General features: G+C 57.0%; 5 protein-coding genes across 13 annotated transcripts; 2 read left to right on the forward strand and 3 right to left on the reverse strand.

Moving 5' to 3' along the window:
* Positions 1–903: 903 nt before the first annotated feature.
* LRRC42 (leucine rich repeat containing 42) lies at positions 904–9265 on the forward strand. The gene is given in 9 exon segments (XM_038753100.1): positions 904–944; positions 2753–3233; positions 3749–3880; positions 5549–5667; positions 7446–7534; positions 7707–7820; positions 8319–8403; positions 8781–8884; positions 8886–9265. Coding segments are annotated over 8 exon segments (1287 nt in total). The 5' UTR covers positions 904–944; positions 2753–2766; the 3' UTR covers positions 9063–9265.
* Positions 9266–11901: 2636 nt separating this feature from the next.
* LDLRAD1 (low density lipoprotein receptor class A domain containing 1) lies at positions 11902–16418 on the reverse strand. The gene is made up of 8 exons (XM_038752619.1): positions 16341–16418; positions 16112–16255; positions 15245–15376; positions 14731–14761; positions 14157–14297; positions 13338–13475; positions 13008–13136; positions 11902–12249 (listed from the first exon to the last, which is right to left on the reverse strand). The coding sequence occupies exons 1-8, from the start codon at positions 16416–16418 to the stop codon at positions 12101–12103; spliced, it is 942 nt and encodes a 313-aa protein (XP_038608547.1). The 3' UTR covers positions 11902–12100.
* A 2872-nt stretch (positions 16419–19290) lies between these two features.
* TMEM59 (transmembrane protein 59) lies at positions 19291–31114 on the reverse strand. Its single transcript, XM_038753234.1, has 8 exons — positions 30853–31114; positions 24553–24658; positions 23908–24002; positions 23604–23756; positions 21407–21488; positions 20991–21075; positions 20132–20240; positions 19291–19519 (listed from the first exon to the last, which is right to left on the reverse strand). The coding sequence occupies exons 1-8, from the start codon at positions 31081–31083 to the stop codon at positions 19364–19366; spliced, it is 1017 nt and encodes a 338-aa protein (XP_038609162.1). The 5' UTR covers positions 31084–31114; the 3' UTR covers positions 19291–19363.
* A 202-nt stretch (positions 31115–31316) lies between these two features.
* On the forward strand, positions 31317–37297 carry TCEANC2 (transcription elongation factor A N-terminal and central domain containing 2). Of its 4 annotated transcripts, none has more exons than XM_038753291.1 (5): positions 31317–31392; positions 35076–35285; positions 35453–35594; positions 36050–36243; positions 36343–37297. In XM_038753291.1, exons 2-5 carry the CDS (start codon positions 35184–35186, stop codon positions 36529–36531), a joined length of 627 nt encoding a protein of 208 aa, XP_038609219.1. In that variant the 5' UTR covers positions 31317–31392; positions 35076–35183; the 3' UTR covers positions 36532–37297. The 4 variants fall into 4 exon arrangements, with proteins under 4 accessions (XP_038609219.1, XP_038609222.1, XP_038609220.1 ...); XM_038753294.1 differs by having other exon boundaries at positions 31334–31392; positions 35105–35285; XM_038753292.1 differs by having other exon boundaries at positions 31370–31392; positions 35063–35285.
* Positions 37298–46142: 8845 nt separating this feature from the next.
* LOC119933501 (NADH-cytochrome b5 reductase-like) lies at positions 46143–59410 on the reverse strand. 6 transcript variants are annotated; one of them, XM_038753035.1, is made up of 7 exons: positions 59172–59410; positions 57609–57866; positions 56869–57029; positions 55289–55376; positions 54838–54942; positions 54211–54414; positions 52176–53214 (listed from the first exon to the last, which is right to left on the reverse strand). In XM_038753035.1, the coding sequence occupies exons 2-7, from the start codon at positions 57861–57863 to the stop codon at positions 53011–53013; spliced, it is 1017 nt and encodes a 338-aa protein (XP_038608963.1). In that variant the 5' UTR covers positions 57864–57866; positions 59172–59410; the 3' UTR covers positions 52176–53010. The 6 variants fall into 6 exon arrangements, with proteins under 6 accessions (XP_038608964.1, XP_038608963.1, XP_038608968.1 ...); XM_038753036.1 differs by lacking the exons at positions 52176–53214; positions 59172–59410 and adding an exon at positions 46143–46233 and having other exon boundaries at positions 57609–58186; XM_038753039.1 differs by lacking the exon at positions 59172–59410 and having other exon boundaries at positions 53089–53230; positions 57609–58186.
* Positions 59411–64802: the final 5392 nt, after the last annotated feature.

Genomic DNA, 64802 nt, shown 5'->3' on the forward strand with positions numbered 1-64802 from the left:
CCCCCCCTTAAGTGACCTTCCTTCTAGTGCCCCCCAACCCCCCTTCCCGGTCCGGTCCTGACTGACTCTCCCCCCCCCACCCCCGGGGAAAAGGCCCTTGTTGTCACCAAGTTACATTAACGACAACCTCATTTGCACCTACTCAGCCTTCCTGTCCTGCCATCGACCAAGTCCTCCCCGGGGCCTGGAATGCCCTTCCTCTGCCCATCCGCCAAGCTTGCTCTCTTCCTCCCTTCAAGGCCCTACTGAGAGCTTGCCTCCTCCAGGAGGCCTTCCCACACTCAGCCCCTTCCTTCCTCTCCCCCTCGTCCCCCTGTCCATCCCCTGCATCTTACCTCCTTCCCTTCCCCACGGAACCTGTATATATGTTTGTACGTATTTATTACTCTATTTATTTATTTTACTTGTACCTATCTATTCTATTTATTTTGTTAGTAGGTTTCGTTTTGTTCTCCGTCTCCCCCTTCTAGACTGTGAGCCCACCGTTGGGCAGGGACTGTCTCTAGATGTTGCCAGCTTGTACTTCCCAAGCGCTTAGTACAGTGCTCTGCACACAGTAAGCGCTCAATAAATACAATTGATTGATTGATTGGTAAGCGCTCAATAAATACGATTGAATGAACGCACACAGTAAGCGCTCAATAAATACGACTGAGTGAAGGGATGGAGGAGCGAGGGGGGAGATTGATGGCGAGCGGGCGCCCCGCCCCTGGCTCGGCTCCCCCCGGTGCGCGCCAGCCGGGCCCCGTGCGCACGCGCCGTGCCCTCCTCCTCCTCCTCCTCCTCCTGATCCTCCTCCTCCTCCTCCCCGCCCTCCCCCCGGGGCGAGTGGCTGGCAGCCCGCCCCGTCTCCCGCCCCCCGTCGCCGGTGTGGCCGTCCGTCCGTCCGTCCTTCCGTCCGTCCGTCCGTCCCGCCGCAGACCCCCGCTGCCCCGCCGACGGAGGTAGGGCCTTCCCCCGCCACCTCGGCCCCAGGCCCGCCCTACCGGGGGGGAGGGAGGGAAAGAGGGGGACCGGGCTGCCGCTGGATGGCTGGACGGGCGGGTGGGTGGATGGAGGGGGACACAAGGAGACACAAGGGGGGAGACGGAAAGGGCGGGAAGGGGGTGACTCGGGGAAGGAAAGCCGGTGGGGGTGGGGTGGCAAGGAGTAGCTAAGGCCTGGGGAGGAACTATAATAATAATTATAATCTTTATTAAGCGCTTACTACGTGCCAAGCGCTGTTCTTAGCGCCGGGGTAGATACAAGGTCATCAGGTTGCCCCGCACGGGGCTCGCGGCCCTAATCCCCGGTTGACAGATGAGGTCACTTGAGGCCCAGAGAAGCGAAGTGACTTGCCCGAAGTCACCCAGCCGACAAGTGGCGGAGCAGGGATTAGAACCCACCACCTCCGACTCCCAAGCCCATGCTCTTTCCACTGGGCCACGAAAGGGACTTGACCCAAGTCATCCAGCAGGCCGGGGGCAAAACTGAGCCCACTGTTGGGTAGGGACTGTCTCTGTATGTTGCCAACTTGTACTTCCCAAGCGCTCTGCACACAGTAAGCGCTCAATAAATACGATTGATTGATAGAAGGCAGGCCCTCGGACTTCCAGGCCCGTGTTCTTGCCACCAGGCCAAGCTGCTGCTTCGGGAGGGGCGGGGGAGCAACCCACCCGATCGATGGTGCTTAGGGAGCGCTCGGTGTGTGCGGAGCACTGTACTAAGCGACTGGGTGAGTACGGTATAACAGTTGGAAGATGTGCTCCCTGCCCACACGGAGTTTTGCGTCTAGAGAGGAGCTTACAGTCTAGAAGTTGAGAACGGATTGGCAGGAGAAGGCCAGAGCTGAGCAGTTTGGAGGGAAGAGGTGGGGGTGGGGGGCTGAGACCCCTCCCAGGAGCAGAGCGGTCACCACCAGTAATGACGATGAGGCCACCCCAACCCAGGGACCGGAGACTGAGTTGACTTTAGACTCAATAACTGTCCGCAATTGCGGGACTGGTCTGTCTCCCCCCCCCCCCCCCGCTTCTAGACTGTGAGCCCGTTGTTGGGTAGGGACCGTCTCTATATGTTGCCGATTTGTACTTCCTAAGGGCTTAGTACAGTGCTCTGCACACAGTGCTCAATAAATACAAACGAATGAATGAATTTACGTCCACTCTGCGCTACACAGTGGAAACCCGAAGCTGCTTTCCTCTTTGGGGGTTAGGAATGGAGAAGGGAGAGTCAGAGGTGTCAGATGGTTCTTGTTGGGTCACTGAGGGAGAGTCGGGGATGTTGGATGCCCTGGGCTGGTTCGTGGGAGGAGAGGTGGTGATGGGGATGGGAGAGTCAGAGGTGTTGGATGGTGCGTGCTGGGTCCCCGGGAGAGAGTCAGGGACGGGGAGGGGAGAATCCGGGATGCCGGATGGTCTGCTGAGTCACTGGGGGAGAGTCTGGAATGGAGTGGAAGGAGTCCAGGATGGAGAGGGGAGAGTCAGGGGTGTCAGAGAGTCCGCACTGGATCACCCGGGGAGAGACAGGGATGTCAGATGGTCAGTGCCGGGTCACCCAGGGAGGGGCAGGGGGTGTCATTCCATCCCAACCGTGAGGGCAAGGATCCTGGAAAGTAACCAACACACGGTCCCTGCCAGCGTCCTAGAGCCAGAGCCCCGGGCTAGATGGTTCAAATCTCAGGGCCCTTGCTGGGCCCGGGCGGGAGGCCCAAGTTCGGGGGGCCGCAGAAATTTCCGTCCGGCTTCATTCCTCTCTCCGGGCCCGTCTTTGGCAGGCGCCTCTGGGGCAATGCCGTTCGACCTCCCGTCCGGAGACCCCGCGGACCCCGGGCCGGTGTACGTGCGCGAGAACGGGCAGCTGCTGCCCGCGGCAGCCCCCGGCGGCCCGCGGGGCGTCCAGCGGCCGCGGCCCCTCCGCCTGTTCCCCAAGAGCTTCTGCGTGGAGCTGCGGCTGAGCCGGGAGGATCGGCCGGCCCGCCAGGCCAGGACCGACCACTTCATCTTCACATACACGCGCGAGGGCAGCCTGCGCTACTCGGCCAAGCCCCTGTTCAGCCTCGCTCTGGCCTTCATCTCCGACAACATCGACCACGTGGACTCGCTCGTCGGCTTCCCCGCGCTGATCGCCGAGAAGCTGTTCTCGGCCGCCGAGGCCCGGCAGAAGTTCTCGGAGCCGGGCGCCGGCCTGCGGGCCCTGCGCAAGTTCACCGAGGCCTACGGGAGTCTGGTCCTCTGCTCGCTGTGTCTGCGCAACAGGCAGGCGTTTCCTCAGTGGGGCGGGACGGGAGGGCATGAGGGAGGGTCCGGAGAACCTGGGGTCCTTCCATCTGGGGCTTCCTCCACATCCCGGCCACCGCCACCACCCTGGGAAACGGCTTTGTCCTTTACCTGGCCAGAGCACTCTTCACGGGGCTCATCGAGCACTGCCCTCCCAACCGCCCGGGAGCCAGGGAGAGGCATGCGGGATTGTCTCCCTTGTTCAGAGGAGGAAAACGAGACCCGGAGAGGTTAAGGGACTTGTCCGAGGTCACGTTAATTTTAGAAATTAATCCACTGCTGGACTTACGATCTCATTCCTGACCGTAACAGCTGAGAGACGGACCCGTGGTGGGCAAGGCTGGAGGGCAGGTGGGGGGCCGGATTCCAGAATTTGTGGAGTTGCCGTGGCCCGCTGGGGGTGCCTGGCTGCAGCAGCAGCAGCAAGAGGAGGAGGAGGAGGGGGCCGGGCCGGGGCACACCGAGCTGTTGCTGATCCCTGCTCCGCCCTCCAGGTACCTGGTGATTGCCGAGAAACTGGAAGAGGTCAAGTCTTTCCGGGAGCTGGCGTGCCTGGACCTGTCCTGCTGCCACCTGGGGGATGAGCATCAACTCCTCGAACACATCACCAAGGACGCCCTGTCCAGGTATGGACCCCCGGGGACCCGCCTGGCCACACAGAGGCAGAACTCTCCCACAGACGGGCACCGGCCAGCCACTCCCTGACTCGATTCAGGGCTCTGTCGGCCACTTGCTCACCCGCTCCGTCTGCTCCTCTCCCTGTTCCCAGTTGCATCCCCTCCAAAGCCCGGGAGCAGCGACAAATGGCCCCCGGGGATTGTGGGAGGAGCGCCGGGAGAGTGGGGGGTACCTTTGGCCCTCGACATCTTCCTTGGTGTGTGGGTATCCCACCTGTGTGGGTTTCCCTGTGTCCTCTGGATTTCTTTGTGATGACCAGGCAGCTGGGGGATCAGGGGATGACCCGCTGCACAGGCAGAGAAGCCCCAGGGACTCCCCAAGTGCCCCGGCCCTCCCCTGTGCAGGCTGAATTGGCGGGCAGAGAGTCACAGCGCTTAGCAAAGGGTCCGCCCCGGCCGCAGAAGCCTCCCCCGGCTCCTCTGCGGCGACCGTTCCTGCGAGGAAGCTGGCGCGGCGATCTGGGTCCGGTTGCCACTGCTGCTGCCATCCTTGCAGTCCCCGTCGTGCCCACCGTGCCCGCCACCACGGGAACTCAGGCTGAATACACCATCTGCCCAAAAGAAATTGGGATGAATTCATGGATGAGACATTCTGCCCTAGGTCACTAGGGGAAAGTTAGAGATATGAGCCTCAAGAAAGGTTAAATGGATAGGTGAGGGGGATTTCGATTATGTGAGGAACTAATCATGGAGTTGGGAGAATCAGGGGTATTGGCTGGACTGTGCTGGATCACTGTGGAGAGTCAGGGTTGGAGAGGAGAGAGTCAGGGAGTGTTGAAAGGTCCGTGCCAGGTCACAGAGGGGGAGTTTGGGGTAGAGAGGGGAGAGTCACGAGTGGTGGATAGTCCGCGCTAAGTCACCGGGAGAGGAGAGAGTCAGAGATGGAGAGGAGAGAGTCAGGGTTGTGGGGTGGTCCGTGCCGGTCGCTGGGGGACAGTCAGTGGTGTTGGATGGTCTGTGCTGAGTCACTAGGACGGAGAGAGGAGAGTATGGGGTGTTAAGGGGTCCATGCTGGTCACGGGGCAAGAGTCAGGGGTATTGGATGGTCTGTCCTGGGTCACTAGGGGGAGAGTGACGGGTGGAGAGGGGACAGTCAGAGGTGTCGAGTGGTCCGTGCTGGTACACTAGGGGAGAGTCAGGCGGGTTGGGTAGTGCAGCCCCATCCATGCAGGTGGGTGTTGGGGCGTGACCAGCTCTTGGTTCCTGCCAGTGTCCTGAGACCGAGGCCCAGGCTGGCCGGCCGCTGCAGCTGATGCCAGAGGCCACTGCTGGTTTATATCGCTAGCGATATGGGAAATGTTTTACTCACCACTGGGAGCAGGGCCCTCACCCCCCAATGTTGGTGTGGATTGCCAGGCCAGGGGCCGGGTTCCCCGCCGTCGGTGTGGATTGCTGGGCTGGGGTGCCTTCGGGATCTGCTCGCAGACCATTCCGGAGATCCTAGGATGCAGCTGGCGGAGCCCCGGCTCTGGCTCACGCGCCTGGGAACGTGACACGGAGCAAGGTTGGGGCACCTTGGCTCTCTCCTTCCAAAAGCCGCTCCTCCGGGCACCGTTCAGTGCCCTGATCCCCGTTCTTTCCCTCTCCATTCCCCGGGGACCCCGTCGGCCCTCTTAGCGTGACCCGGCTCCACCTGAAGGATAACTGCCTGTCCGACGCCGGCATCCGGAAAATGACCGCGCCAGTCCGAGTGATGAGACGAGGCCTCGAGAATCTGATGCTGCTGGACTTGTCTTGTAGGTGATCTCGGGGCACGGGGTCCCCGTCGGAGCTGGGGGCGGCAGGGGCACCTGTGGGGACAGTCACAGACAGAGAAGGGAGAGTCAGGGGGGTTGGATGGTCCGTGCTGGGTCACTGGGAAAGGGTCAGGGATGGAGACTGTAAGCCCATTACGGGCGGGGAACATGTCTGCTAATTCTGCTGTATCCTACTCTCCAAAGCATGTAGCACAGTGCTCTGCACATAGTAAGTGCTCAATACATACCATTAACTGATTGATTGATGGAGAGGGGAGAGTCAAGGGTTTTTGAATAGTCTGTGCTGGGTCCCTGGGGAGAGTCAGGGATGGAGAGGTGAGTGTCATAGGTGTGGGGTGGTCCAAGCTGGATCATGGGGGGAAGAGTCGGGGACAAAGAGAGGAGAGTCAAGGGTGTCGATGATCCGTCCTGGGTCACTAGAGAAAGTCAAACGTTTTTGAAGGGTCCGTACTGGCGAGAGTCAGGGGTTTGGGAATGGCTCATACTGGGTCACTGGGGAGAGTCAAGGATGGAGAGGGGAGAGTCAGGGGTGTTGATGATCCGTGCTGGATCAGTAGGGGAGATTCAGGGTTAGAGAGGGAAGAGTCAGAGGTGTGGGATGCTCCACACCCAACCCTAAGGGTGGCTGTTCAGGATGGACGACCAGCACCCAACCTCTCAGGGTCCCGGTACCGCTGTCGATCGGTGACTGAGGCTTGGGCTGGCCTGGCCTGACCCAGGACGGCTTTGCTCCTCCTCTCCGACTCCCGACGTAGTTGGACGTTCCCTTCGTATTCAGGGCTTGCTCTGCAACACACACACAGAGGGTATCCTCCTGCCTCGTTCTCGCCTGTCCCGCTGTCGACCCCCGGTCCGTGTCCTCCCCCTGGCCTGGAATGCCCTCCCTCCGCACATCCGCCAAGCTAGCTGTCTTCCTCCCTTCAAAGTCCTATTGAGAGCTCACCCCCTCCAGGAGGCCTACCCAGACTGAGCCCCCCTCCTTCCTTTCCCCCTCCTCCCCGCCTTACCTCCTTCCCCTCCCCGCAGCACCTGCATATATTTATTATTATAAATATATATTTATTATCATAAATATATATTTATTGTTATAAATATATATATTATTATATATAGTACATATTTATTACTCTATTTTACTTGTACATATTTATTCTAAATATGTTTTGTTTTGTTGTCTATCTCCCCCTTCTGGACTGTGAGCCCCTGGACTGTGTTGGGTAGGGACCGTCTCTATATGTTGCCAGCTTGTACTTCCCAAACGCTTAGTACAGTGCTCTGCACACAGTAAGCACTCAATAAATACAATTGAATGAATGAATGAATAACCCCTCTCTTCCCCCCCCTTCCTCCTCCCCCCATCACCCCGGTTATTGTCCTGACCCATGCTCCCCAGCCCAACTCCAGGCGTGGGTGGTTGGCCACCCAGGGCTCCGGTCCATGAGGTCAAAATGGAGCATCCATGGACCCACCGACTTTTCCCGGTCGGCCCCGACCGGCGGGGCGCCCTTCCCCACTCCACCCCGTCGGGTTCCGAGGGCCGCTCGCTGATGCGCATTTTCAGCCACCTGCCTTCCCCACCGACCACTGCGGCGGCGGACGGGCGAGCTGAGCCCAGCCCCGTTGCCGGCCTCTGGTCGGGAGCCCCCCCACGGGCCTCCTCTCTGCCCTTCCACCGGTCCCCCCAACCCCGTTGCCTGGCCCCCGCCCCGTTGCTTGCCGCCTGTGGTCTCACTGCTGCCAACGCCTACTCCCGGTAGGTAACCCGGACATCACCGACGCGGGGATCGGGTATCTCTTTGCTTTGCGAAAGCTGCAGTGCCTGGACATCTCTGGGGCCGGCCTCAAGGTGAGAACTGCAGCCGCTCCCCTGGGCCCGACCAGCCCTGCTCTCCAAGGCCCTGGGCTCTGTGGGGGAGGGGAGGGGCGGGGAAGGGACGGACGGTGCGCTCCTTCTCGATTTCCTGGCCTGGACCCTCCTGGCCACGGTCCCGCTATCCGCCCCTCTCCTTCCCTCCCAGGACGTCCGAGCGGTGAAGCGCCGGATCCGAGCCCGACTGGGCCTCGTTCACTCCAAGGTGCCTCTGAGGGAGTTTGACCACAGCAACTGCAGGACCGAGGGCTGGGCCGACCAGGTACCGCCGCCCGCCTCTCCCCGGCCCTCGACGTCCCTTCCCCTGGAGCCGACCGGCCTTCCCCTCCCTCAGCCGTGTCCCTCGAGCTCCCTGGAACGGCACCATCTGGGAGTTGAGCGCCCAGATTTTCTCCATTCCAACCCGAGTCCTAGTCACCCCGGCCATCTCCTCCCGGGGCTGAGGTCTCCCCGGCAGTTGGAGCCAAGATTTCCTTCAGCAACTGACCCCTTGGCAAAGCTGGGCACCCCTGGCCCTCCTTGGCTTTGTTGGGGAAGATCCTGAGACTGTCCCTGTGGCTGTGGCATCAGGAGGACATGCCCTCGGGGTAGGGGGGGAAATCCCTGCCCTGTGGGTGCAGCCCACTCAACCTCACCGATTCCCAGTACTGCAGCTCCCGTGCAGTTCAGTATGGCAGCCGTCTTCCATCCGGACAAGCGGGGAGAGTTCTGTGAGCTGGGGTCTCAGAAATGTTTCCTCCCTCCGCCGGCTCTGTTGCAGGTGGTTCTGCAGTGGGAGCGTGTGACGGCGGAGGCCGTGAGAGCTCGAGGAAACGCCACCTCCGGGACCGCGGCTCAGCGCTTCTGTACGTGAGCCGGACTCTCTGACCGATGTGAGGGAGGGGATGGGCCACCTGTGGGGCAGGAGGCGGCCTGAGGTGGCTAGCCTCGGGGCGGGTGCTGTGTGGGCTGCCCACTGCGGCAGGCAAGGCCCAAGGGTCAGAACCGGACCCGTGGGCACAGCTGAGCGGAGCCACCCGAGACCCCTCTCACCCATTCACCCCAGGCCCGGCGGTGCCACGAGGAAGCTTCCGGCGGGGACCGGCTTGGCACCTGGGCCGGCCCTGATCGGTGTGCTCGGGCCTCCACCGCGATCCCACCTTTGGTCCTTCCCGACAAACGGGGTGGTGCCAGCCGTCTCCCCACTGCACAGACTCACCGTGTGTCTCTCGCCCCCCGGCAGATGGGAAGCGGGCCCGAGCAAGTGCCATGGTCCAGGGGCTGCCCACGGACTCCTGCCCAGAGTCCTCCGGGGAGCTCCAGTTCTACCGTGAGCAGACCCGGGACCCCCCCGTCGCCACCGTCGGAACCGGAGTCGGTTGGGAGCGGTGGGTTCCGGACGAAGAAGAAGAGAGCTGTGGAGGAAGGGGTGGACAGGAGACTGACCGCCGAGCTGTCTCAGGCCCCAGAACAGAAGTCCATGTGCTTGGCCCTGGGGGACTGGGACCTGTTAAATTCCTACTGACCTTGGGGTCGCGGCGGGGGCCGTCTCAACCCGGATGACGGGTTGCCGTGGCCTCGGCAGAGAAAACCCTTTTTCTACTTGGGCGATGGGGGGATGGCCATGTCAGAGGTGAGGGCGGCAGTGTCCGAGGTGTCAGCAGGGGCACCTCTAATGTAGATTTTTAGGATGGGATGATTTTTCCAATAAACCTTTCAGTCGTCTTTCAGGATCGGGGAATTGGTTGTGGGGGGCGGCGGTGGGTCTTGCGGGGGCCTATCACCAAGGCCCCGGGGCCCGGTGGGTCCCACTCGAGTCTTTGTGAGAGCCTGGGGTCTGGCTGAGCTTTGATCCGCCGGAGGGGGATTGGGTGGTCAGTCCCCTGCCTGTGCCTGGCTCAGACGGGGAGGCAGAGGCCAACGGGGGGAGGCAGGCAGCGGTGCTCTGGACAGGCGATGGATCAGCTGGCTGGGAGTGGGGACAGGGAAATGCCCAGACTCCTGGCTTCACAGACTCGGAGCTCGTGCTGCTGCCATCTTCTTCCTCTTCGATCCGGTTGGCAGGAACCAGAGTCCGGGCCTGCTGTCGCTGCTGTTTAGTAAACCCTCACCCGGAAATTAGAGGGCGCTGGGCTAGGCGCCCTCCTTGTACCCTGCCTCCCATTCTTCGGTCTCCCCAGGATTCCCTCAGAAGCCCCCACCCAGCTGGCCAGACATTCCACTGGGCCAGTGCCTCTGGACCAATGACCCAGAACAGGTGTAGGGGCCAAAGCGCTCACACTGCTTGCCCCCTCCAGTCCCGCCACCGGCCACGGGGACTGGGTTGGACGTGGTTTGCCCGGGCTCCAACTTACCTCTTCCGTCGGGGGCCGCCTCCTTCTTCGGCCCAGCCATCACACTGGGTGGGAGAATCAGGGTCCCAGGTCCGTCCCAGGGAAACTGCTGGATTGTCTGTCCACCTGGCGGGAGCGGTGCTCATACTGGGGATCCAGGAAAGATGAAGCCTTCAGTGTCCCAAGTTGAGCTGCTTCTGACGGGTGGGCTTGTGAGCCCATGGAGCTGTGTACCCAGAAAAAGGGCTGTGTGCCTAAAGAGTGTGCCACGGGTCCAGGGAGAGAGCCATATGCCCAGGAAGTGGGTCCCGGATGCAGAAAGAGCTGTGTATGACCAGAGCAGGCCCAAAGGAAGAACTACATAACCAAAGAGTGGCAATCCGTGGTACTTACAGAGCATTTATTGTGGGCGGAGTACTGACTGTACTGAGCTCACGGGAGAGTACAATACACTGAGTTGACAGGCAAAATCCCTCACCTCAAGTAGTTTACATTGGGGTAGACAGATCTAAAAAGAAATTATGGTTAGGGGGAGTGGCAGAGTTTAAGGATAAAGGCATAGGGGCCACAAGGTTGGGGTGAGTATCAAGTGCTTACAGGGGTTCACAGCCAACTGCAGTTGGAGCCAATGCAGAAGGGAAAGAGAATATTGTGGGGAAATGAGGGAACCGTGAAGGGGGAGGGAGTTCCAGGCAAGAGGGAGGATGAAGGCCAAGGTGTTGACGGTGAGAATGGAAGCAATGAGTAGGTTGGGAGGGATGTGCGTGGGGCGGCCAGGATGCGGATAAAGATTTGTGCCGTGCAGATACGTGTGTGTGTGTTGAGGCAGAACCTGGATTGGTGCAAGCAGGGAAGGCTTCCTGGAGGGCATGACTACAGAAATGAGGGAGGGAGAGGCTCCAAGGGGGGCTGGGGAAGGTGAGCTCTAAATCAATAGTTTTGAATGCTTACTCTGCGCGGAGCACCATTCTAAGCGGTTGGGAGAGTACAGTACTCTTGTTACCTACAGACTCCTCAAGGTGTTCAACTTGAGGGAAGTCCCCAGATAACTCTCTCACAGCATCTCCCACTGCTGCCGTGACCTGGGGCAGCCAGACCTCGGTTAAGGCTCCGAGGGGACGGGCCCGGACCGGGGGGTCCAGGAATGGCCTGAGAACCCTGCTCTTGCGGAAGGAGCCCAGAGAAGTTTGAGTGGGCAGGGTCGGTTGGTGAAAGCGGGGACCTCGGTGGCAAGGGGGGGCGGGGTGTTACCTGCTGGATTAAGGAGTAGCAGGTGAACCCTGACCAAACTCTTCATTAAAGAAAAGTTCATAGAGAAGCAGCGTGGCTCAGTGGAAAGAGCACGGGCTTTGGAGTCGGGGGTCACGGGTTTGAATCCCAGCTCTGACAATTGTCAGCTGTGTGACTTTGGGCAACTCACTTCACTTCTCTGTGCCTCAGTTCCCTCATCTGTAAAATGGGGATTAAGACTGTGAGCCCCCCCGTGGGACAACCTGATCTCCTTGTAACCTCCCCAGCGCTTAGAACATTTCTTTGCACATAGTAGGCGCTTAATAAATGCCATTATTATTATTATTAAAGAGATTAGACCTGTAAACTGGAATCTGTGAAGATCACAGGTCACTGTCCCCCAAGGGCCGGTGCACGGACTGGGGGAGTGGCACCCCTCTTCCCTGGCAGGAGCTCCGGGGGCAAGCTTAGCCTATCGCTCAGTCAGCCATGCTGGGTCACTGCGGGGAGGAGGGGAGAATTGGGGTGTGAGGTGGTCTGTGCTGGGTCACTAGGGGACAGTCAGGGATGGAGAGGGGAAGAGTCAAGGATTTCTAATGGCCTCTGCTGGGTCCCTACAGAAGACTCCTAGACCAAGCTCAGCGTGGGTAGGGAACTTGTCTACCAACTCTCCTATCATACTCTCCCAAGTAATTATAATTAATAATTGTGGTATTTCTTAAGCACTTCCTGTGCGCTGAGCGCTGGGGTACATACAAGATAATCAGGTCCCTGCTGGGGCTCACAGTCTAAGTAGGAAGGAGAACAGATGTTGAATCCCCATTTTGCTGATGTGGGAACTGAGGCATAAGAGTAGGTAACTAACTTGCCCACCGAGTACAGTGCTCTGCACCCAGTAAGTGCTCAGTAAATACCAGCAGTGTCAGTCTACCCCTGACCCTGAGGTTGACCGGCACTCGGTTCCTGGGCTGGACAGGTGGGGCCACACTGCTGCTGGCGGTCATGCGCGGGTGCAGATGAACTCGTCCGACCAGTCTTTGCAGTGCTGGACTTGGTCCCGGCACAGGTGTCGGGGGACACACCCGCAGAACTGGTAGAAGGTGGAGAGGCAGGGCCACCCCTGAGGGCCACAGGGTGGACAGTCGGCACCTGGCGGGGGGAAGGGAGCCGAGCTGGAGAGGAGCAGGGGCCCAGCCCAGACGCGGGGAGGGGCTCCTTCAAGCCCTCGTTCATCATCATCATCATCAATCGTATTTATTGAGCGCTTACTATGTGCAGAGCACTGTACTAAGCGCTTGGGAAGTACAAGTTGGCAACATATAGAGACAGTCCCTACCCAACATTGGGCTCACAGTCTAAAAGGGGGAGACAGAGAACAAAACCAAACATACTAACAAAATAAAATAAATAGAATAGATATGTACAAGTAAAATAGAGTAATAAATATGTACAAACATATATACATATATACAGGTGCTGTGGGGAAGGGAAGGAGGTAAGATGGGGGGGATGGAGAGGGGGACGAGGGGGAGAGGAAGGAAGAGTCCCTGGTCACTCGGGCCTGCCCCCCAGGGCAATGCAGGGGCTTTTGTATTTTCCCCTGGAGTCCCCCTACTCCTGCTACACGGCCACGTCCGGCTACTCTTTTCTGCATCCCAGAACTGGCCTGTACTCTCACCGGAGTTAGTTTTGTTTTGTCGTCTGGCTCCCGCTTCTAGACTGTGAGCCCGTTGCTGGGTAGGGGCCGTCTCGATATGTTGCCGATTTGTACTTGCCAAACGCTTAGTATAGTGCTCTGCTCTCAGCAAGCGCTCAATAAATATGATTGAATGAATGAATGAATGGGAGCCCAGGGCCCGGAGACTTATTCCCCTTGCGCCCCCAACCCTGGTGGGCCCGCGACTCACGGGGTCCGAGCTCGTCGGCACAGTCCCCACAGTGGTTGACGCCATCGCAGCGCTGGTCGGCGTACACCCAGACGCCGGGGCGGCCGCACGAGAAAAGCAGGAAGCCGGGGAGGCTGTACGGTGGGTCATCTGTGGGAAATGGAGGCAGGGGCCTGCGCCGAGGAGCCCAGGCCGGGCACCGAGAGACACCCCTGTCCCTCAGGCCTTCCAACCCCTCAGTGGCTCCTGGCCCTCACTGCACGGCCCCATGTCCCAGTCCACCCAGCGGGCCCAGTCCCCCAACCCTCCAGCTCCCGCCCCCCAGACTCCCCCGGCACCCGCGGCTCTCACTGCACAGCGCCTCGTCCTCGTCCTCCCCGCGGGCGCAGTGTCGGAAGCGGTCGCAGACCTTCCGGGCCGGGATGCAGGTCTCCCGGTCATCACACAGAAAGCCCGTGCGGTTCTCCGTGCTCACGCAGGCCCGGGGCCCTGGAAGGGAGAGTCAGAGGTCACCAAGACCCGGCCCCCAAAGTGGAGGTCAGAGGTCACCCAGGTTGAGGCCTTGGGGCTGCACAGGCAGGGTTTGGCCGGTGGTGGGGGGGTGGGGGGGAGACACAAACCCGTCCCCTCAGCCGGGAAACGTCCTCCCATTTCCCAGGCCGGCCGGCCGGCTCCTGTCACCGGGTCAGGGGAGAGAGAAAGGGAAGGGGTTGTGGATCTAGCGAGACAGCCAGGGCCCAGAGGGTTAAATCAGAAGCAGCATGGCCTAGTGGAAAGAGCACAGACTTGGGAGTCAGAAGGACCGCCTGCCGGTTCTAATCCAGGCTCTGCTAATTGCTTGCTGCGTGACCTTGGGCAATTCACTTAACTTCACCGTGCCCCAGTTTCCTCAGCGGTAAAAATGGGGATTCGATACCTGTTCTCACTCCTACTTAGACTGTGAGGCCCATGCAGGTCAGGGACTGTGTCTGACCTAATTAATTTGTACCTACCCCAGTGCTTAGAACAGTGTTTGACACACAGGAAGCACTTAATGAGTACTCTTAAAAACAGAGACAAAAAAACGAGGCCGGCCCTGCTCCGTCGGTCCCCACCCTATCTGGCTGCCCAGGGTCGGGGCTGGGGACACAGGGGTCGAGCTGGGAGGCGTCAGCAGCAGCGGGGCCTGACCTGGATCCGGGGTGGGGAGCCCAAAGCTGGCCAACAGCACGGTGGCGGCGGCGATGGCCCCCAGCAGCAGCCCGCCGGTGGCAATGATGCATGCGCCCTTGCGGCTGCAGCAGGCCGGGAGCCCGGGCTCCCTCCGACAGTCTGTCCCCGGACACGACGGGAGGGAGAGGTCACCCCGGGCAGCGTGGTGTCGGGCCTCTGGCTCAATGCGAGCCCCGTCCCCTGCCTCCCGACACCCCTGGCCTCCCAGGAGGGTGGTCAGGGTGAGGCAGGAAATGTATCTACCGACACTGCTTCATTAGACTCTCCCAAGTGCTTAGTACAATGCTCTGCACAGTTAGCATTCAATAAATACCACTGATTGATTGATTGCTTGATTGGCTGCAGAGTGAGGGGGCAGGGACTGGGAAAGAGGATGAGGGGAGATGGTGGAGAATCAATCAATATTTATATTGAGCACTGTGAAGCACTGCACTACGCACTTGGGACAATACAATACAGAGTTAGTAATAACCATAATAATAATAATAATAATAAAAACAGACCCTATATCTGCCCACAAGGATCTTATCACCTAGAGGGATCTTGCGACTTGGGCGAAGGGGCTGGACAAGGGGAGCAGGGAGTTAAAGGGAGGAGCTGCAGGGGGCGAGGGGAAGGGGCGCGGAGGGCGGAGGGAGGGGCAGGACCCACCCCAGAGGGACAAGGGATGGGCAGGGGTCAGGACAGGGTATCAGTGGGATCATGGAGGACCAGGGCAGATTTTGAGGGGATGGGGTGTTACCTCCTTCCCCGGGGAAGGGCAGGGCAGGGCCCCCGAACTCTCCATCCAGAAACTGCTGTGAGGAAAGCAGAAACCATGGGCTACTTCTACTGTTACCCTCTGCCGGGTCCGGGCATACCCTCAGCCCATGCCCCTGTCCCATTGTACCCCAGCCCGTGCCCCTGCGCCATCCCCTCCGAGCCCTTACATGTCTCACCCCCAGTGGTGACCCTCTCCCACCCTCAGTCCGTGCCCCCGTCCGGATTCCCTTGGGAACTAGATTTGTGGGGGACCCTTGTCCCCAAGGGTCCTGGTCTCACTTTACCTGTGGAGAAACCTTGGTCATGGGCAGCCCCCGGACCCTACGGCCGCTGCCTGCCCGTCCCCAGGGGCGTGTGGCACACGGCTGGCCGGGTTGCCGGTATGTTTTGGGGTGGGCGGGCCGTAGGGGCCGTTGCTAGAAGGCAGGGAGAGGTGGCTCCAGCATGGACAGCGTTAACCCCCTCAATACCCAAGTTGACATCCAAGGAATGGTGGTTTTGGGGGACGGGGAGGACAAAGAGAAAGGGGTGGCCTCCTGTGCTCACACCTCTCCCCATGTCCAGCAGCGTGAAGCAGCGTGGCTTAGTGGAAAGAGCATGGGCTTGGGAGTCAGAGGACCTGGGTTCTAATCCCAGCTCTGTCACTTGCCTGCTGTGACCCTGGGCAGGCCACTTCACTTCTCCATGCCTCAGTTACCTCATCTGTAAAATGAGGGTTAAGACTGTGAGCCCCACATAGGACAACCTCATTACCTCAGTGGAAAGAGCCCGGGCTTTGGAGTCAGAGGTCATGGGTTCAAATCCCGGCTCCGCCACTTGTCAGCTGTGTGACTTTGGGCAAGTCACTTAACTTCTCTGTGCCTCAGTTCCCTCATCTGTAAAATGGGGATTAAGACTGTGAGCCCCACGTGGGACAACCTAATCACCGTGTAACCTCCCCGGCGCTTAGAACAGTGCTTTGCACATAGTAAGCGCTTAATAAATGTCATTATTATTATTATTATTATTATTAGAAAGTGCTTGGCACATTGTAAGTGCTTAACAAATAGCAAAATTATTATTAGCAGCAGGCCGGGACAGGGGCGATGAGAAGCGACCGCATCTCACCCACCCATCACAGACACCCCTTTTTCCCAGGGCTTTTAAACTACGAGTTTCAGTAGGCCCCACAGCTGGGTGATGACGGAGAGTCCCAGTCCCAGTGACTGCCCTGCGTCCCGCCGCCCTCGGTTCCACCCGCTGGACGTGGCCCGCTTGCTGCTGCAGCCCTCGGCCCAGCGGTCCACCTCCTTCAGCTGCCCAGGCCCGCCGCTCGGAAGCGGCTCCCGGGACATCAGGCCTCAGAGGGGCAGGGATCCCGCCCAAGACGCCCTCGCGGACCTGAGGGCTCTGGCCCGCCCCGTACCCTAATACCTCGACTTCCTCCAGGGCTTTGGCTCCACCGGTGCTGGCCCACATCCCATAGGGGTCAGTTGGGTCCTCACGGCACCCCCGCCGGGCACGATTTTATCCCCTGTACCAATAAGGAAACTGAAGCCCAGCCAGGAGAAGACCAAGGCCAGGTCTAGAACGGGAGTTTCCGATCTGGGCTGAAGAGACCCCAAGTGGGGTGCTTTCTGGATGACCCTTCCCAGTCCTCATTCTCCCCCTCCCCTAAAGCCCCTGGCCTTTCTGACTCTGTTCTCAATGAACAGGAACACTTGGACAACTCTAAGCTAACTTGTGAAATCGCTCAACCTAAATCACAGAACACTCCTGGGGCCTCAAGACGTTCATTCATTCATTCATTCAATCGTATTTATTGAGCGCTTACTGTGTGCAGAGCACTGTACTAAGCGCTTGGGAAGTACAAGTCGGCAACATTTAGAGACGGTCCCTATCCAACAACGGGCTCACAGTCGAGAAGGGGGAGACAGACAAGACAAAACATGTGGCCAGGTGTCAAGTCATCAAAATAAATACTAATAAAGCTAGATGCACATCATGAACAAAATAAATAGAACAGTAAATATGTACAAGTAAAATAGAGTAATATGTACAAACATATATACATATATAATAATAATAATGATAATGGCATTTATTAAACACTTACTATGTGCAAAGCACTGTTCTAAGCACTGGGGGGATACAAGGTGATCAGGTTGTTCCACGGGGGGCTCACAGTCTTAATCCCCATTTTACAGATAAGGGAACTGAGGCCCAGAGAAGTGACTTGCCCAAAGTCACCCCCTCCACTCCCCCCACCCCCCTACAGCACATCCAAGTGCTTCCATAGCACAATACTTCTCACATACGCATTCATTCAATCATATTTATTGAGCGTTCACTTTATGCAGAGCACTGTACTGCACGCTTGGGGAAGCACAATAACACACTAAGCAGAACATTCCCTGCCGATGATGACACCCTCTGGCTCTCTCCCTCATCAGACACTAGAGTGACATTAAAAATTCCATCTCCTCTAGCCATCCCTCCCCCCGGCGCCGAAACCATCCCCTGAACTGCCACTTCAACACTTCCACATCATCTGACCAGTCATTCACACTCCCAGGCTCTTGCAATTCAATCGTTTAGACCTATGGCTTCCTCCTACCTGAAAATGATTTTAATGCCCGCCTCTCCCTGCCAGACTGCCAGCTCCTTGGGGTCAGGGAGATCTTTTCTACCAACCCTGTTGTACTCACCCACTGCTCAGACGATCACTGAGTGATGAGGGCAGCAGACCGACCCAAATAGCCCGATCCTTCAGGGGCCGCCTCCTCTCCCCCTGCCCCCATCCCCACCCTCTATGGCAGCTCCCCACACTCCTCCCAACCCATTCCACCCGCTCTGGGACCCCGTGGCCAACGAGTCAGCGGCCAGTCCTCTCCTCAGCAGGCTGTGGGGGTGCTGGCAGGGCTGGCTATGCGGTGATGAATTCTGGGGAGCGGACGAGGACCTGAGAGAGGAGGGGGCAAAGCCCACGGGAACTCGGGATCTAACACGATGGCAGTCACAGCCGACGGACACCCAGGAAACGGGACGCGGCAGACGTCCTGCCACGAGGGGATGCCACAGTGGGGCGAGGTGTCAAGGGGTGGACCACCTGGGGCCTGGACCTTTCACGTGCTGCGGGGGGTGGTCACCTGTCCAGGTCCCGCTTCGAGGCAGAAGGTTGGACGGATAAGATGACCTATCGTTATTCCTTCTAGCCCAGGGCCCCCATGGAAGGCACTGGGCCACACGTGTCTTTATCCGGATGTGGAGTTCTATCACATTTTGCACTTTTCTTTCTCTTCCTTCCTCAACAGAAGTCGGGGGCCCAACCCTGCCCAGACTGCACTGGTGGCAAGGTGCCCCGCCCAATGGCAACTGACGGCCAAACGGCATTTGTGCTGTCCGCCCCCTACAAGCGTCAGAAGGCCAGAGGGGGCCCGTCCCCTCAACGTCCCCCTCCTGTTCCCTCTCCACCCAGAGGAGCACGGCCCCCAAGGGAGACGCCGGGGCCGAGCCTGACGTCGGCACGGAGATGGCGGGTCTCTCTCGCTCTCCCTACCCACGGCCTTGACCCTCTGGAGCTCAATCTGCTGTCCCGGCCACCTGACCGACAGATGCCCGGGTCAGGGAGCTGGTGAGGGTTTGGGCCGACAAAGGTGGGAAACAGATTAAATGGGGGAAAGGTCTCTCTGGCCACGAAGGGCCCAACTGAAGCCCCGATCGCCGTCCCTGAGCCCCAGACCTGGTTCCCGGGCGGGAAGGCCCCTCCCCTTCCCAACCCCCGCTTTGCTCCAAGAGACTCCAGAGGGGACGGAGCCGGGCACCGAGGCCCTGGGAGGCACCAAGCAGGCCAGAGCGGGAAGAAAGGCTGCAGCCGCCGCCCCTCACGGGGCCGCGCAAGGGCGGAGAAAGCCCCCTCCGACGTGGCCACGCGGGATTAAGTTCGGTTCCTCGCCGGGCCCGGGACAGAGTTTCTGCACACCGCTTGGGACAGTCACCGCTTTAATGATTTCCGTTGGTTTCAGCTCAAGCTAGCCCCTTCAGTGGCCAATCTCAGATTTGGGGAGCCCAGACGGAGCCGAAACGTCACCCCTGGCCCGCTTCCCCCCCTCCCCCCGCATGGGCCGGCAGCCCGCCAGGACCACGTGCTTACGGTCCTGGCAGACAGCAGAAAGAGAAAGCGCGGTTGCAGGCACCCACGACAAGCGGCCACGGCTACGACAGATGGGACGGCGGGTGGCTGCCGCCCCACCTTCCGGACGTGGACGGAGGGCGCGGCGGGCCCCGAGGCGGCAGCCGTCCCCGTCCCCGCGGGGTGCCTCTCCCCGAGCCCCGCCACACCCCAGAGAACCCCCCCCCACCCCACAACCAGCAACGCAGAGTCACGATCTGTCGAAGTGAACCCCGGCCCCTGTGAAGAAAACTTAGATTTCCGAGCGAGCCAGATCGACTTTGGCGGGGAGAGGCCCCGCTTCCCCCGGCTCTTCGGCCTGGCAGCGCACCACCAGCAGGGCCGACGCCGGGTACCGGCTCAGCTTGGGCGAGTTGGCCGACTCCCAGTCTCCGTAGATGCTCAGCTTCTGCAAGACAGCGGGGGGGGGGGGGGGGGGGGGGGTGTCACACCAGCCGGCCCTTCCCCGGGGGCGGCCCCCGGCCTGGGTCCGAGCGGCCCGTGCCAAAGGTTCCCCTCAAGCTTGGGGGGTTTGAGGCTTCAGGCCCCTGCCCAGGAGTGTCCCCCACACACTGCTCTGCGCGCGGTGGGCCTCTGTCTGTGGCGGAACGCTCACCACCACCACCACCGGAAATTGCGACAACACCCTGGACTTCCCACTCAGCTCGGCAGGACCAATGGGGGCTGGTGCCCGGGGCCCCACGGATGTCCAACTGGAAACTCGGGTCCCGGTGGACACCCAGTCCCAACCCAAATCCCGGGCCTCGTCTCTCTGGGTTGGGACACGGCTCCGGCCCGTCTCCCGTCATCAGCACCGCCCACTCTCCGGCTTTCAGTGGACGCGGCGGCTGGAGTCCCTTTATGAGTAGCGTCCTGACGGGGGCGGGGAGACGGCTCCCTCCGCTCCCAAGGAGGACAAACGCACGCCCCTCCGGGAGCCAGAATCGGCACCTCAGAGCCGAGTCTCGGGCCTTGCCCTCGGGTCCCCTGGCCGGCTGACCTCCGACCCTGGCCGGCTCACCTCTGTCGGCACGTATTGTTCCACCGCGGTGGCAACGGTGGCACAGCAGATCCACAGCAGCACCAGGACGGACAGGACGAGCGTCGTGGTCAGGATCCAGCCGGAATTTCTGCACCGGGGGCAGACGGAGTCACAAGAGGCTTGCTCAGCTGAGCTGGGAAATGGGAGGCCGCCAAACCCCGGGGGCACCCAGCCACGCACCCACCCGTGCACAACGCTGCCCGCCACTCATCTTGGAGCATACTGCCCTATGCCATCAGGTAGCGCCAGTGAAGCTCCTCAAGGGCCAGGCCCCCCCCCAGGCCAAGGCTCGGTCAATCTCCGGGGAGGGGGTGGGATCATTAGGTCTTCTCTAGGAGAAAACCAAGGTGGCCCGTGATCTCACCCCACGCCCTCCAGCCCTCCAGAAGGGCAGCAGTGGAGGACTGCCGCTCCTCAGAAGAGAAATGCTCCGCTTTTCCTCCATAGGGACTGGTCCAGGAAAGCAGTCCACCTCGCAGTTGCCCGGGCCCGCCCGGTTACGTCAGGCAAGGTTTATGGCCCGTGGGGGCTCCCCGGCCTGTGGGGGCTCCCTCTCGATGCTCCATCCCCGGCAGCTCACGGCAAAAATCCCCTCCTCATGGACCGAGATAGGCCCGCACCCACCCCACCACCCCCTGACTTCCACCATCCCCGGTAGGCTATGGAGGCACAGCATGCTGTGGTATATGCTGGGATACGTTATGGTACGGTACGCCCGAGCAGGCCACGGGACACCATGGGCCAGTCACGGCATTTCCCACTTGGGTGCCCAGTCACAGGGACCTCGGCCTCGCGCTCAAGCCTCGCACTGCTCCACCAAGCCGCGGGGGCTACGTACATCGAGAGGCATTTGAAAAAGCTGCCGCCGCTTTCCCCATCTTCCCAGGAGCCTCTACGTGTCTGCGAGCTTCCCGGCTGTGGCGCTACGGAACCAAAGAAGACACGCTCCGGTAAGCCAGGCAATCGGCCGGATTTTCGGCCGGGGCTCTCTACCGAGCACCCGCTGAGCACCAGGCCTGAGGCCGAGCACTCGGAAGGGCTTGGCAGAAGCAAGAAATGAGCCCTCTGTCCGCCCTCAAGGAGCTGCCACTCTTAGGGCCGTGGAACCTATCAAAAGCTGGGCTCCAAGCTTACTTCGGGAAGGGCGTAAGAATAAGGCTACACGTTTCTTGCCGAATTCGGGCCATTCTGCCGAAACAGGAGCGTCACGCCGACAGACACCGTAACAACTTCGGACAAAGAGACGAGACTTACCTGCTGCCTTGTCCGCAGAGGAGTCGCGCAAATCTGAAGTTTCCTCATCGAAAGATGGGGCAAACTGGACTTCGGGCTTTGACTGAAAAAGAAGGCCATCGGGCAGTCCCTCGTATCGCCCGGCTCCCTGCTGGCTGCGGGCCGAGAGCCCCGGGAAGGGCCCAGCGGCCTGGAGGACTGCCTGAGTGGCCCCAACAGGTGGGGTGTCCTCCCTGACCACCAAGAGGGTCCCTGAGGCCGACTCCTGGAGATATCTGGCCAAACTCATCCACTTCAAATTTATCCTTGTGTGCTTTAACTCTGACAGGCAAAATTATTTCTCCATTCTTGACACTCAGGCCCACTGCCCCCGTCAGTTGTTCCAGTTTCTTAACTACCTCCTCAAACTCCATTACTCCACCTCCCCAATCTCTTGCCCCAGTGACCTGGCCACTTACTTTATTAAGAAAACCAAAACTATCAGGTATGATATCTCCTTAAAATCTCCCCTGCCCCTCCATCCCTCCCAGCAGTATCTCAAGAAGGGCTAATAACAATAATAATGGTATGTGTTAAGCACTTACTATGTGCCAGGGACTGTACTAAGGACTAGGGTGATACAAGCAAATTGGGTTGGACGTAGTCCCTGTTCCACTTGGGGCTGTCTTCTTCCCCGTTTTACAGATGAGGGAACTGAGGCACAGAGAAGTTAAGTGACATGCCCAAAGTCACACAGAAGACAAGTGGCAGAACCAAGATTAGAACCCAGGTCCTTCTGACTCTCAGATTCGTGCTTTATCCAGGAGGCCATGCTGCTTTTCTCTCAAAGTCCACCTCCTCCACCTGCAAATCCGACCCCATTCCTTCACAATCTAAGACACTTGCCCCCTCCTGTCCTCCCTCCCTAACTGCCATCTTCAACTGTTCAGTCTCCGCTGGCTTCTTGCCCACTCCTTTCGAACACATCCAAGTCTCCCCTTTCCTAAAAACCCCTCCCTTGACCCCACGACTCCCTCACCGTCTCACCTCCCGCTATCATTCCATCACCAAATCCCGTCAGTTCAACCTTCACTAAAACCCACCCTTTCCTCTCCACACAAACTGCTACCACGATAATCCAAGCACTCATCCGACCACACCTTGATTTCTGCATCGGCCACCTCGCTGACCTCCCAGCCTCCCGTCTCTCCCCACTCCAGTCCAGACTAACCTCTGCTGCTTGGATCATTTTCTACAACAATGCTCAGTAGTACCTCACTTGGCTACTCTCCTACTAACTCCAACCCACTTAGGGTACCTTTATCTCATCTACCTCACCCCAATCTATCGCTCACGTCCCGCTTCTGGCCGGGAACGCCCTCCCTCTTCATATGTGACAGACAATTACTCTCCCCCTGTTCAACACCTTATTGAAGGCGCACATGTTCTCCAAGAGGTCTTCCCTGACTAAGCCCCCCTTTCCTCTTCTCCCTCCGCTTCATGCTGACTTGCTCCCTGTATTCATCCCCACACCCAGCCCCACAGTGCTTACGCATATATCCTTAATTGATTTATTTCTGTTAATGTCTGTCTTCCCCTCTAGATCGTAAGCTCACTGTGGGCAAGGAATGTCATTATATTGTACTCTCCTCAGCACACAGTACAGTGCTGTGCACAAAGTAAGCTCTCAGTAAATAAGACTGGCTGACTGATTGTTAGAAAAATGGATTCATCCAGGTCCCAGGGACCAAAGTGGCCGGAGTGGGGCCCCGGTGACTCTCCCTTCGGAGGGGGTAGCCAGAGGCGACCGGCGGGGCAGGAGCCCCGCACCCCGACATCCCTTCTTTCCACATGCCAACGGGCCAGCAAGGCAGCCGCCCATCAACTGGCTGACACCCCAGGACGAGGCATACGCCTGCCTTCCTAAGAGCCGCTCTGCGGCCCCGTGACCACCGCTGATGTCCCGGCCACCCCGGCGGGGGTGGATGGAGTAGAGGCTGGGCCCCGGCTACCCCGGCGGGAGGAGGGGGTGGGGGTGGGGACTGGGTTCCAGTCACACCACGGGGTGTTAAAGGGGCGGGTGGAGGCCACGCTCGGCCTCCTGGGTGAGGCTCCAAGGTGGCCAAGGTGGGGACGATCTCGGCTGGGGGGTGGGGGGTGGCGGCCAGAAAGGAATGGCCTTGGCTCGGGGTGGGGGGTGGGCTTGGGGGGCCCCCAGATGGAGGCCTCGTGGTGCCACCTGGAAGATGACGATCTTGCCGTCGTCTGCTTGAAGGTAGAACGTCCAGGAAGAGGAGATGAGACTCTGGGCCGAGTCTATGACGTCGCTCCAGAAGGATCTGACCAGCGTCAGAGGGAAGAGGAGGTGCATCCTGGGCGTCAGGGACAACAGCTGGAGGACCAAAGGGGAGGGGACAGGGCATCGGAGGCCTGGCCCGCGCCCCCGCGTTGCCCTCCCTGCTCCCCCTGGGCTCTCGCCCCCAATTCCCCGCCGCCGCGGCCGTGCCCAAACCGGTGCTCCCGGCCTCGCCCCCGGGCCTCACTTGCTCTTTCCTCATCTCGGCAGAGGGCAGCTGGTTCTGGCAGCCGAGATGGCAGGCGAACTGCTCGTCGGCCGGGGGGTAGGCTTCGGCGCACGCTGTAAGGAGGACCTCGCCCGTCAGCGCCTCCGCCTCCCCCAGCCCCGTGGCCCCCGGGGTCTCCCTTCCCGGCCCGGACTGCCCGCTGGCCCTCTGGCCGGCCAGTCACCTCTGGGGAAAGCAGGGGGCCCCCGGCACCACCACCCTAGTAGAGGCCGCTTGGGGCAATCCGGTAAGACCCAGTGGGCGCAAAGCATCACCAGGCGAATGGCCATGTCCCACCCCCGAGCCCCTCGAAGGGCAACCTTCCCTAGGGGAAGCCCTGACAAGGAGCTTGGCCCAAGGAATTGCGTTTCCTTGGATTGCTGGGGGAATTCCATTTTGGTGGAGCAGAAGCTGGGATTGGGAGGGATGTGGCAGGAAGGGGCCCCGAGGCCAACCGGCACCCCCTGGACCACAGACTGAGTCCCAAAGATAAGAGAGATCCCGCGGGCAGCCGCGTGGGCCCCGGCGACCGTATGCCAGCAGCGGGCCGGCAGCCAGGCGGCTCCGGGGTCCGGGCTTCGGGGTCCGGCCTCCAGACCCCAGGCCCCAGACTGGCGTCCTTACCAGATTCACACTCCCGTTTGGTCCGATTCAAGTCGCTTCCGTCATCCACAAACTGGCAGATGGAGAAGAGGCGGCAGCCCCTCTGACACGCAAACAGCTCCTCCTCCTGGGGCGGAGGCAGGCAGAGGCCTGGTCAGGTGGACCAGGCTTCCTCCGGTGCCCCGGGGCCGCTCAGGGTGGGAGGGGAGGACCCGGTCGGTCAGACCCCCAGGGCTGGTGACAACCCTCTTCTCCGGCCGGAATCCCAGTCCCAGCCGCCCCTATCTCCCGCAGCTGAAGAGACCCTGTATGGGGGCTCTCTGGTCCATCTGTTCTTCCGAGCCCCGCCCTCACCTCCCCCAACGCCTGCCCTCTCACCGTCCCCATCCCCCACCCCGCCCCTGCCCCTGCCCCCCTGTCATCACCCCCCACCCCGCCCCCGTCCGACCCCAGTTCCCACTCGCTCTGTCCGTCACACAGGAAGACTGACTGGGAGAGGCCGGAATTCAGCCTTCTCAGGCTGCTCCACTGCCCCTTAAAGGAAAAACTGCTGCCGGGACCAAGGAAGGAGACAGCAGAGTGGGCAGTGTTCCCCTCGGGGAGACCAAGAGGTCCGGTCGGCGCTGATGGCTGAGCCCCGTTCGGAGGGCACAGAGGCCCAGTCTGAGCCTTCCGTGACCAGGGGCACGAGAAGCAGCGCGACTTAATGGAAACGGCCTGGGCTTGGGAGATGGGGGGGACCCGGGTCCTAATCCCAGCTCTGCCACTTGCCTGCTGTTTGAACTTCACTTCTCTGGGCCTCAGCTTCCTCATCTGTTCTCCCTCTTACTTAGGAAGGCTGCACAGTCCCTGCCCAACGCGGGCCTCACAGCCTATCTTGTATCTCCCCGAGCGCTCGGGACAGTGCTTGGCACACAGTAAGCCCTTAACACACGCCACCGTGATCAAGGGGGATAAGCGTCTCGAGGGGGACCTCAACCCTTAAAGGACAAGGGAGGACTGTTCCGACTCCGCCCGTCCACTGACCAGTGCCCTGGCCCAATCAAGTGCAGGAGAGCTAGTAATCATCATCATCATCATCAATCGTATTTATTGAGCGCTTACTATGTGCAGAGCACTGTACTAAGCACTTGGGAAGTACAAATTGGCAACATATAGAGACAATCCCTACCCAACAGTGGGCTCACAGTCTAAAAGAGCTAATAATCACAATAAACATAGTAATCACAATGAAGGGACTTAGTAAGCGCTGTCAAGGTCCATGGAGAAAAAGGAAGAGGTAATAATAATAAAAATAATAACAATAATAGTATTTGTTAAACACTTACTATGCACTAAGTACTATTCTAGGGACTAGGGTAGATGTGAGATCAACAGGCCCCACCAGGGGCTCACATTCTAAGTAGGAGGGAGAACAGGCACTGAATCTCCATTTCACAGATGAGAGAACTGAGGCACAGAGAAGTGAAGTGACTTGCCCAAGGACGCACAGCAGGCAAGCGGCAGAGGCAGGATCTGACCCAGATCCTCTGACTCCCGGTCCCGTGCTCCTTCCACTAGGCCACCCTGCCTCGCAGGAGCTTATCCCCATTTTACAGATGAAGGAATGGAAGAAACTGAGCCAGCAGACACAATCCCTGCCCACAGAGAGCTTCCGGACTATTGTGTGCCAAGTGCTGTACTGAGTGCTTGGGAGAAGCCAGAAGAGTTAGTAAACACCATCCCTGCCCTCAGGGAGCATACAGACTCATGAGTCACCGAAATAAATAACAGGAAGAAGGAAGTAACAGAGGTTTTTATGGAATATGTACATAAGGGGGAGGGGCAGGAAGTCCAGCACATTAGTGCTGAAGTGCCAGCAGAGCAGGCTGGGGAAGTGAGGGGGTAGTCGAGGAAGGCTTCCTGGTGGAGATGGGATTTTTTTTTTTTTTTTTAAAAGGAAGGTTTTGAAGGTGAAGAGATTGTCGGATATAATGCGGGGAGGGAGCTCTGGGCCAGGGGCAGGATGTGGGCAAGGAAGTCGAAGAGGAGATAGACGAGGTGGAGGTACAAAGAGTAGGCTTTATGCACCGTGGCCTAGTGGCAAGAGCACGGGTTTGGGTGTCAGCGGGTGTGGGTTCGAATCCCAGTTCTGCCACTTGTCTGCTGTGTGACCTTGGGCAAGTCACTTAGTTTCTCTGGGCCTCGGTTACCTCATCTGGAAAAGGGGGATTACTACTACTACTAATAACAGTAATATTGGTATTTATTAAGCACTTACTATGTGCCAAGCACTGTACTAAACACTGGATTAAGACTGTGAGCCCCATGAAGGACAGGGACTGGGTCCAACCTTTTATGTACCCCAGCGCATAGAACAGTGCTTGGCATAATCAATCAATCAATCAATCATATTTATTGAGCGCTTACTGTGTGCAGAGCACTGTACTAAGCGCTTGGGAAGTACAAGTTGGCAACATATCAATCAATCAATCGTATTTATTGAGCGCTTACTGTGTGCAGAGCACTGTACTAAGCGCTTGGGAAGTACAAGTTGGCAACATATACAGTCCCTACCCAACAGTGGGCTCACAGTCTAGAAGTGGGAGACAGAGAACAAAACCAAGCATATTAACAAAATAAAATAAAGAGAATAGATATATACAAGTAAAATAAATAGAGTAATAAATATGTACAAACATATATACATATATACAGGTGCTGTGGGGAAGGGAAGGAGGTAAGACGGGGGGATGGAGAGGGGGACGAGGGGGGCACAGTAAGCACTTAATAAAAACACCAATTATTATTATTCTTAGACTGGTGGGTGAGGAGCCGAGTGAGCAGGCGGGGCTGTAGCGGGGTTGGGGGAATGGGGAGCTTACTGAAGCCCTTAAATCCCTTGGGGAAAGAGTACATTCATTATTTCAATCGTATTTACTGAGCGCTTACTGTGTGCAGGGCATTGTACTAAGTGCTTGGGAAGTACAAGTCGGCAACAGATAGAGACGGTCCCTACCCACAACGGGCTCACAGTCTAGAAGGGGGAGACAGACAGCAATAATGGGGAAGCAGCGAGGTGGCTCAGTGGAAAGGGCATGGGCTTTGGAGTCAGAGGTCAAGGGTTCAAATCCTGGCTCCGCCAATTTTCAGCTGTGTGACTTTGGGCGAGTCACTTAACTTCTCTGTGCCTCAGTTACCTCATCTGTAAAATGGGGATTAAGACTCTGAGCCCCCTGTGGGACAACCTGATCACCTTGTAATTGCCCCCCCTCCAGGGCTTAGAGCAGTGCGATGCACACAGTAAGCGCTTAATAAATGCCATCATTATTATTATTCATTCATTCAATCATATTTATTGAGCGCTGTGTGCAGAGCACTGGACTAAGCGCTTGGGAAGTACAAGTTGGCAACATATAGAGATGGTCCCTACCCAACAACGGGCTCACCGTCTAGAAGATAATAATAATAATGGCATTTGCTAAGCGCTTACTATATGCAAAGCACTGTTCTAAGTGCTGGGGAGGATACAAGGTGATCAGGTTGTCCCACGTGGGGCTAACAGTCTTAATCCCCATTTTACGGATAAGGTAACTGAGGTACAGAGAAGTTAAGTGACTTGCCCAAAGTCACACAGCTGACAATTGGTGGAGGCTGCATTTGAACCCATGACCTCTGACTCCCAAGCCCGTGCTCTTTCCACTGAGCCACGCTAAATACTTATAAGGAGAAGCAGTGCGGTTTAGTGGAAAGAGCACGAGCTTTGGAGTCAGAGGTCACTGGTTCAAATCCCAGCTCCGCCACTTGTCAGCTGTGTGACTTTGGGCAAGTCACTTAACTTCTCTGCGCCTCAGTTCCCTCATCTGTAAAATGGGGATTAAGACGGTGAGCCCCCCGTGGGACAACCTGATCACCTTGTAACCTCCCCAGCACTTAGAACAGTGCTTTGCACATAGTAAGCGCTTAATAAATGCTATCATTATTATTATTATAAGGAAAAAAAATCAGGGGAGCAACTAAAGCCTGAAATCACACGCTTCTGATATTAACACTTACCTGGATAAAACTGCCCCACTGCCACTTGTTAGGATTATATTCATTTGTCACATTCATTCATTCATTCATTCATTCAATCGTATTTATTGAGCGCTTACTGTGTGCAGAGCACTGTACTAAGCGCTTGGGAAGTACAAGTTTGCAACATATAGAGATGGTCCCTACCCAACAGCGGGCTCACAGTCTAGACGGGAAGGCTTCACTGCCTCATGTTACAGAGCAGGGAGCTCAGGGGCTTTGGCTAACTGGCCGGTCCCAAGGATCAGTCCCTTCTGATTTTATTTTACTTTTTTATAGCACTGCCGAGGCTGCTCTGTTCGAAGCGCTGTGGTGGGTACAAGGTAATCAGGTTGGATGCAATCCCTGTCCCATATGGGGCTCACAGTCCATTTTACAAAGGAGGTAACCGAGGCCCAGAGAAGTGAAGTGACTTGCCCAAGGTCACACAGCAGACAAGTGGCAGAGCCACTTATGCTGTCTCCCCCTTCTAGACTGGGAGCCCGCTGTTGGGTAGGGACCGTCTCTATATGTTGCCGACTTGTACTTCCCAAGTGCAGTGCTCTGCACACAGTAAGCGCTCAATAAATACGATTGATTGATTGATTGCACATATTCTATTTATTTTATTTTGTTAATGTTTTGTTTTGTCGTCTGTCTCCCCCTTCTATCAATCAATCAATCGTATTTATTGAGCGCTTACTGTGTGGAGAGCACTGTACTAAGCGCTTGGGAAGTCCAAGTTGGCAACGTATAGAGATGGTCCCTACCCAACAGCGGGCTCACAGTCTAAAAGGGGGAGACAGAGAACAAAACCAAACCTACTAACAAAATAAAATAAATAGAATAGATATGTACAAGTAAAATAGAGTAATAAATATGTACAAACATATACATATATACAGGTGCTGTGGGGAAGGGAAGGAGGTAAGATGGGGGGGATGGAGAGGGGGTGGAGGGGGAGAGGAAGGAAGGGGCTCAGCCTGGGAAGGCCTCCTGGAGGAGGCGAGCTCTCAGTAGGGCCTTGAAGGGAGGAAGAGATTGTGAGCCCGCTGTTTGGGTAGGGACCGGCTCCGTATGTTGCCGACTTGTACTTCCCAAGCGTTTAGTACAGTGCTCTGCACACAGTAAGCGCTCAATAAATACGATTGATTGATTAAATCCCAGCCCACGTCCTCCCCGGGGCCTGGAATGCCCTCCTTCCCTCTGCCCACCCGCCAAGCTAGCTCTCTTCCTCCCTTCAAGGCCCGACTGAGAGCTCACCTCCTCCAGGAGGCCTTCCCACACTCAGCCCCCTCCTTCCTCTCCCCCTCGTCCCTCCTCCATCCCCTGCATCTTACCTCCTTCCCTTCCCCGCAGCACCTGCATATATATTTGTACATATTTACTACTCTATTTATTTATTCATTTCTTTTACTTGTACCTATCTATTCTATTTATTTTATTTTGTTAGTACGTTTGGTTTTGTTCTCCGTCTCCCCCTTCTAGACTGTGAGCCCGCTGTTGGGTAGGGACCGTCTCTATATGTTGCCGACTTGGACTTCCCAAGCGCTTAGTATAGTGCTGTGCACACAGTAAGCACTCAATAAATACGATTGATGATGATGATGATGACCGTCTCTCTATGTTGCCAGCTTGTACTTCCCAAGCGCTTAGTCCAGTGCTCTGCACAAAGTAAGCGCTCAATAAATACGATTGATTGATTGATCGGCTCTGTATGTTGCCGACTTGGACTTCCCAAGCGCTTAGTCCAGTGCTCTGCACACAGTAAGCGCTCAATAAATACGATTGATGATGATGATGATGATCGTCTCTCTATGTTGCCAGCTTGTACTTCCCAAGCGCTTAGTCCAGTGCTCTGCACATAGTAAGCTATCAATAAATACGATTGATGATGATGATGATTGATTGATCGGCTCTGGATGTTGCCGACTTGGACTTCCCAAGCGCTTAGTCCAGTGCTCTGCACACCGTAAGCGCTCAATAAATACGACTGATTGATTGATTGATTGGCTCTGTATGTTGCCGACTTGGCCTTCCCAAGCGCTTAGTCCAGTGCTCTGCACACAGTAAGCGCTCAAGAAATACGATGGATTGATTGACCGACTCTGTATGTTGCCGACTTGGACTTCCCAAGCGCTTAGTCCAGTGCTCCGCACACGGTGAGCGGTCGGTCAATACGACTGAATGAATGAATGACTGACTGAATGAATGAGTGAGTGACTGAGGAGAGCCCCTCCGCCGGCAGGGGGCGCCGTGACCGGGCGCGGTGAGGGTCGGGGTCCCTACCTTGGGGTAGGTGTGCAGCGGGTAGGTGAGCTGGCAGCCCCGGTGGCACGACGCCGTGTCCCCCAGCACCGAGCCGAAGGCGGCGGCGGCCTTGGCGGCGTTGGCGGGCACCGACATTCTCGTCACGACGGCCAGCAGGAAGGCCAGCCGCGCTCCGACCGCCGCCCCCGCCATCTTCCAGCCGTCGGCCGCCCCGCTGTTGACAGGCTTCGGCCGCCGGCCCGCCTCCATCCGGGTCCCGCACACGCGTCACTTCCGGCGCCCGCGAGGCCACGCCCCCACCCCGCCCAGCTCGCGATCCGAGCCTCGCGAGATGCGGGCTGGCCAATAGGCCGCCGCTGCGGGCGCGCTCGGCCCTCTGGGTGACGTAGTTCGGGCGGCCTCGGCGCCGAGCCTCGCGAGATGCGGGCTGGCCAATAGGCCGCCGCTGCGGACGCGCTCGGCCTTCTGGGTAACGTAGTTCTTGCGCCTCCGGGCGGCCACCAGGCCCAAGCGCGGGGGGGGCTTCGTCTGAGGACCCGCCGCGGGGCACCGGACCGAGTGAGTCGATCAATCAATCAATCGATCGTATTTATTGAGCGCTTACTGTGTGCAGAGCGCTGGACTAAGCGCTTGGGAAGTACAAGCTGGCAACAGATAGAGACAGCCCCTACCCAACAGTGGGCTCACAGTCTAGAAGGGGGAGACGGAGAACAAAACCAAACCTACTAACAAAATAAAATAAATGGAATAGATAGGTACAAGTAAGATTGGGAAGTACAAGTCGGCAACACATAGAGACAGTCATCATCATCAATCGTATTTATTGAGCGCTTACTGTGTGCGGAGCACTGGACTAAGCGCTTGGGAAGTACAAATTGGCAACATATAGAGACGGTCCCTACCCGACAGTGGGCTCACAGTCTAAAAGGGGGAGACAGAGAACAAAACCAAACCTACTAACAAAATAAAATAAATAGAATAGATAGGTACAAGTAAGATAAATAAATAAATAGAGGAATAAATATGTACAAACATACATACAGGTGCTGTGGGGAAGGGAAGGAGGAAAGATGGGGGAGATGGAGAGGAAGGAAGGGGCTCAGTCTGGGAAGGCCTCCTGGAGGAGGTGAGCTGTCAGTAGGGCCTTGAAGAGATTGATCGACAGTAGAGTCGATCAGTCAATCAATCAGTTGTATTTATTGAGCGCTTACTGTGTGCAGAGCATTGTGCTAAGCGTTTGGGAAGGACAAATTGGCAACATAGAGAGATGCCCGGGGCCCGGTCCCCGTCCGTCCCCGCGGGTGGTCGCGGTCTGGGGCCGAAGGGGCCGTCCTCCAGACCACTCAGGTGCTTTCATTCTATTTGTTCGGACCATTTTCATTCATTCATTCAATCGTATTTATTGAGCGCCTACCGTGTGCAGAGCACTGGACTAAGCGCTTGGGAAGTACAAGTCGGCAACATAGAGAGACGGTCCCTACCCAACAACGGGCTCACATGCATTCACTCAGTCGTATTTATTGAGCGCTTACCGTGTGCAGAGCACTGGACTAAGCGCTTGGGAAGTACAAGTCGGCAACAGTGAGAGACGGTCCCTGCCCAACAATGGGCTCACAGTCTAGAAGGGGGAGACGGACAACAAAACAAAACATGTAGACAGGTGTCAAAACCGTCAGAACAAATAGAATTAAAGCTATACGCACATCATTAACAAAATAAAAAAGTAAATATGTACTAAACGTTTTCCAATGGCTGTTAACACTGTCCAAATATTTCCTAACATAGTGTTGTGATGACCCAGCCAAGAGGTAAAAGGCTCAGTTGTATTTTCAACACAGTCTTATAGATGTCTCTTAAATATCTGATGCAGAAAGAAATATTTGATACCACCAGCATCTGAATCTTCCTTGTCCCATAGCAGGGCATTGGAGAATTCCATAGTCTAGAAGGGGGAGACAGACAACAACTTGCCAACTTGTACCTCCCAAGTGCTTCATCATCATCATCATCCCCCTTTTAGACTGTGAGCCCACTGTTGGGTAGGGACTGTCTCTGTGTGTTGCCAATTTGTACTTCCCAAGCGCTTAGTACAGTGCTCTGCACATAGTAAGCGCTCAATAAATACGATTGATTGATTGATTGATTGCTTAGTACAATGCTCTGCACACAGTAAGTGCTCAATAAATACGATTGAATGAATGAATGAATGAACAAAACAAAACGTGGTCTGGTGTCAAGTCATCAGAATAAATAGAAGTAAAGCTAGATGCACATCATTGACAAAATAAATAGAATAGTAAGTATGTACAAATATGTACAAATTTGACACCTGACTACATGTTTTGTTTTATTGTCTGTCTCCCCCCTTCTAGACTGTGAGCCCGTTCTTGGGTAGGGATCGTCTCTACCTGTTGCCGACTTGTATTTCCCAAGCGCTTAGTACAGTGCTCTGCACACAGTAAGCGCTCAATAAATACGATTGAATGAATGAATGAATGAATGAATGAATGCCCAGGACCGGGGGTCCAGAACCCGAGGCCTCGTCCCCGCGGATGGTTGTCTGCCTGGGGCGGAAGTCTTGCTGGGCACATAGTAAGCGCTTAACAAATACCATCATTATTATTATTATGAGGGGTCAGACCGCCCAGGGCCAGAGGTTCTCGCCCCCACAGATGGTTGAGTTTCCGGGGTCGGGGTCCTTATTCATTCATTCAATTGTATTTACTGAGCGCTTACTGTGTGCAGAGTACTGTACTAAGCGCTTAGAAAGTACACTTCAGCAACAGAGACAGTCCCTACCCAACGGGCTCACAGTCTAGAAAGGGGGAGACAGACAGCAAAACAAAGAAGTAGACAGGCATCAATAGCATCAAAGTAAATAAATAATAATAATGATGGTGGTACTTGTTAAGCGCTCACTATGTGCCGAGCACTGTTCCAAGCGCCGGGGTGGATACAAGGTTATCAGGTTGTCCCATGTGGGGCTCATAGTCTTTATCCCCATTTTACAGATGAGGTAACTGAGGCACAGAGAAGTGAAGTACTTGCCCAAAATCAGTCAGCGGACAAGTGGAGGAGTCGGGATTAGAACCCAAGGCCTCTGACTCCCCAGCCTGGGCTCTTGCCACTAAGCATAGGGTCCTTATCCCTGTGGGTGGTCAGATGCCTGGGGCGGAAGTCTCTGTCCTCACAACTGGTCAGGTGCCCAGGGCCAGCATCCTTGCCCCCACAGATGTCCGGAGCCTGGGCCCTTGTCCCCACTGGTGTTTGGATGTCTGGGGCAGAAGCCTTTTCCCCACTAGCGGACAGATGTCCAAGGCCAGGGATCCCTGCCCCCGCAGATGGGCAGATGTCCGAGACCTGGATCTTTGTCCCTGTGGGTGGTTGTGTGCTTGGGGTGGAACTCTTTGTCCCTTCTAGTGGTCAGATGCCCAGGGCTGGGGGTCCTTGCCCACACACATGGTCTGATGCTTTTCACACAGTAAGCACTCAAGGAATACAATTGCCCGCTTTTGGGTAGGGACCATCTCTATACGTTGCCAACTTGTACTTCCCAAGCGCTTAGTACAGTGCTGTGCACACAGTAAGCGCTCAATAAATCCGATTGAATGGATGAATGAATTAATTAATGATATCCAGGACCTGGAGATTCTTGTTCCTGCAGGAGGTCAGATGCCTGGGGCCGTGAGGCCCCCCACCCTCCCTCCCACCTCTCCATCCTGCTGAGATGCCTCCGATGTTTGTTTTTTTAAATGGTATTTGTTACGCTTATGATGCGTTAAGCACTGTAGCAAGCACTGGAGTGGGAGCGATAATAATGGCATTTGTTAAGCACTTACTTTGTGCAAAGCACTGTTCTAAGCGCTGGGGGGAGACAAGGTGATCGGGTTGCCCCGCATGGGCTCACAGTCATCATCCCCATTTTACAGATGAGGTAACTGAGGCTCCGAGAAGTTAAGTGACTTGCCCAAGGTCACACAGCGGACATGTGGCGGAGCCGGGATTCGAACCCGTGACCCCAGACTCCAAAGCCCGTGCTCTTTCCACTGAGCCACGCTGCTTCAACTGGCGATACCAGCTGATCAGGTGGGACACAGTCCGTGTCCCAGACGGGGTTCCCAGCCTTAATGCCCCTTTTGCCGTTGAGGGAAGTGAGGTCCCGAGAAGTTCAGAGACTTGCCCAAGGGAATAGAGCCAGGATTAGAACCCATGTCCTTCTGACTGCCAGGCCTGTCCACTAGGCCACTGCGCTTCTCCGTGCTGCTGCCAGGTCTGGGCCCGGGCCGGTGGGCCTGCACACTGCCCCCGGAACTAGCGAACCCACCACGGGTGAGCGGACGGACTGACCGATGGATAAGTTTGTCATCCGAAAGCCTCGAGCGCAGGAGAGTCCCCAGAAGAGAGCGCCCGAAGAAAAGGTTTACAAGCAAGCCACCCTGGAATCGCTGAAGGTGAGCAAGGCCCTGCCCAGAGGAGACCGGATCCCCGGGGGGGCCGGGGCTGGGACGAGGAGGGTGTTGTCATCAGTCATACCCTTCGTCGGTCCAGGCCCGGGCAGAGAGAGGCCTTCCGACCGAAAACGGCCCCTCCTATCCAAAATGCCCGCTCCTCTTTCCAGAGGGTTGTGGTCGTGGAGGATGTTAAGAGGTGGAAATCGGCGTTGGAGCTTCCCGGCCAGAGCGAGGAGGTCCTCATGGAAGCCTTACGGGAACTGAGGAAGAAGATACCCTCCAAAGAGGTGCTCCAGTCCACCCAGATAGGTGCGGCCCATCGTGCCTGTCCCTGAAATGATGGAGGGGTGGGGGAGGAAGGGGAGGTGGGCTGAGTCAGGGTTCCGCCCCCACCCCGGGAGGGCAGAGGGCCCAAGGGACCGGTCCACTGGGCTCCTCCATCTGTTATCCTGCGCTCAAAACCAAGATCTGGGGGTTTTCCGGCTGGCAGCGGGCCCCTCCATCCCCCCCTCGAACGAGGGCGAGTCTCCGCTTGACCTGGGACTCCGTGATATTTCCGGGCCACGGATCCCGCAGGGCCCGAGGCCCGTGAAGAGATTGGGGCTGCGGCCGAAGGCCAAGTCCAGAGGTCCCCATGGGCCCGAGGCCACGAGCCACGCTGCGGGCCTCGTCAATTCTGGGTCTCACATCCTGGACCCTCACGGGCCCCAACCGGGGCCCAGGGAACGGGAGCTGACGTGAGCGGCTCTGGCCCCGTCTCCCAGGTGACGCTGTGAGCGCGATGCGTGGCCACACAGACCCGGCGGTGGCCAGCCTGGCGCGCGAGGTCCTCGCCGCGTGGGAAGCATTTCTCACTCATCACGCCAACAAGGCTTGCATCGAGGTGCGGAGCGACCCCAGGACGGAGGGCCTCCGCCAGAAGGCCCGGGAGATGCTCTCCCAAGCCTTGGAGCTGGAGGTACCAGCGGGGAGGTCGGCGGGTGGGCAGGCCGGGAGTCGAGGCAGCCGTGCTGGGGCCCTGCCCCCGGCCTTAACTGGAGGTGTTGCCGTGGTGCAGGAAGCCGACCCGCTGGCCGGATGCATCAAGCGAGAAGCCTTCCACCTGTGCTCCCGCCTCGTCGGGGGCCCGTACCGGCGGACCGTCCGGGCCCTGGTCTTCGCGCTCAAGCACCGGCCCCAGCTCCGAGCGCAGCTGCGGAGCGGATCGCTGACCGTCGGCGCCTTGGTGCGGAACCACCTAAAGTGACAGCGGGACGCCCTTCCTCTCCCCACCTTCGAACCAAGGCAGTTGAAAGAGCCTGTGGATCTTCTCCCCGAGGTGGCTCAGTCTTCAACTAGGGGATTCCCTGGGAGGAGAGGTCCGGCCCGGCCCGGCCCCCCGCCTCCGACTCCGGGACGGTCTGGGTGTGGGCTGCCGCCAAGCCACGGGGAGAGTGCGGCGGAGAGGGAGGGGAGGTCCCCGGAATCGGCCAGGGCCCAGGGGGAGAGGCCGGGCGTCAAGTCACACACTCCTGCCCTGGTTCCCCAACCACAGCAGTCTCTGGCCCAAGGACACAGCCCACGGGGAATGAGCCCGGGACTTTTTGTGGATGGGACCTCGCTGCTTTTGCAAGTAAATGGGGCCTTGTGAATTTATAGGCCGGAAAGACCACATCTCTCCATGGAAAAGGAGGCGCTGCAACCAAGAATCCTTACCGGGGAGTGGCTGAATTCCCACCTGCAGCCTGGTCCCGACTTGTTTTATGCTCCACTCCGCCCCATCCAGGGGCGTTAGGGCTGACTGAACATTCACCATTCCTGCTCTGTGGCTCCTGTGGCTAGGAGGGTACAGTGCCTGGCACAGAGTAAGCATTTAATAAATACCACAATACCGGGCCACAAGATGACAGATCGTCGGCCAGGAGCAGGAGCCAAGGGAAGGAGGAAATGCTCAGATGAGACAGTTGAACAAATAAGTGGTTAATACAGTGCTTTGCACCTAGCAAGTGCTCAATAAATACGATTGAATGAAAGTATCTTGAGTTTGAGATACTCATTGAACAGGGGATAAATCCAGCACACCTGTGCACGCATGCCGAGGAAATGACAACGCTTCTAGGTCACCTTAACAACAGACACCTCGTGCTGGGCACAAGATAGGTATTCAGTCAATACCACCGACTGACCCGATTGATCCTTGAGAGTGGAGCGGCCGAACGGTTACTGTCCAGCAATCCAGGTTTGAGCTCTGGATCTGACCCTTCCCATCAGAGGGTGGGGCTGCAGGTCTGCACGGATAAAGAATAACAGTCACTGGAGTAGTGATATGTGCTGAACGCTGTCTTAAGCGCTGGGGCTGAGAAAAATTAAGCAGGTGGGACACAGACTCGTGCACGAACCACCCTTGGGTCTGACCCTGAGGAGGGGGTCCGCTGTCTGTGTCTCCTTGGCCCACAGCTCCCGTGCAGGTCACCGGCTCGGGGCCCAGGCCGAGGGCACGGGCCATCCTCTGGGTCAGCGACCCAGCTCCCCTGCTGCCCCCCTTGCCGTCCCCACCTCTCTCGTTATCATTATTGTTATTATGGTGTTTGTTAAGCGCTTACTACATGCCAAGCACTGTTCCAAGCGATGGGGTGGATACAAGCAAATCAAGTTGGACACAGTCCCTGTCCCACGTGAGGCTCGCAGTCTCAATCTCCATTTTACAGATGAAGTAACTGAGGCATGGAGAGGAAGTCACGTGCCCAAAGTCACACAGCAGACGAGTGACAGAACGGGATTAGAAAGCATGACCTTCTGATTGCCCGGCCCATGCTCTATCCACTAGGCCCTGCTGCTGCTTCCTCTTGCCAGCCCTGCCCCGCCGGGGCCTGCCCCAACCTGCCCCGACCTGCTCCCAGCTCCTCTTACCAACCAGCATCCAGCACGGGGGATGAGGGGTGGAGGAGCAGGGGGATGGGGGAACCCCCAAACCATCGCCACTCAAGAGAACCCACGGTTTGGCCGCTTCAGAGCCGGGGTGGGGGGGTGGTCTCAAAGTTGTGGGAGGTGGAGAGAGAGTGACGCTGGACACTGGAGTCCAGCCCGAAGCCACACCAGCTGGGCAGCCTCTCCGGCCTTCCTGCAGCTAAGCGTGAGCCCCAGTGCCCACCGAACATGAACCTGGGACAAGGTGCCCGGTTCTAAACCAAATCTTCCTTCCCGGCCTGCGGTCGGGGTACAGGTTAAGTTCTTATTATGTGCCTAATAATAATAACAATAAAGGTGATATCAGTTAAGTGTTCACCATGTGTCAAGCACTGTTCTAAGCGCTGGGGTAGATACAAGCTAATCGGGTTGGACACAGTTCCCATCCCTCACAGGGTTCACAGTCTTAATCCCCATTTTCCAGATGGGGTAACTGAGGCACAGAGAAGTTAAGTGACTCACCCAAAGTCACGCAGCAGACAAGTGGTGGGGCTGGGATTAGAACCCAGATCCTTCTGACTCTCAGGCTCGTGCTCTATCCACTATGCTGCCTCTCAGTATGGGAGTAATGGGGGCTGCTTGGGGGGCGTCAGGGGGAGTGGATGGGCAGGGCAGGGCTAGGAGTGAGATGGGAGGGCTGGAAGGGCCCAGAAACCCTCCGATCTGGGGTCTTTCCGGCCACTCACCCGCTCTCAGCTCCGATGGTTGACCTGGCAGGAGCGAGCCTGGGAGGGGAGTCCGGCCCAGACAGCTGCGGGACCTCAGTAGCATCAAAGACCCTTGCCCACCCCCAGCACTCTCAAACAACTAATCAGCCAATCGATCGACCAACCGCGGATATTTACTCAACTCACAAGTAGCTGAACGGGGTGGCAGGGGAGCTGGCCAGTCTGGACTGACTGTCAGTGGCTTGCTCGCTCCACCTCGGAGGCAGACCCTCTGTGGGAGCCTTGGGCAGGAGGACGGAGGAGGGGGCCGGCTTCTAGAGCAGCACCAACCCCACGATGGCCATGACCATGAGGACCCCAGCCAGGACACAGACATCCACGAAGAAGATGTCGCTGGTGCCCCGGGGGCCCGGCCCAGGCCTTCCCCCGGCCGGGCCTCCTCCCGGGCCTCCTCCCGGACCACCCCCAGCCTGGCGCGGGCCCCCGGGCCCTTGGGACTCTGACGGACGCTGGGGCTCCCCGGGGCCCCAGAGCAGGGCCACGGATGCCTCCGCCCGGCGTGGCTCACACTGCACCTCGTACCGCTGGACATCCTCCCGTCGCCCGGCCGAGAAGTCGACATGCAGAACGCTGACCACCACCGACCGGTTCTTCCTCCTCTGGGCGCCGGGGGGGCGGGTGGTGTGAGACCCCCGAGGGGCCGCGGCCCACGGGATGTCCGGCCCGGGGCCCCAGCTTGGAGCAGGGATGGAACCGAGGGAGGGGGCACCGGGACGGGGCTGGAACCCGGGGCACCGCCTCCCCAGAAGCCCCCGAGGCCACACCGCGAGCCACTCCTGGTGCTCGGAATTGAACAACTCCTGGATGAGAGGGAGAAAACTCAGGAACCAAGCCCCTGGTCCCTCCCCACCCAAGAGGGCCTACTTCGTGCAATAGTAATGGGTGCACCCCCAGGGCCGGAGCGGGGGCTGGCCCACCGTTTGAGGGATAGGGCCACTGGGGTACAAACTTGGAGCACTTTGGCCAACGTGGTCAACAGTGACTGGTCCCTATTCCAGTCCCCTAAGATGCCGATTACCCGGCATGTAGCAGCCATGATTAGGAAAGGCCTGGGGTTCAGGAGGGCAAAGCCGGTTCCAACGAATAGTAAAAGGGATACCCACCGCGCGTACCGGCCATCTCAAGGTCAAAAGCTATCTCGTGACCACCTGAGCCAGCAGGCGGAACTCGGAAGTGAGGGTGGGATACCGCCCCCACGACCAAATCTGCTAGATTGACAGACCAAGCTGGGAATACAGAAGGTGTCCCTCGCCCCCGTGCCAATCAAATTAGGTATGGAGGAGGCGGGGAGGGCAGAGATTAGATAGACTGAGGCCGGAAGCTGGAATGGCCTAGGGGCACAGGCAATAAATACCTGTCGCCTCTGACCTTCGGGGTCAGAACACCAGGACACGCAGCAGCAGGAGCAGCCACTGCAGCTGCAGCAGCAGCAGCCCACGTGTCTCTCCCTGCCCAGAAGGCCAGATGCCCGCTCTACAACCAGAACCAACACACTGAGGCAAGCGCCGCGGGATGGGTGAGTGTCTCGTGGGTGGGACCCAGGTATCCCGCTGCTGATGGGAATTATGAGTGGATTCCTCCCATGTAGGGAGAGCACATTGTGAGAGCTAGCCGCCACCACGTGCACGGGTAATGTAATGAATTCTTCCCATGTGGGAAAGTAAGTGGATTCTTCCCAAGTGGGAAGTGCACATGGGTGAGAGTTAACCAACTCACCCACGTGCGATTAACGGATGATTGTGTTCCTCCCGTGTAGGGAAGCTCTAATATTGCTAATTGATTATATTCCTCCCGAAAGGGAAGCTCAATCCATTGCGCCTAAACAATTACATAAATTCAATTCACCTCGCGGAATAAATTTTATATAAAACTTAGGCTTTCCGTCCCCGGCCTCTCTCTCTCTCTCTCGCCTCGCCGATCACTGAACGAACCCGTCCCCGGACGACGGGTGACACCCTCACACCAACCTCACTCTCATCCTCCCTCCCTGGAACTCCCTCCCCTTTGAGGAGCAGTGTGGCTCAGTAGATAGAGCACGTCTGCCGTGTGACCTCAGGCAACTCAACTTCTCTGGGCCTCAGATTCCTCATCTGTAAAATGGGGATTAAGAGTGCGTGCCCCACGTGGGACAGGGGCCGTGTTCAACCTGATTAACTCGTTTCTACTCCAGCGCTTAGAACAGGCTTGGCACACAGTAAGCACTTAATGAATACCATGATTATTATTACTCCAAGTCAACAGATGACCCCCCGTCCCATCTTCAAAGCACTCCTAAAATCACGTCGCTTCTAGGAAGCCTTCCCTGAATTCTCTCTCCCCTCCCTTCCCTATGTTCTCACCTACGGATGCTTGAGCATCACCTAAGCACTTGGAGACTCACGTCCTCGGCACCTCCCGTGTCCAGCCACGTCTTTCTACTCCTTCGCTTGTAATCTCTCTGGGGGCCTGCCTCCTCCACTACACCGGAAGCTCCTCGAGGGCAGGGACCGTGTCTCCTAACTCTACTGTCCTCTCCCAAGTGCTCGGTTCAGTGCTCTGCACAGAACAAACCCTCAATCGATACTATTCACTGACTGATTTGGGGGGCAGAAAAGGGAAAGCACGTGTCTGGAGAACAGCCCCGGGGCCCCCATCCACCCCTAGCCCAGTTTCTGGTCCACCTCTTGCCCCTGTCCCCGTCGTTGACCCCTGACCCCGGGGCAGGGCCGGTGGGCCGAGGGCAGCAACCGGTCACTAGAGAAGGAGCTGGGGAGGGGCTGGGGGGGCGTTCCCAGAAGCAAAAGCCGCCCCCCTCCCCTTCCCGAGACCCCTACCCCGGCTCCACCCGGCACTGGCCAGGTTGGGGGATGGGGATGGGGCCCTGAGGAAGGGATATCTTCCCCAGCCCTGCCCCTTCCACCTCCACACCAGCTCCCCTACAAGAAGCAGCCCCCTTCCCTCCCTCCACTCCCCCCGGACCCCCGCTCCTCCCAAGTAGGCCCTGTCCTTGGGTCAGCCCCCTCCCCTCCCCAGCGCAGGCTTTACCTTGCTTGGCCTGGAAGCGGGGCAGGACACACAGCCACGCCAGGACCAAGGGCCAGGTGGCCGGAGCCCAGTCCATCGCGGCGACTCCGGCCCCCACACGGGGCCACGGGCCACGGGGCGGAAGGACACAGAAAGCGGGCAGGGGGCACAGAACAGGGGCAGAGAAAGCGGGCACGGGGCAGAGGTGGGGGTCCGCAGCCTGAGGAGGGCACGACGGGGAGGGGAGAATGGAGAGTCCCTCTGGCAGACCCCTGTTTGAGGGGTTGGCAGGTGTCACAGAGGAGAAATCTTTCCCAGCACTTAGAACAGTGCCTGGCATAGTAAGCGCTTAAAAAATACCATTTTAAAAAAAGGCATTGCTCCTGACCTAGAGAAGTTGACAGTCCAAAAAGGAAGTTTAACAGTCCCAAACACACCAACTGATTTAAATTGCACGTGACAAAGGCATGAAGTTGTTCAAAACTGTGCCTTGCTTTCGTCTTTCTCACTTTTGACCCCTTCCCTGCCCAACCCCTCTCTCCTGCCTGTAATTCCCACCCTGTTAATATCCAAGAGACCCCCATCCTCCCCCTCTTCAAAACCCTCCTAAAATTACATCCTTTCCAGGAAGCCTTCCCTAACTTACCTCTGAGCTCCTTACTCTATCCCCGGTCCCAATGTGTAATCTAGGCTTACAAGTCCGTGTCCCCTAAATAATAATAATGATATTTATTAAGTGCTTACTATATGCAAAGCACTGTTCTAAGCGCTGGGGAGGTTATAAGGTGATCAGGTTGTCCCACGGGGGGCTCACAGTCAATCCCCATTTTACAGATGAGGGAACTGAGGCACAGAGAAGTTAAGTGACTTGCCCAAAGTCACACAGCTGGCAACTGGCGGAGTCGGGATTTGAACCCATGACCTCTGACTCCAAAACCTGGGCTCTTTCCACTGAGCCACGCTGCTTCTCTGCAAGGCATTCAATTTCACTTCCACAGCACTTACATACCTTTACAGAACCTTACGCTTGGTAGCCCCCCAAACCTCTAATTTATTTTAGTGTTCACCTCCCTGCTAGACTGAAAACTTCTTGCGGGCAGGGATCCTGTTTACTTCCTCTGTTGTACTCTCCCAAACGCTTAGGACAGAGCTCTAGACCGTAAACTCCTGCTGGCGGTCAGCTCATCGTGGGCGGGGAACATATCTACCACCTCTGTCATACTGTACTCTCCCAAGCGCTTAACACAGTGCTCTGCACACGGGAAGTGCTCAATACCACTGATTGATTGATATGCACACAGTAAGTACTCAATAAATAACGCTGCTTAACTGACCAAGTATACGAAGCCCCAAGCCCCTACAGAGAATATACTAAGCGCTGGGGTGGATACAAGCAAATCGGGTTGGACCCAGTCCCTGTCCTGCATCGGGCTCACGGGCTGAATCCCCATTTCACAGATGAGGTCATTGAGGCCCAGAGAAGTGAAGTGACTTGCCCAGGGTCACACAGAAGAGAAGTGGCAGGGCCGGGGTTAGAACCCATGGCCAGAGAAGTAGCGTGGCTCAGGGAAAGAGCCCGGGCTTGGGCACGACGGGTAGCGGGAGGCCCGGGGCGAGGCCTGAATAATTCACCACCCGCATTGTGCCGTGCCCCTGGGGAACGGGAAACCGATCCGACCCCAGACACGATGGGATCCGGTGTCTTGGCCGCCGGCCCCGACCGCACCCCTCCCTTCTCCTGGTCCCCTGCCCCCCCACCCCTCTTCCGCAGATGCCCTTCCATACCAGGACACTCCAGGAACGAGGGAGACGTCGTCCCAAGTCCAGTTTGACGGCGAATAGGGACGAGGTCAAGGTCACTTGTCCACGTCCCATGGGGCCGAAACTCATCACAGAGGCGGCCCGGGGAGGAGACGTGGGCGCTCGAGTCACCGGTGCTACGCCCATCAGCCCCACTTATATTTACTGAACGCTTGTTGAACTGGGTGCTTACTGTATTCACAGCACCATACTGGGAGCCCACCATTTGCAGGGGGCTGCACTAGGTGTCTACTATAGGTAAAGCATTGGACCGGGCATCTACGCAATCAGCACTATTAAATGAGCACTTACTGTGTGCAGAGCACTGGACTAAGCATTTAGGAGAGAACGATACAAGAGTTGGTAGTCACATTCCCTGCCACGATGAACTTACAGTCTACGAGGGGAGACAAATATTAATATAAATAATTTGCAGCTATGTACATAAGTGGTATGGGGAATAACAGATGAACAACGGGTTCGGATCCAAGTTCAAGTTTACTTCTGGCAGAGCGCTGTACTGGGCATCTACTTTGGTCAAAGTGCTGTGCTGAACAGTCCCTGCCCTTGAGTAACCTCCTACCCAGCCACGGCCCCCGGCTCCAGCCCTCCATTACAGCCCCAGTGCCCCGGCTCCGACACATCCCTGCCACTGCCTATGCCTACAGATAATTTATTTTGTGTTTTCGAAGAAAAAAACATCTGTACATTCCCGATCTCCGGGGGAGGGCAAGAAGCAGCATGGCGTAGGGGATAGAGCATGGGTTCTAATCCTTACTCCACCACATGCCTGCTGGGTGACCTTGGGCAAGTCGCTTCACTTCTCTGGGCCTCAGTTACCCCATCTGTAAAGCGGGGATTAAGAGCGTGAGCCCCATGTGGGACAGGGACTGTGTCCATCCTGATTAACTTGTATCTACCCCAGCGATTAGAACAGTGCTTGGCACATACTAAGCGCTTAATACCATCATCATCATCACATAGTAAGGGCTTAACAAGTACCATAATCATTATTATTATTATTGTTATTACCCCACCCCTGCCCACTCCAGCCGTGAGAAGCTTCAAATGCCCAGCTACAGAGCCTGCCCCTCCTTTACAGCCTCCGCCCCCCACCCCGCAGCCGCCAGTGGAGGCCCTTCAGCGGTGGCCTGGCCCCCTGCGGATCGCGTCCCCCAGGGGAGGCGGCCCAGCCTGTTCGGCCTCTCCCTGGGGGGCAGGAGGCGGGGAGGAGCTGGGGGTGGCAGGGAGGCAGACCCCCTGGGCAGGGCCACTCCTGCCAGGCTGTTGGTCACCTCCGGGAACACGGGAGCCGACAGGGCGACCAGGGTGGAGGGGGCTCCAGCCCGGGACCAGACTGGGCAAAGGACCGTGTGGGTGAGTGCTTGTGTGTGGTTAGGTGTGTCCTCTAGGCCAGGAGGCAAAGGGCCCCGTGGACGAAGGCTGGTAAGGGTGGGCGGGCTGGCTGTGGGGGGCACTGGGTGGGTGGGGACGGGCTGGGCACAGAGTGGGTGTTAGGGTGGTACTGGGTGGGGGTGGCCAGAAGTGTGGGGAGGAAATGCTGGCTGGGGTAGGCTGGCTGCGGGGGGCATTGGCTGGGGTGGGCCGGTGTGGGGGAGCAGGGACTGGGCTGGAAGGACAGTCCAGCTGCTGTGCCCACCCCCTGCAGCACAGCGGTTTTCCCAGTGAGCGGCGGCAGTGACCGGGAAGGGGGCTCGGCACAGTGGGGGCTGTGGCCGAGGGCCCAGCGTCCACCGGTTAACCAACCGGCCCAGGATTCTGGGGTGGTGGTCCTCCTCTAGGAAGCCTGCGGCATCCTCCGAGGGACGAGGGAGACATCGTCCAAAGTCTAGTTCGACAGCTGACAGGGACGATGCGGAGGTCACCTGTCCACGTTCCGTGGGGCTGAAACTCACCACAGAGGCCGCACGGGGAGGAGACGTGGGGTGGGGCGGGCTGGGACCCCGCACCTCTTCCTGGGGTCGCCGGGAACAGTCCTGCCCTGAGTTCGGGGGGGGGCACAGGAGGAGCCTGGTGTGGGTCCGTCCCTGCCCGCTGCCCCCTGCCATCTCACCAGTCTTCCCCAGGGTGACTTATCAGCTGCGTGACTTTGGGCAAGTCACTTCACTTCCCTGTGCCTCAGTTCCCTCATCTGTAAAACGGTGATGAAGACCGTGAGCACCACGTGGGACAACCTGATCACCTTGTAACCTCCCCAGCGCTTAGAACAGTGCTTGGTACATAGTAAGCGCTTAATAAATGTCATCATTATTATTATTATTATTGACCAGACCTCGCCCACGAGATGATTCCCGGAGAAGCGCAGGCCCTGCCCCAAAACCCTTCGTCCAAGGGAGGGGCACCCAGGGCTGGGGTCCCAAGTCACGAAGCCGCATCCTCAGTCAGGAAGGTGAGGCCGGGGGGCCGGGGCGGGAGGCGGGGGGACACTGGGCCATCAAGTCTGTCATCTCCTGGGGGATGAATGACCGGATGGATTTGGGGCTTGGAAAAAAAATTCCCTCCTTTCCAGGCCCAGGACCTTAGCTGGGCCCCCTGAGACCTTTGTCAACCCCGCGGTGACACTGACCTGACCGGACCTCCCCGCGCTAGGCTACCGTCCCATCCATCCGGGGGTTGGGGGTGGGGCCCTTGGCCCTCAGTCACTCAGGGGGTGGCAGGGAGGGGAGACGGGGTGGGATCTCGGCCCAGCTCCAACCCACAAGCCTCCGCAGTTCCTCTCCAAGTCTCCCCCACTGGAAAGAGCACGGGCTAAGGAGGGCGGAGGTCGTGGGTGCTAATCCCGGCTCCACCACTTGTCAGCTGTGTGACTTCGGGCAAGTCACTTCACTTCTCTGGGCCTCAGCTACCTCATCTGTAAAGTGGGAATTAAGACCGTGAGCCACACGTGGGACAACCTGATCACCTTGTTTCTAGCCCAGTGCTTAGAACAGTGGTTGGCACAAAGGACGCGCTTAACAAATACCATCATTACTATTATTATTCCCACCCCCGTCTCACTCCCCAGGGTCCGCCGACTGGGAGGGGGGCAGGAGGAGGATCTCAGGTGAGGGAGAGACCGATAGTCCACACCCTGCCGGCCCCCTGCCCTCCGCAGGGCAGTGTCTGGTGGTCAATGCCAGGACCTCCGCTCTCCCTCCCCTTCCACGCTGTTTGCCACCTCTCAGGCCCCAGAAGCGCCGGCTCCACAGCGACTCTACCCATCTGCTTCCCTGCCTGGACAGGCCCCAGGCCTTCCAGCCAGACCCCCGGGGACCCCCCGCTTCAGCCTGAGAGGGCTGCTCGCAGCTCAGAGAGTCACCAAGGAGCTGAAGGTACGGGGCCGGGGTGGAGGGAGGAGGAGGGAAGACAGGGGTTGGGGAACCCGAAGCCCATTCCTCCTCCTCTTCCCACAGCCCATCTACATTCATTCAATCCTAATTATTGAGCGCTTACTGTGTGCAGAGCACTGTATAGTGCGCTTGGGAGAGTACAATAGAACAATATAACAGATACAGTCCCTGCTCACAATGAGCTTACAGTCTAGAGGGTAACAGCCACAGCTTCCCTGCAGCCCCCTCCCTAGTCTCACCAGCCCAGGGCTCTGGGAGACGATGGATTTCATGTTTTCCATTCCCCGCAGAACCGGGCAGCGCAGAAAACCCGTTCGAGGCTGCAGCCCCTGCCTTGCTCTGCACCCGTGGCTCTGGTCCGTGAGCTGGTGAGCAAGTCCAGGGCGGACCCCAGGGTGGGCAGGGGAAAGGCCCAGGTGGGAAAAGAGGTCACAGGGGGAGGGGCCTCGCCTTCATCTGGTCCCCGCGGGGCGGGTCCAATCCCAGGAAGCTTGGGGACAAGGGGCGCAGGTGGTGAGCAGCAGCTCAGGCCATACCTTGCCCTGGGGGGGTTCAGTTTCAAAAATCTCAGGCCCACTGACAAAACAGCATGGTGTAGTGGATAGAGCCAGAAGGTCATAGGTTCTAATCCCATTTCCGCCACTTGTCTGTCAGGTGGCCTTGGGCAAGTCACTTCACTTCTCTGGTCCTCAGCGACCTCCTCTGTAACATGGGGATTAAGACTGTGAGCCCTATGCAGGACAGAGACTGTGTCCAACCCGATTTGCTTGGCTCTCCCCCGGTGCTTAGTACAGGGCCTGGCACATAGTAAGTGCTTAACAAATACCATCATTATTATTACTATTATTATCATTATGAGTGCCATGGGCCCGCCCCTCTGCAGCCTGGCCCGCCCCCTGCTCCCGGGCCATGCCCCTCGGGTGGGGCGGGGGATGCCTGCCCTTTGGCATCTGGTCAGTGCCACCCGTTTGGTGCCTCTTGTCTTCTTTGCCTCAAGACCTCCTGCTGCTCAGAACTGTAACGGCAGAACCTACTACTAAGCAGTCCTGCAACCATTCAGCCTTGCAACTGCGCAGCCCTGCAACTGTGCAACCACATAACCCTGTAGCCCTAAAATCAATCAACGAATGGCATGTTTTGAGCCATTATTGCGTGCAGAGCACTGTACTAAGCACTTGAGAGAGAACGATAGAATGGAGTCTAGAAGGGGAGACAGACACGGACGTCAGTGCTGTGAAGCTGAGGGTGGGGTGACTAACAAGTCCTTTAAAGGGGAGAGATCCACCCTGTCACCACACGGCTCCGCAACAGCCAGCCCCACAACCACGCAGTCCCACAACCACACAACCCTCCAACAGCTAACCCCACAACCATGCAGTCCTGCAACAGCCAGCCTCAGAAGCACACAAGCCCACACCACAACCACCATGTGGTCCAGCCTGCTGCTCCGCCTCACAGGGCCATCGCCACCAGGACTCTTGGAGGAACTGAGAGCTGGTCGCCCTCCTGGACACCCACCCTCAGGGTCAGGGTTGGACTCTCCAACACCCCTGATTCTCCTTCAGTGACTCAGCATGGACCATCCAATAATAATAATAATAATAATGATGATGGCATTTGTTAAGCACTTACTATGCGCAAAGCACTGTTCTAAGCGCTGGGGAGGATAGAAGGTGATCAAGTTGTCCCATGTGGGGCTCACAGCCTTAATCCTTACAGATGAGGTACCTGAGGCCCAGAGAAGTTAATGACTTGTCCAAAGCCACACAGCTGATAAGCGGCAGAGCTGGGATTTGAACCCTTGACCTCTGACTCCCAAGCCCGTGCTCTTTCCACTGAGCCACGCTGCTTCCAATCTCCCTGACTCTCCTCCAGTGACTCCGCGTGGACCATCCGACTCCCACAACTCTCCCCCAGTGACCCAGCATGGAGCATCCAACACTCCTGACTCTTTCCTCCCCATCCCTGACTCTCCCTCCGTGACCCACTACAGTCCATCAAACATCCAACTCTCCCCTCTCCATCCCTGACTCTCCCCCGGGGACCCAGCACTGACCGTCCAGCATCTTCGACTCTCTCCCCCGATCCCTGCTGGGCAGGAGGGTGTTGGGCATGGCTTCTCTCAGGCCCCAGAAGGGTGGTGGGGGTCACAGCTAGGGGTGACCCCACGGTCCGCCTATGTAGTACAGTCTCCTCCATTTGACTTCCGATGCTGTCTTTGCTCCATTGCCCCGAGGCCGGGGATGAAACCATAAGTCATGTCCAGAGAGGAACCTCAGAGATGTTGGGGGGATGAGGAGGGGGAGTCAAGGTTACCGTTGAAAGCTTCTTCCGGTGGCCCCTCCTCTGGTCCCACCCCCACCCTGGGCCTGTGACCTCTGCAGCCAGTCAAGTCAGGTGTTTTCCTGGTGCTGGCAGTGAGACTCGCCAGGGCCACCCACACCGTGTCCAAGGCCGTGGTGGGCGCTAGAGTGGCCCGACCCCCACTGCCCATCTGTCTCCGCCAGGTGCCCGCCTGGGCAGCCAGCCCCAAGGAGAGGTTCCCCCGCGGCCTGGTGGAAGAGCTGGTCCGGGCACACCTGCTGGCCAGACTGACCGGCGTCACCTACTGCCCGGCCGAGGGGGCCCGGCTAGCCACGGCCCTCAGCGACGAGATCCGGGCACGGGCCAAGGCGGTCGTTCCCCCACGCTATAAGCTGGTCTGCCTCGTCAGCGTAGGCAGCGGCACCGGCCTCGCCATCACCAGCCGGAGTCTGTGGGACGTCCATTCGGACTGCTTTGCCGCCGCCCGGTTTGCCAACGCCTCGCTCTTCTGCATTGGACTGGTGTTTGCCATCTACGTCGAGTGAGCGGGGAGGGTGGCTGCGAACGCCGACCGGGAGCACTGGCCGCCAGCCCTGACCAGGATCACCGGCCGCAGGCACCGGTCATGAGCGCCGCCTGGCAGCGCCGGTCCACCTAAAACACAGTGCTAGGCCCTGGTGGAAGGACCCGATTGCCCGGTCTACACCCTGCCCTTGTTGACTGTGCCCCATATCTCCCTGCCCAGGGAACCCAACCTCACCCACCTCTGGTAGAATGCCTTTGTCTTCTGCTTCCCCAGATGCCCTAATGAATTCCTCAATCATATTTCATTCAATCGTATTTATTGAGCACTTACTGTGTGCAAAGCTCTGTACTAAGCGCTTGGAGAGTACAATTCAGCAATAGAGACAATCCCTGCCCAGGTGCCCCCTCTCCATTCCCCGCCTGTTCTCCCAGCCAGCCCTGAACTTAGCCAGACCTTGGGCGCTCTCCAGTTCTTCTCCTTCACCTGAGCTACGTCCAGCCCCTGGAAGTTTGCGTGGCACCCCAGCAGCGTGTGAGCAGGTACTGGGCGCTGCCCTCATTCAATCATTAATTTAATTACATTTATTGAGCGCTTACTGTGTGCAGAGCACTGTATTAAGCACTTGGGAGTGTACAAAACCACAATAAACAGACACATTCCCTGCCCACAACGACCTTATATCTAGAGGGGGGAGACATAAATTAATATAAGGTTCAGTGCTCTGTCTGACATTGCCTTTCCCGGATCCATACTCTGTCTGAAACTTCTCCTTTTTCATTGTTATTATTATTAGTAGTAATAATAATGAAGGTATTTGTTAAGCACTTACTATGTGCCACCACGCACTAAGCACCGGGGTTGATACAAGCTAATCAGGTTGGACACAGTCCCTGTCCCACATGGGGCTCACAGTCTTAATCCCCGTTTTATAGATGAGGGAGCTGAGGCACAGAGACATTAAGTGACTTGCCTGAGGTCACACGGCATGCAAGTGGCGGAGCTAGGATTAGAACCCATGACCTTCTGACTCTCAGGCCGGTGCTCTGCCCACTAGTGTTCTACCTGCCAGGGGCCACCTCCCTGCTCGCAACAGCAGTGGAAAATGCCCAAGCCTGGGAGTCGGAAGATCTGGGTTCCAATCCCTCTCTGCCACTTGTCTGTGTGACCGTGGACAAGTCGCTTAACTTCTCTGGGCCTCAGTTTCCTCAACTGTAAAATGGGCATTCAATCCGACTTCTTCCTACTTAGACTGAGCCCCAAGAGGGGCAGGGACTGTGCCCTACCTGAATAACTTGTATCTACCCCATCGCCTGTAACAGTGCTTGGCACATTGTAAGCACTTCAATGTCATGGGAAAAAAAGCCACAGCCAGTACGGGGCTAGGAAGCTGGCACACGTCTGGAGGAAGCTGATGGAGAAAGAAGGGGAAGATCTGACCCCAAAGTGCACACATTTGTCTCTCCTCACTCCCATCCACTTGAGGTCTAAAAGAAATCAGGGATCAGGCCTAAAAGGAAGGAAATTTGGTGGGGTGGGTTTGGAGGGGGCAGGGAGGGTGCAGCGTAGAGAGTGCCTGCCTATGTCAGTGGTCACGCTGCTTGGCACAACCTCCCCCATTGTGAGTGGACTCACTGGACTGGGCTCCTATTGAGTACAGGGCACCAGCCTGGGCTCCAACTGAGGGCAGAGCAGTGGACTGCGTGCTTGGGAGCACCCAGTAGAGGCAGAAGCCACAGTTCCCACCCTCAAGGAGCTCTCTATCTAACGGAGGATCGGGCAGAAACAAATTGTGTTCATTCCACTCTGGCTTGGCCAGAAGGCGGTCAGGGAATCCTGGAACGCTGGTCGGATACAGAAAAGCCATGAGCTGCGGGGCGGGGAGCCCACGGGCTGTATGGGGAGGTAGGGGTCGGAGGTGTGACCAGGGCATCTGGGAGGAGCCATAGGGCTCGGAGAGAACAACCTCGGGGGTTCTGGGGGTGTCCGGTTGCTTGGTTCCAAGCCATGAGGCAGTAGAGGTGAGACAGTGGAGAATAATAATAATAATAACAATAATGGCATTTATTAAGTGCTCACTATGTGCAAAGCACTGTTCTAAGAGCTGGGAGGTTACAAGGTGATCAGGTTGTCCCACGGGGGGCTCACAGTCTTCACCCCCATTTTACAGATAAGGTAACTGAGGCCCAGAGAATTTAAGTGACTTGCCCAAAGTCACACAGCTGACAACTGGTGGAGCAGGGATTTGAACCCATGACCTCCTGACTCCAAAGCCCGGGCTCTTTCTGCTGAGCCACGCGGCTTCTTCAACGGAGCTTCTCCAATGGAGAACCGATCCACTGAGTGATGCATTGTATCTATTGTCCCTGCCTCCCTGGGAACACCTACGACCAGTGATCACAGCTCTTAGTAGCAGAAGCGGTAGTGGTATTTATCAAATACCAGCTTTGTGCCAAGTACTGTGCTAAGCACTAGAGAAAAAAAATTCCCCAGATGAGAATCAGATGGGATCCCTGACCCTGGTCTAAGAACAAGATGGGGAAGGACTTGGTGAAAGGCACAATAGACAAGATGAAAACAATAATTTGTGCAGAGCACTGTAAGGGGCACTAAGGAGAGTACAAAACAGTTAGTAGACACTATCCCTGTCTTCAAGGAGCTGAGGGAGACTGGGCATTAAATAAAATAAATTACACAGGAGCAATAAAATATAAAGATCAGTACATGTCTGCTACAGGAGGGTGGGGAGGTTGGGACCCCAAGTGGTGGCGGGGGAGTGAAAGTACTTTTTGGGGGGTTGGAGGCTCTGACCACCTGCCCTCCTGACCAGGAGGGCTCCCCCGTTGGATACTCCTCCCCCCAGACCCTGGCACGGAAAAAGCCATGCAGCCAGCCAGGGGAGCAGGGACAGGGGGTTGGTGTGGGGGCTCACTGCCCCATTCTCGGGAAAAGCCCCCAGCCCCGAAAGGCCCCCGCCCCAAGGCCTCAGGGAGCAGCCAGAGATGGCTCGGGAGCTATCCCCCGATTCCGCTGTGGGCACGTGGGCAGGCAGGGAGGAGGGCAGGCCAACGCTAGAACAAGAAGAATGACTCCTCCGTCAGCCCGGCAGCCTGCAGGAGGCCGGCCACGTCCCGCTGGAAGTCGGGGGGGCCGCAGACTAGCGCAAATGGCTTCCGCCGGCAACCGTCCACCACCTGCACCATCCGGTCCCGGTCCAGGCGGCCCAGGTGGGTCCTATCCCGATAGCTCTGGGGTAGCCCATCCAGCGATGACTCCTGGTGGGGTAGAAGGCTTGGGGCTGGTCATCCCTCCCTCTCCCGAAGTGGACAGGTGAGCGAGAGGGAGGAAAACGGGCAGTGAAGGCTGCCGGGAGAGCCCCATCTCCCCGTTCTGCCGGCTGCCCAGCTGAACAAACTCCTGTAGGACCTGCGGCTGGGAGAGGGTTTCAGAACGCCCACACCCACGACCCAGTCTATCACCCATCCTGAGGCTGCCGACGTAGCCGGTGTGGCTCGTCACTATTCCACTCTATGAGGACCCTCGTCCCTGCTCGCTTTCGCCCACCAAGCCCGCGAGCCCCACGGGGCCGGGTCGTGGCTGGACTGCTCCGCTCGCATCTCTCCCGGCACTAGGCACGGCGCCGAGCACATAGTCAATACCACCAGAGCCAACGTCGGGGTCAGGAACAGACAGCAGAAATTTAAGACAAGTTCCCTTTGCTCAAGGGCTCACAACTAACTTCATCTTTTCACACTCCTCCTCTGAGGACTGGGTGGCTGTGCCATGGGACTTGGGGGTAGAGGGTGAGGAAGTGGGCATGACCAAGGTTGAGGCTCTATGGCAACGCCCTGGCAGAATCCCCCACATTTGTTCTCTTAGCTGGCAGCCCCAACGCCCGCCAGGAGCACTATGGCTAAGCGGAAAGAGCCTGGGCCTGGGCGTCAGGGAGCCCTGGGTTCTAATCTCGGCTCGGCCACTCACCCACTGCATAACTCCTCTGTGCCTCGGTTTTCTCCTCTGTCAATTCAATACCTGTTCTCCCTCCTAATAGAACGCAAGCCCTGCATGGGCCTGGGACTTTGTCTGACCTGATTATCTTCTGTCTCCTTTAGGGCTTAGCAAGGTGCTTGGCCCCCAATAAGCGCTTCTCCAATACCCCAAATCCATCATTACTACACTGCAATGCCCCCAGGCCAGGGGCCCCAGCTCTGGCCGACTCAGACCCAGCTGCTTGCTGGAGGGGGACGGGTCGGGATCCGGGGACCCCTCACCTGGCTGAGCACGAAGAGAACCTGCACGTTCCAGAAGCGAGCCAGGTCCTGGAGGACGGACTTCAGGTAGATGTCCCCGAAGGTCCGGAAGCAGCCCACCAGCGTGACGAATGTCTCGTCGTCGGCGTCGTCCGTGATGCCGTGCAGGATGGGTAGCATGGGGGCCAGGCCTGTCCCTGCTGCCAGCAGGAGCAGCTGTCCAAACTGACGGACCAGAGCAAGCCGGAGGGGGCCGGGGCCAGGGATAAGAGAGACGGGCATCTACTTCCCTTCAGTTCTCTGGCTCCTGGTTCCTGCAGCTACCTGGGGAGTAGGGGGAGGGGGGTGCACCTACAAGGGGGTGGGGGCTTGGCCAGGCTAAGTGGCCCCAAGGATCAGTGACATCCGCTCAGGCCGGAGGCAGAGGATTGGCCATTTCAGACATCACTGCTGGGCAAACCCTGGGAGGCACCCGCGTATTCTGCCCACCCTATCCGGCCACCCCCACTGACCATCCCACTGTTGCTGCACTCCCCGCAGGACTCTACGTGCCGGCCACTGAGGGCAGCGCCGCCCAGGGTCGGGGCCGCCTGGGGTCAGGGGTCGCGCACTGTCAGCATTGCCAACGGCTCCCGCCGAGACACTGACCTGGTTGGGCCGGTAAGGGAAACCCCCGAAGGGGCCACGCCAGAGGGCTGAGTCACCCACTCTCCAGGACCTGACGAACCGGGATGCCAATCCGGTGCGATAGCACTGCAACAGTCATGTCGCCGGGCACCCTCGAGTTTACCGATGGCCTGGGGCCAGGGGAGCCACCGGCCGCCGTGATCCCCTCGGACGCCTTTCCTGGGGGCTGGTGTGGTTGGTGAGGAGCGAGAGCGGGGTGCAGCCCCATGACACTCCACTCCCCAGTCACTTGCTCCAGCCTCAGCCCCCAATGTCGCTGCCCAGTCCTCTGCCCACCCTGAAGGCTCCAGGTTCTCATCCCCGGCTCCCAGCTCAGACAGGGCACCACCCGGGAGCTGGGCACCACCGGTCCCACCACCACTGCCACATCTGTTCCTCTCCGCTAACAGGCTTGCCCCGCGGTCTCCCTCACCTTGATCAAGACATCAAAGTAGCCACGGGCATCGACGGGGCTCACGGGCGTGTATGCTCGCTGGACGGCTTGGCCATCCACCTCAGCCCTGGGAAACAGAATGGCAGGTCCTGACAGGACTGTCAGGGCAGAGGTGGGAAATGTAGTGACCGCTTCTCAACCGCTATCTGTCCACTCTTTCCGGAGATCTGAGCTGGGTCACTTGGGGAGAGTCAGGGATGGAGAGGAGAGTCAGAGAGCGATGGTCTGTGCTGGGTCGCTGGAGGGAGAGTCAGGGATGGAGGGGGAGAATAAGGGGTGTGGGATGGTCTGTCTTCCCCCTTCTAGACTTTAAGCTTGTTGAGGGCAGGGAATGTGTCTGCTGATTGTTGTATTGTACTCTCCCAAGTGCTCAGTATAGTGTTCTGCACACAATAGGCACTTAACAAATACGACTGAATGAATCAATGAATGAATGAAATTCTGGGTCACTGGGAGAAAGTCAAGGATGGAGAGGGGAGAGACAGGGCTGTTGGATGGTCTATACTGGGTCACTAGGGAGAGAAGAAGCATGGCGCAGTGGATAGAGCACGGGCCTGGAATCAATCAATCGTATTTATTGAGCGCTTACTGTGTGCAGAGCACTGCACTATGCGCTTGGAAAGTACAAGTTGGCAACATATAGAGATGGTCCCTACCCAACAGTGGGCTCACAGTCTAGAAGACTGGAAGTCTTCTGGAAGTCAGAAGGTTATGGGTTCTAAACCCAGCTCCGCCACACGTCTGCTGTGGGATCTTGGGCAAGTCGTTCACTGCTCAGTGCCTCAGTTCCCCCAACTGGAAAATGGGAATTGAGATTGTGAGCCCTACATGGGACTGGGACCGTGTCCAACCCGATTTGCTTATATCCACTCCAGAGCTTAGTACAGTGCTTGGCACATAGTCAGCACTTTACAAATGCTACACTTATATTATTGAGACAGAGAGTGGAGAGGGGAGAGTCAGGAATGTTGGACGGTCCATCCTTAACTATGAGGGTGGGTGTCCAGGAGGGTATCCAGCCCACATTTCCTCCAAGCACCTTCTGTCCACCCTTCCCGGTCTGAAGGGCCGTGGGAGCTGAATCACTAGCAACTAGGGAGAACCCAGGGTCAAGACAGGAGAAGGGGGTTCCTGCAGCTCCTCCACAGGGCCAACCCCCTAGTGACACCCGTGAGCCCCGTCGACGTCTGTGGCTACTTTGATGTCTTGATCAAGGTGAGGGTGACCACGGGGCAAGCCCGTTAGTGGAGAACAGACGCGACGGGGGTGGTGGGACTGGAAGACATCTAGTATGGCACTCTGCCTGTAAGGGGGACTCCACAACGGCACTCTGGCCACTGGGGATGCCCAGTACAATGGCCCGCCTGCAGGGGAAGCCCAATACAGAACCCTATCTGTAGGAGACACCCAGCATAGCATCCTGTCCATAGAGGGTGTGCGATAAATCCTGACGATGATGGCTCAGGGTGACCACTCATCAGCAAGCACGAGCCCCACGGTCCACCGGTGTGCCCCCCTCCCCAGCGTGCACCCCGCGGGTGATGTGGAGGACCACGCACCGGAGCACAATATGCTGTCCGGGGCTCAGGCCCAGGAGGCCGTTGGCGGGCAGTGTGAATCTGAACCGGAAGGTATCGTCGGTCAGCTGGTCCACTGCGCTCAGGCTGAAAGGCTGGAACGTGTCAGGGCTTAAGACGGACGCGGCAGGCTCCCGCTCCCGCTGCTCGATGACGGCAAGGATCGCGACAACCCCCGGGATGGCAGCAAAGGCCATCATGGTGGCAGCGGTGACGTCCGCGATGACGATCATGATGACGTGGACAACGATTGCGGGGACGTAGGAGACAACGACAAGGGTGGCATCCGTGAAGAGGAGGGCATGACAGGGGTGAGAGGGTGCGGGCTTGGAGCCACTCCCACTGGGAGCACCCAGGCCCCGCCCCACTCCCCGTCACCTGGCCCGCGCCCCAGAGGGCTGCCCCGACAGCTCCCCCGACCCAACGGCCGAAGTCCCTCACACTCCTGTGGCTCGGGGCCACCCCGGACACTCTGGTCGCGGGCGGGGAAACGACAGAGCGGCTGTCCAAGCGGAGGTGAGATGCTCCCTCAGCCAGACGGCAGGGAGGACCCCAGCTCCCCACTGTGCATGTGCACACACACACACACTCTCTGTCCCTCTCTCTCTCTCTCTCTCTCTCTCTTCTCTCTCTCTCACAGTCACGGGCAAGGTGGCGGGTAGTCAGTCGGCTGGTCGGTGTCCCTCCCTCTCAGCGCACAGAGCCCGGGGTCCGGTCCCTACCTCACCGCAATTCCCAGACAGCAGCCCCTTGTCCTTTCTGGCCCGGGCCTCCTCCCAGCGGGCCAGCTCCCGCTGGTACAGGTCAAAGATGCACGGCCTGCAGCCGCTGCCACAGCACTGCGCCGACCGAGGCTCCACGGGCCGCAGCCTTAGCCATTCCTCTTCCTCCTGGTCCTCCTCCTCGCCCGCGGCCTTCTTCTCTGCCTCAGTCTCCGCCTCGGTCTCCTCCTCCTCCTGGGCCTCACCCTCCTCCATCAGCTGCAAAGCACGACTGCCGCTCAGAGAGGCGGTGGCCCTGACTGCCCAGGGCCCCGTGCCCGGCCCCTCCTGGCCTCTGCTTGCCAACTTGGCCAGCACTGATGCCGGCACCCATTCCCCACAGCTCCCACCCTCTTCCCGCGGGCCCCGCGCCCATCCAGGAGCACACAAGGCAGGCCCTCACTCACTTACTCAATCACCGTGAGCAGAGTGCTACAGATGTGGTAGACACGATCCCTGCACTTGGGGAGTTGAAGGTCTAGTGTCGCTTACAGCAGCAGTGGAAAGAGCGAGGGCCTGGGAATCAGGTGGTCATGGGTTCTAATCCAGAATCCGTCACTTGTCTGCTGTGTGACCCTGGGCAAGTCACTTCACTAATAGTGTGCTCAATTGACAATAATAATAATTAATCATGGTATTTGTTAAGTGTTTACTTTGTACCGGGGACTGTAATAAGCACTGGGATGTATACAAGGAAATCAAGTTGGAACCAGTCGCTGTCCCACATGGGGCTCACAGTCTCAATCCCCATTTTAAAGATGAGGGAACTGAGGCTCAGGAGGATGACGGGTTGATCTTCCCCATACCGGGGTGGGGGGTGGCGGCGGGGAAGAACCAAAGCAGGGCACATGGGCCCCGGCATGGCACCCCCCCACCCCCTTCTCGCCCCCCACCTCGATGGGGGGTAGTGGATAGCACCCGGGGCTGGGAGTCGGAAGGTCATGGGTTCTTATCCTGGCTCCGCCACTTGTCTGCTGTGTGACCTTGGGCAAGTCACTTCACTTTTCTGGGCCTCAGTTCCCTTGTCTATAAAATGGGGATTTAGACTGTGAGCCCCATGCTGGACAGGGACTGTGTCTAAACCGATCTGCTTGCATTCACCCAAGAGCTTTGTATAGTGTCTGGCACACAGTAAGTGCTTATCAGATAATAATAATAATGACAATAATTATGGTATTTGTTAAGCGCTGACTCTGTGCTAAGCGCTGGGGTAGATACAGGGTAATCAGGTTGTCCCACGTGGGGCTCACACTTTTAATCCCCATTTAATGAGGTAACTGAGGCACAGAGAAGTTAAGTCACTGCCCAAGGTCACACAGTAGAGACGTGGCAGAGCTGGGATTAGAATCCACATCCTCTGACGCCCAAGCCCGTGCTCTTTCCACTAAACCACGCTGCTTCAAATACCACAATTATTGTTATTCTTATTATACCACCCGTCAGGGACCCAGCAAGGCCCCAGGTCCATCAATGTCTCCCGTCCCCCAACCAAGTTGCACGGTGTCATGTCCACCAAGGGCTCACCTCAGAATCCGCCTCCTCCAGGAAGCCTTCCCTGATAATGAGCTGTTGGCAGCCCCACCACCAACGGAAGGCTCGACCAAGAGCGATGTCAATCAATCAGTCAGTGGTATTTATTGAAAGTTTGCTGCACGCAGCACTGATTAGGCACTTGATTGGATGATAGTTGGTAAAAGTGACCCCTGCCCACAAGAAGCTGACATTCTAGATTATGTTTCATTCATTCATTCATTCAATTGTATTTATTGAGCGCTTACAATGTGCAGAGCAATGTACTAAGCGCTTGGGAAGTACAAATCGGCAACATCTAGAGACGGTGCCTACCCAACAATGGGCTCACGGTCTAGAAGGGGAAGACAGACAACGAAACAAAACAAGAAGACAGGTGAAACAAGTAGACAGGTGGGAAGCAATGTAAGGCTAGCAACCGAGTCTGGCCTACCGAGTCGGAAGGTCACGGGTTCTAATCCCGGCTCCACCGCTTGTCTGCGGTGTGACCTTGGGCAAGTCACTTCACTTCTCTGTGCCCAAATTACCTCATCTGTAAAATGGAGACTGAGATTGCGAGCCCCACTTGGGACAGGGACCGTGTTCAACCCAATTTGCTTGTATCCACCCCACAGCTTAGTACAGTGCTTGGCAGCTTAGTACAGTGCTTGGCACATATAACAAATACCATCGTCGTTATTACTATTACACATATGCAGTTTGGGATGGGGGGAGTACCAAAGTGTTTAGGGGTGGGGCTAAATCCATGAGAGGCAGTAGGGATGGGAAAAAAGGATGGGGGCAGGGGGGATCATCAACTGATGGTACTTGCGCGCTTACTATGTGCAAAAGCACTGTACTAAGTGCTTATGAAAGTACAATACATCAGAGTTGGCAGACACATTTCCTGCCCACAACAAGCTTGCAGTCTAGAGGGGAAGAGACATTAATAGACATAATATATAACATACTCTAAAGATATATACATAAGTGCTGTGGAATTAAGCCCTCAGGGAAGGCTTCCTGGAGATGTGATTTGAGATGGGCTTTGAAGGTGGGGAAAGAAGTGGTCTGTCGGACATGAAGGGGGAGGCGGTTCCAGGCTAGAGGCGGGACATGGCGAGGGTCGGGTGGTGAGACAGACAAGGTTGAGGTGCACTGAGCAGGTTGGCACTGGAGGAGTAGAGTTAGTGTGTGGGCTGGGCTGCGGCGGCAGAGGAGCAAGGGGACGAATGGACAGACCGTGAGGAGAGAGAGCGTGCGGGCTAGAGGCCCTGAGGTCGACGGGGAGGAGTCATCCGCTCAATGCCGATGCGCTCGGCCTCCGGCTCCTGCGCCAGCATCAGTACCACGGGAACCCTCACGTGGGATGTGGGCAGGAGGGCCGGCCGGGGTCTACACCATCAGCTGGTTGGGGCCAAGGAACCTGTCTGCCAACCCTGTTATACTGTGCCCTCCCAGGCACTTAGTACAGTACTCTACACACAATAGGTGCTCAACAAATAATAAAAATAATAATGATGGTATTTGTATAGCACTTACAATGTGTCAAGCACTGTTCTATGCAATGGGGTAAATACAAGGTAATTATGTTGGACCGAGCCCCTGTCCTACATGGGGTTCACACTCAACCCCCATTTTACAGATGAGGTATCTGAGGCCCAGAAAAGTGAAGTGACTTGTCCAAGGTCACAAATCAGGTAGGTGGCAGAGTCAGGATTAGAACCCCGGTCCTTGTGACTCCCAGGGCTGTGCTCTATCCATTTATCCAGGCTGCTTCCTCATAGAAATACTCACCCCCTCCAAACCTGGTGGCTGAACTTGCCTCGACACAACCTCACTCTGGCGGGGCCACGGCCAAGGAACCCCCTGCCCCCAGCCCAGGCAGAGAAGCAGCATGTCTTAGTGACAAGAGCACGAGATTGGTTTTGTAAAACGGGGAATAAAACTGAGATCCACAGGGGACAACCTGATTACCTTGTTTACCTAGTCAGTGCTTAACACACACAAATACCATGGCAAAGTGGCTAGAGCCTGGGGTGGGAGCCAGAAGGTCATGGGTTCTAATCTTCGCTCCACCACTTCTCTGCTGTGTGACTTTGGGCAAGTCACTTCTCTTCTCTGTACCTCAGTTACTGCACCTGTAAAACGGGGATTGAGACCGTGGGCCCCCCATGGGACAGGGACTGTGTCCACCCCCATTTCCTTGTACCCACCCCAGCGCTTAATACCATGCTTGGCACACAGTAATAACAATAATAATGATGATGGTATTTGCTAAGCACTTACTATGTGCCAAGGAGAAGCAGCGTGGCTCAGTGGAAAGAGCACGGGCTTTGGAGTCAGAGGTCACAGGTTCAAATCCCGGCTCTGCCAACTGTCAGCTGTGTGACTTTGGGCAAGTCACTTCACTTCTCTGTGCCTCAGTTACCTCATCTGTAAAATGGGGATGAAGACTGTGAGCCCCACGTGGGAAAACCTGATCACCTTGTAAACTCCCCAGCGCTTAGAACAGTGCTTTGCACATAGTAAGCGCTTAATAAATGCCATCATTATTATTATTATTATTAAGGGGTGTTCTAAGTGGTGGTGGGGGGGGAATACAAAGAAATCAACAGGTTGTCCCACGCGGGGCTCAGTCTTAATCCCCATTTTACGGATAAGGGAACTGAGACCCAGAGAAGTGAAGTGACAGGCCCAAAGTCACACAGCAGCCAAGTGGCGGAGTCGGGATTAGAACCCACGACCTCTGAATCCCAAGCCCGTGCTCTTTCCACTAAGCTACACAACAAATACTATCATTATCAATTACTATTACTGTTATTACCCGCGGGACGGACAGAGGTCCCCAGGCGGAGGCACTTACCAGCGCCACCGGGCTTGGGAGTCAGAGGTCATGGGTTCTAATCCCGGCTCCGCCAGTTGTCAGCTTTGTGACTTTGGGCAAGTCACCTCAAGTCTCCGTAACCTCGACTGTCAGTTGGGGATGAATAATGATGGCATTTTATTAAGCGCTTACTATGTGCAAAGCACTGTTCTAAGCGCTGGGGAGTTTACAAGGTGATCAGGTTGTCCCATGGGGGGGCTCACAGTCTTAATCCCCGTTTTACAGATGAGGGAACTGAGGCCCAGAGAAGTGAAGTGACGTGCCCAAAGTCACACGGCTGACAATTGGCAGAGCCGGGATTTGAACCCATGAACTCTGACTCCAAAGCCCGAGCTCTTTCCAGTGAGCCACGCTGTGAGCCCCACGTGGGACAACCTTATGACCTTGTAGCTACCCCAACGCTTAGCACAGCGCTTGGCACGTAGTAAGCGCTTCACAAATACCATCAGCATCAACTTCCCGTCAGGAGAGAGTAGGGCCCGGCCCAGCTTCATGGCCACCCGCTCCCTTCCCGGCACACCTTGCGGCGGCCCAAGATGGCCGCAGTCTGGAGAAGGCGGTGCTTCTCCTCACGTGGCCATGACATGACAGCTTGGGCGGGGGGAGAGGCGGGGTTTCTATTCTCAATCAATCAATCAATCAATCGTATTTATTGAGCGCTTACTGTGCTCAGAGCACTGTACTAAGCGCTTGGGAAGTACAAGTTGGCAACATATAGAGACAGCCCCTACCCAACAGTGGGCTCACAGTCTAGAAGGGGGAGACAGAGGACAAAACCAAACATATTAACAAAATAAAATAAATACTGTCATACTAAGCACTTGGGAGAGTATACTATAACAGAGTGGGTGGACACACAGACCTCTCTAGACCGTAAGCTCGGTGTGGGTAGGGAATGTGACTCCTTATTATAATGTACCGTCCCAAGGGCTTAGTACAGTGCTCTGCACACAGTAAGCGCTCCATAAATACAATTGACTGGCTAGAGGCACACAATCAGCACTCGTTCATTCAATCAATCAATCAATCAATCAATCGTATTTATGGAGCGCTTACTGTGCACAGAGCACTGTATTAAGCACTTGGGAAGTACAAGTTGGCAACATGTAGAGACAGTCCCTACCCAACAGTGGGCTCACAGTCTAGAAGGGGGAGACGGAGAACAAAACCAAACATATTAATAAAATAAAATAAATAGAATAGATATGTACAAATACAATAAATAAATAGAGTAATAAATATGTACAAACATATATACAGGTGTTGTGGGGAGGGGAAGGAGGTGAGGCAATGGGGAGGGGGAGGAGGGGGAGAGGGACGAGGGGGCTCAGTCTGGGAAGGCCTCCTGGAGGAGGTGAGCTCTCAGTAGGGCTTTGAAGGGCTTTGGTTAGTGTGGCCGCCGATCATTCATTCAATCAATCAATCAATCGTATTTATTGACCGCTTACGGTGTACACGGCACTGGACAAAGCACTTGGAAAGCACAACTGGGCAACAGAGACGGCCCCAGACTGAGCCCCCTCCTTCTTCTCCCCCTCCTCAATCAATCAATCGTATTCATTGAGCGCTTACTGTGCACAGAGCACTGTACTAAGCGCTTGGGAAGTACAAGTTGGCAACATATAGAGACAGCCCCTACCCAACAGTGGGCTCACAGTCTAAAAGGGGGAGACAGAGAACAAAACCAAACATACTAACAAAATAAAATAAATAGAATAGACATGTACAAGTAAAAAAAATAAATAAATAGAGTAATAAATATGTACAAACATATATACATAAATACAGGTGCTGTGGGGAAGGGAAGGAGGTAAGACGGGGGGGATGGAGAGGGGGACCCTCCTGCCCTACCTCCTCCCCTTCCCCACAGCACCTGTATATATGTTTGTACATATTTATTACTCTATTTTACTTGGACAATTGGAGGAGCCGGTATTTGAACCCATGACCTCTGACTCCAAAGCCCAGGCTCTTTCCACTGAGCCACGCTGCTTCCCCTTTTTCCTCTTCTCCTTCCCGTCCCCCCGCCCTACCTCCTTCCCCTCCCAACAGCACCTGTATATATGTTTGCACAGATTTATTACTCTATTTATTTTACTTGTACATATTTACTCTTCTATTTATTTTGTCAACGATGTGCAAGAGAGAATGAGCTTGGCTCAGTGGAAAGAGCACGGGTTGGGGAGCCAGAGGTCGTGGGTTCTAATCCTGGCTCCGCCACTTGTCAGCTGTGTGACCTTGGGCAAGTCACTTAACTTCTCCGGGCCTCAGTTCCCTCATCTGTAACATGGGGATAAAGACTGTGAGCCCCACATGGGACAACCTGATAACCTTGTATCTACCCCAGCGCTTAGAACAGTGCTTGGCACATAGTAAGTGCTAAACAAATACCAACATTATTATTATTTAGCTTTCATTCTATTTGTTCTGACGACTTGACACCTGTTCACATGATTTGTCTTGTCATCCGTCTCCCCCTTATAATAATAATAATAATAATGGCATTTATTAAGCGCTTACTATGTGCAAAGCACTGTTCTAAGCGCTGGGGAGGTTACAAGGTGATCAGATTGTCCCATGGGGGGCTCACAGTCTTAATCCCCATTTTACAGATGAGGGAACTGAGGCCCAGAGAAGTTAAGTGACTTGCCCAGAGTCACACAGTGGACAATTGGAGGAGTGGGATTTGAACCCATGACCTCTGACTCCAGAGCCCGTGCTCTTTCCACTGAGCCACGCTGCTTCTAGACTGTGAGCCT

This window comes from Tachyglossus aculeatus, chromosome 10 (genome assembly GCF_015852505.1).
Source record: "Tachyglossus aculeatus isolate mTacAcu1 chromosome 10, mTacAcu1.pri, whole genome shotgun sequence".
NCBI classification, from domain to species: Eukaryota; Metazoa; Chordata; class Mammalia; order Monotremata; family Tachyglossidae; genus Tachyglossus; species Tachyglossus aculeatus.

What these genes read in the sequence shown, in the direction of transcription:
- LDLRAD1 (XM_038752619.1), bottom strand. Translation starts at nt 16,418, where the DNA reads ATGTGGGCCAGCACCGGTGGAGCCAAAGCCCTGGAGGAAGTCGAGGTA. An exon ending in TGACCAAGGTTTCTCCACAG is followed by an intron (nt 14,762 to 15,244) that starts GTAAAGTGAGAC and finishes CCCCTTGTCCAG; the next exon opens with CCCCTTCGCCCAAGTCGCAA. An exon ending in GCTCCCCACCCCGGATCCAG is followed by an intron (nt 13,476 to 14,156) that starts GTCAGGCCCCGC and finishes TCTCCCTTCCAG; the next exon opens with GGCCCCGGGCCTGCGTGAGC.
- TMEM59 (XM_038753234.1), bottom strand. Translation starts at nt 31,083, where the DNA reads ATGGAGGCGGGCCGGCGGCCGAAGCCTGTCAACAGCGGGGCGGCCGAC. An exon ending in CAAACGGGAGTGTGAATCTG is followed by an intron (nt 24,003 to 24,552) that starts GTAAGGACGCCA and finishes TCCTCCTTACAG; the next exon opens with CGTGCGCCGAAGCCTACCCC. An exon ending in GCAAGATCGTCATCTTCCAG is followed by an intron (nt 21,489 to 23,603) that starts GTGGCACCACGA and finishes CTTCTTTTTCAG; the next exon opens with TCAAAGCCCGAAGTCCAGTT.
- TCEANC2 (XM_038753291.1), top strand. Translation starts at nt 35,184, where the DNA reads ATGGATAAGTTTGTCATCCGAAAGCCTCGAGCGCAGGAGAGTCCCCAG. An exon ending in CCACCCTGGAATCGCTGAAG is followed by an intron (nt 35,286 to 35,452) that starts GTGAGCAAGGCC and finishes TCCTCTTTCCAG; the next exon opens with AGGGTTGTGGTCGTGGAGGA. An exon ending in CCCAAGCCTTGGAGCTGGAG is followed by an intron (nt 36,244 to 36,342) that starts GTACCAGCGGGG and finishes GCCGTGGTGCAG; the next exon opens with GAAGCCGACCCGCTGGCCGG.
- LOC119933501 (XM_038753035.1), bottom strand. Translation starts at nt 57,863, where the DNA reads ATGGAGGAGGGTGAGGCCCAGGAGGAGGAGGAGACCGAGGCGGAGACT. An exon ending in TGTCTGGGAATTGCGGTGAG is followed by an intron (nt 57,030 to 57,608) that starts GTAGGGACCGGA and finishes GTCATCGAGCAG; the next exon opens with CGGGAGCGGGAGCCTGCCGC. An exon ending in TCCCTTACCGGCCCAACCAG is followed by an intron (nt 54,415 to 54,837) that starts GTCAGTGTCTCG and finishes CTGGTCCGTCAG; the next exon opens with TTTGGACAGCTGCTCCTGCT.